The sequence below is a fragment of the Somniosus microcephalus genome, chromosome 4 (genome assembly GCF_052327205.1).
Source record: "Somniosus microcephalus isolate GS21.2 chromosome 4, FLI_Smic_1.0, whole genome shotgun sequence".
NCBI classification, from domain to species: Eukaryota; Metazoa; Chordata; class Chondrichthyes; order Squaliformes; family Somniosidae; genus Somniosus; species Somniosus microcephalus.
Window position 1 is genome coordinate 184,015,442 of NC_140990.1, and position 69,066 is coordinate 184,084,507.

A 69,066-nucleotide genomic window follows, 5' to 3' on the forward strand; every position below is an offset into this window, starting at 1 on the left:
AGATTAGCAACAGTAAATGTGGGTCCCTTAGAGGCAGAGACAGGAGAAATTATAATGGGGAATAAGGAAATGGCACAGACGTTAAACAAATATTTTGTATCTGTCGTCACAGTAGAAGACACAAATTATACTGGAAATAGTGGAGAACCAAGTGTCTAATGAGATTGATGAACTCAAAGTAATTAATATTAGTAATGAAAAAGTACTGCAGAAATTAATGGGACTAAAAGCTAACAAATCCTCTGGACCTGATGGCCTACAGCCTAAGGGGGAAAAATTGGATGGCACCCCTTTTGGGGCGCTAATTTTAGCGCTCCGAAGAAGTTAGTGCCCCATCGCTGGAAATTCATTACTAGGGCCCCAAGCAGGAGGTGGAGCGCTGCTGGAAGCTCTCCACCTCCTTCTTGGGGCGCTACAACTGAAGATCGTGGTGCTATGTGCAACAGCACCGCGTCATTACAGGTTTCCTCCCCTGATTAAAGGGGAGGGGCCTAGCGCTGCGCGCACCCGGGCCCTGCTAGGCTACTGGGGAACAGGGTGCCATGGAAACAGCCCAGCATTCGAGGAATGCCAGGCTGAGCAATCGTGGCTGGCACTCCGAGAATAAAAGGGGAAAGGGGCAGGTGCTGGCAGTTGGCCAAAAAAAATTGGCTGCCCGACACCTGCCCATTTTATGAGTGCCGCCACCGCTGCAAAAATGCCCTCCTGACCGTGTTGGACATATCATCCACCGATAGGGAAGGGGGCGCAAGTGGAGTGCCGTGCACGGCAATGATGTCATCGCCAGCAGCGCAGCGCTACTGGCTACCACTAACCTCCCATTGAATTTCACGGGAGGTGTTAGCGGTGCTGCACCAGGGGATTTGCACCACATTAGCACCCCTCGGGGGCACTAACGAAAGGCGCTAATCAACCCAATTTTTCTTCCAAAGTATTTAAAAGAGGTGGCTGCAGAGATAGTGGATGCATTGGTTTTGATCTTTCAGAATTCCCTAGATTCTAGAATGGTGCCCATGGATTGGAAGATAGCAAATGTAACCCCATTATTCAAAAGAGGAAGAGAGAAAAAAGGAACTACAGGCCAGTTAGCCTGACATCAGCAATAGGGAAAATGCTAGAATCTATATCAATGCTTGTCTTTCTTTTATTAGGGCTGTGGTAACAAGACACTTAGAAAATCATAATATGATTAGAGTCAACACAATTTTATGAAAGGGAAATCATGTTTGACAAATCTATGAGAGTATTTTGAGGGTGTAACTAGCAGAGTAGATAAGGGGGAACCAGTGGATGTAGTATATTTGGAATTTCAGAAGACATTCGATAAGGTGCCACACAAGGAATTGTTACACAAAATTAGGGCTCATGGGATTGGGGGTAATATATGGACTGAGGATTGGTTAACGGACAGAAAACAGAGGAATAAACAGGACATTTTCGAATTGGCAGGTTGTAGCTAGTGGAGTGCCACAAGGATCAGTGCTTGGACCTCAGCTATTTACAATCTATATCAATGATGCAGATGAGGGGACCGAATGTAATATATCCAAGTTTGCTGACAATACAAAGCTAGGTGGTAAAGTAAGCTGTGAGGAGGATGCAAAGAGGGTACAAAGGGATATAGACCGGTTAATTGATTGGGCAAGACAGTGACAGATGGAGTATAGCAACATTCCCTATAAGGTGCACGGACTCTCTGCTGGTCCACGCGCAGCCCAAGACCAGCTTTTTTAACATAAAGTTATGTGCATGCGCGAAACTATCAATGGGCAGCGCAGCCCCTTAAAGGGGCCGTGTACCCTCCCAAATAATAAGAGGGAACATTGGAGAGGGGATTAATGTGGGGAAATGTGAAATTATCAACTTTGGTAGGAATAGAAAGGCAGAATCATTTTTTAAACGTGAGACTAGTAAATGTTGGCATTCAGAGGGATTTGGGTGTCCTTGTACATAAATCATAGAAAGTTAACTTGTAGGTACATCAAACAATTAGGAAAGCAAATGGTATGTTGGCCTTTATTACAAGAGGTAATGAAGTAATAAGAGTAAGGAAGTTTTGCTCCAATTGTACAGGGCCTTGGTGAGACCACACCTGGAGTACTGTGCACAGTTTTGGTCTCCTTATCTAAGGAAGGATATACTTGCCTTAGAGGGGATGCAACAAAGGTTCACTAGATTGACTCCTGGGATGAGAGGGCTATGCTGAGGAGAGATTGAGTAGAATGGGCCTATACTCACTGGAGTTTAGAAGAATGAGAGGTGATCTCATTGTATGTATAAAATTCTTAGAGGGCTTGACAGGGTGGATGTTGAGAGTCTGTTTCCCCTGGCTGGAGAGTCTAGATCTAGGGGTCATAATCTCAGGATAAGGGGTCGGTCATTTAGGACTGAGATGAGGAGAAATTCCTTCACTCAGATAGTTGTGAATCTTTGAAATTCTCTACCCCAGAGGGCTGTGGAGGCTCAGTTGTTGAGTATATTCAAGACTGAGAGCGATAGATTTTTGGGCACTAAGGGAATCAAGGGATATGGGTTAGGGCTGGAAAGTCGAGTTGACGCAGATTAGCCATGATCTTATTGAATGGCGGAGCAGGTTTGAGGGGCCATATGGTCTACTCCAGCTCCTATTTCTTAAGTACTCCAGGTGTGGCTGCAGCAGTGCTCAGTATTGTACCCAGTACTCCAGCTGTGGGGGTACAGAACTGAAAATGCAAAGATGACAGTGACAGTTGTGAGACCTCATAAATTGAACACATTGAGTAAAATGTTTTATTCAGTGCTGCATGAGAAGTACAGCATTTCACTTCTGATAGCCCACAGACTGAAAAGGAGTGCATTCCTAGATCCCTCCCTGCCTTGATCCCTCTCCCCATGCCAACTAGATCTCTCCCCGCCTGATCCCTCTCCCCAATCTAGATCCCACTCCCCATGCCATCTAGATCTACCTCCCGCCTTGATTCCTCTCCTCAGGCCAAGATCCGTCTCCCCTGGCCTAGATCTCTCAGTGGACCTGATTTTCCTCTCCTGAATGAGTACATGTCTTCCTTTTTTAGATGCTAGGGAACCAGTGCTTCGCGACTGCTTGTGTCATGAAGTCCGGTTTCATACTGTGATCAGTCTGTTTTCAATCGAAAATTAGAGTAACGGGAGATCTGTGAGTGACGTCAGGGGAAGATGAGCTTCTTCCTCAGCGTGTGTCGGAGGACCAGGGGTGCAGGCTCCTTGCGGGCCAGTCGCTGGTTTCTCAGCATCGTTTTTCTGTTCACCTCCGTTAGCATTGATATCAAATCGCACCTGGAGAGAGGGTGGACACATCAGAATCACAAACTGTGACAGTCACTACATGGATATCTGAATCACAGACTGTGACACTGCACGGACATCCGAATCACAGACTGTGACACTGCACGGACATCCGAATCACAGACTGTGACACTGCACGGACATCCGAATCACAGACTGTAACACTGCACGGACATCCGAATCACAGACTGTGACACTGCACGGACATCCGAATCACAGACTGTGACACTGCACGGACATCCGAATCACAGACTGTGACACTCAGTGCACAAACACAATACAGAATAGGCCACTCTGACCCATCAACTTCCATAGAATCATAGAATTGTACAGCATAGAAGGAAGCCATTTGGCCCATCGTGCCTGTGCCGGCTCTTTGGTAGAGCTATCTAATTAATCCCACTTCCCTGCTCTTTCCCCATAGCTCTGAAAATGTTCCCCTTTCAAGCATTTATCCAATTCCCTTTTGAATGTTACTATTGAATCTGTTTCCACCACCTTTTCAAGCAGTGCATTCCACATCATAACAACTCGCTGCGTAAAATAAAAATTCCTCATGCCGCCTCTGATTCTTTGGCCAACTACGTTAAATCTGTGTCCTCTGCTTACCGACCTTTCGGCCACTGGAAGCAGTTTCTCCTTATGTACACTATCAAAACCCTTCATGATTTTGAACGCCTCTATCAAATTTTCCCTTAACCTTCTCTGCTCTCAGGAGAACAACCTAGCTTCTCCAGTCTCTCCACATAACTGAAGTCCCTCATCCCTGGTACCATTCTAGCAGATCTCCTCTGCACCCTCTCCAAGGCCTTGACATCCTTCCTAAAGTGTAATTCCAAGAATTGGCTACAATACTCCAGCTGGGCTCTAATGAGTGCTTTATAAAGGTTTACCATAACTTCTTTGCTTTTGTATTCTATGCCTCTATTAATAAAGCCAAGGATACCATCTGCTTTAACAGCCTTCTCAACTTGTCCTGCCACCTTCAAAGGTTTGTGTACGTAAACCCCCTGGTATCACTGACCCTGCACCCCCTTTAATATTGTATCATTTAGTTTATATTGACTCTCCTCGATCTCCCTGCCAAAATGTAATACTTTACACTTCTCTGCATTAAATTTCATCTGCCATCAATGTCCCTTTAAGCAACCTGGAGCTCCCACGCAGCCGGCTCGCCAGCTTTTAAATGGGAAAAACCGCACATGCGCAGTATTTTGAATGGCCCACGCAGCCCCTTAAAATGGCTGCACACCCAAATTTTTTTTAAAGGAACATTGTCTGCCATTTGTCTGCCCATTTCACCAGTCTACGTATTCTTGAAGTCTGTTATTATCCTCCTCACTGTTTGCTGCACTTTCTAGTTTCATGTCATCTGCAAACTTTGAAACTGTTTAACCCAAGTCCAGGTCATTAATATATATCAAAAAGAGCTGTGGTCCTAATACCAACCCCTGGGGAACACCACCGTATACTTCCCTCCAGTCTGAAAAACAATCGTTCACCACTACTCTCTGTCCCTTAGCCAATTTCGTATCCACGCTGCCACTGCCCCTTTAATCCAATGGACTTTAAGTCCTAGAAATTGGGTTGGGGCGCCAAAGTGGCGCAAAAGTCGCCTGAGCGCAGGATTTAGCGCAGCGATCGGAGTGATACCGATCGCCAGAAATTCAGTTTCAGTGCCCCTCGAGGGACATGGGGCGAGGCTCGAGGTGCTCCGCGTCCCTCTTAGAGCACTGAAACTGATTATCACAGCGCAACGTGCCGCAGCGCCACATGCTGCGGCACGGCACGCTGCGGTACTGCAGGCCTTCCTCCCACTGTTAAGGGGGAGGTGCCTGCAACAGCGCGATCCCCGCTCACGAGTGCCGGCAAATGAGCCCGGCACCAAGGAGAAGTGCCGGGCTCTCGGGAAACAGCCGGCAATGCCGCGGGGGTGGGGGGGGGGTGGTTAGGAGGCCGGGGACGGAGGTGCTGGCAGGCGGCCGCCCCGCACCTCCACCTTAACTTGCGCCGCTGCTGGCACAGTAAGGCCCCGTGAACCGGGCGTGGGTAGCAAGCGGCGCAACTGCGGCGTTCGCTACCAAATATCGCGAACGGGGCACGAATGGGGCGCTGCGCACACCGATGACGTCATCGGTGGCGGCGCAGCGCAAATGCCCAACGCCACCATTAGCGCCCCTACTGAATATCGCGGGAGACGCAGCCAGTGGCGCTACAGCCACTGACTGCCTCTTTAGGTGCTACTCACCCAATTTCTCCCCCTAAATTTTTTATCAAACGCCTTTTGAAAGTCCATATACACAACATTAACTGCACTACCCTCATCAGCCCTCTCCGTTACTTCATTAAAGAACTCAATCAAGTTAGTCAAACATGATTTGCCTTTAACAAATCCGTGCTGGCAGTCAATTGTTTGTTGGCGTTCACCTCTAGGGGAACTACCCTTTCTGCTCCCAGTCTCCTGCCTGCCCTCCTTACCCTTCAATGTTCCTCTTTCAAGCAACTATTTTAAGAGTATTTGTGGACTCTGCTTTAATAACAGTCTGTGGCAGACGATTCCACATTCAAATTCCCTCCGAGTGAAGACATTTTTTTCTAGCCTCTCCTTTAATTCTTTTTGTGTCTCAATAACCAATGGAAACAATCCATCACTGTTTACCTCATCGTAACCCTTCATAATCATCACGTTGTCCCTTAACCTTCTCCGCCCTAGTGAAAAAGACCAAACTTCTCAAGTCTCTCAAAATCCATAACCTCGCACCCCTAGTAACATTCTAATGAATATACCCTGCACCTTTCCCATTGTTTTGTATTTTTCCTGTCATGAGGTGCCCAAAACTGCACATAATTCTCCAACTGCAGCCTCTGGTCTTGTACAAGTTCCACATGAGCTCCCACTTCTGTGTCCTGTGACTCAGGATACAAAACACAAGGAAGCCTTGATCCTGTTCCTTTGTTCCCTCTGCTCCTTGACTCCATTTAATATTTCACCATTTAAAGTGAGTTTCTATCCTTACCTCAAGATATTACCTCACACTTCTCCACATTGGACGGCAGCTGCCCCCTCTCTGCCCATCCAGCTAACCCGTCTATGTCCACATGCAGTCTTTCACAATCCTTTCCACCATCTACAAGGCACAAGTCAGGAGTGTGATGGAATATTCTCCACTTGCCTGGATGAGTGCAGCTCCAACAACACTCGAAGCTCGATACCATCCAGGCCAAAGCAGCCCGCTTGATTGGCACCCCATCCACCACCTTAAACATTCACTCCCTCCAGCACCAGGGTACCGTGGCTGCAGTGTGTACCAACTACAAGATGCACTGCAGCAACTCGCCAAGGCTTCTTCGGCAGCACCTCCCAAACCCACGACCTCTTCCACCTAGAAAGATGAGGGCAGCAGGCGCATGGGAACACCACCACCTCCAAGTTCCCCTCCAAGTCACACACCATCCTGACTTAGAAGTAAATTGCCGTTCCTTCATCATGGCTGGATCAAAATCCTGGAACTCCCTCCCTAACAGCACTGCGGGAGTGCCATCACCACACGGACTGCAGCGGTTCAAGAAGGTGGCTCACCACCACCTTCTCAAGGGCAATTAGGGATGGGCAATAAATGCTGGCTTTGCCAGGGATGCTCACATCCCATAAAACGAATTTTTTAAAAAATCCCAGTCACAATTTGCTACACACATAAGGGCAGAAATTCACCTGGGCCCAGATTGGGTGCTGTGCAGGGAGCATGCGTCAGATCGCGTGGGCACAACTAGGAAGCAGAATTGGACAGGGGGCCTCATTATCATTAAATAGGGGAGCTACCAACATTAATCGCGAAATTGACTGGCAACTCGCTTCGGGTGGGAGGGGGATATTGGGGGGGTTCCTGACACCATTTAAAGGCAGTCTGCACCTCTTAAAGGGGAGGTGCATTTTGGCTGCAGGCAACTGTCACGGTTTGTCACAAAGGCAGACAAAGGAAAAGGTACAAGGTTCTCAGTCACTGCTTTAGAGGTTGTCAGGAGGTGGTCAGCAGGAGAGATGTCCTCTTCTCACCAGGTGGTAGGAAGTTATCCCGCTAATCTACTCGGCAGAAGTGGGCACAGGTGGCGGAGGGTGTCAGCACAAGGAGCATTGCCCCAGGACATGGCTGCAATGTAGGAAGTTTAATGACCTGATCAGGGTTGCTAAGGTAAGACTCCTAACTTGACCTCGCATCACTCTGTCCATAACCCTGCACCACCCGAGGTCCCAGCACTCACCACTCACCCTCTCGAGTACCAGCACTCTCCTCCATTCACTGCAGCACATTTCCTTCTGCTCCTAATGTCACACTCTGCAACTCCTACTCTCCTCACTAATATTGCCTTCACCTACTCACGCCGCTGCCATCCTCCTCACGCCAACACCACTATTCTACCTTGACATGCACATCCTCAAAGCATCTCACTAGGCAATCACTAACTCTCTCCCTTCTTTCTTTCAGGACAAGCTCACAGCAATAGCAGGGAGGAGGTGAAGACAGGAGGAGGGAGAGCATCCATTCAGGTCCTCTCCCTACTCTAGGAAGAAGTCAAGGAGATCATGGGGATGGGTCGTGTCAGGGCATGGCGAGTGCCCCAGGCTGAAGGACGAAACCTGCAGGGTGCTTGGCGATAATACAATCTGTCTCGTCACACACATGCAGCCCGGGACCGGCTTTTGCCATGTTAAAGTTCGTGCATGCGTGTTATTTTGAATGGGTTGTGCCTCTGGCCACAGACCAGCTGAACATTTAGGGAGTGGAACCCCTTCTCATTATAAAACATGGCTGGTTCTTAAAAGAGAGAACGCAGGGCAATGTGTGTGCACTCAATGAGACCATGCACCTGGGGAAACCCAGCCATGTGGGCACATCTGACAGCGCCTCCTCCTATGACCACCTGACCAATCCCTATAGAGCACACAAAAGCAAAATGCTGCAGATTCTGGAAATCTGAAATAAAAACAGAAAATGCTGGAAACACTCAGTCGGACAGGCAGCACCCGTGGAGAGAGAAGCAGAGTTAACATTTCAGGTCGACCTTTCGTCAGAACTGGAAGAAGTTAGAGATATAACAGGTTTTAAGCAAATACAGAGGCGGGGAAAGGGGGTGGGAGATGGGGAGGGGAGGAAAGAACAAAAGGGAAGGTCTGTGATAGGGTGGCAGGCAGGAGAGATTAAACAATAAAAGGGATGATGGTGCGAGGCAAAAGGAGATGGTAATGGGACAATGAAACGTTAACTCTGTTTCTCTCACCACAGATGCAGGCAGACCTGCCGAGTGTTTCCAGTATTTTCTGTTTTTATTTTTTTTTCATGAAGCTGTTTTTAATTTTTCAAAATCTCCCGAGAGGTGCACCTTTCCCAGAGGCACTGCAATACCAGGTCGATGCGTGGAGTGGACGGAGCAAGCCCCTATTCCATCTCCCTGTTCCAAAAATCAATGTAATATATGGTCCCCAGATTACAGAGCAGGAACAGTGCAATAACCATCTGACCGATCTCTATCGAGCCTGGTGGGAGCTGATCCCTGCCCACATTTAATACCTTGTTTGTTGTACAGGAGAAAAGACAAAGCGATACCATTTCCCAAGTTAATGAGAGGTTGGCTTTGACCACAGATAAAGGAGCAGCCAGTATTGTCCAGGACCGCCTGAGGCGGGGCTCGGGGTTTACCTGTGGTGGGGCTCTGGATTTACCTGTGTCGGGGGCTCTGGGTTTACCTGTGGCGGGGGCTCGGGGTTTACCTGTGGCGGGGGCTCGGGGTTTACCTGTGGCGGGGGCTCGGGGTTTACCTGTGGCGGGGGCTCGGGGTTAACCTGTGGCGGGGGCTCGGGGTTTACCTGTGGCGGGGCTCGGGGTTTACCTGTGGCGGGGGCTCGGGGTTAACCTGTGGCGGGGGCTCGGGATTTACCTGTGGTGGGGCTCTGGATTTACCTGTGTCGGGGGCTCGGGGTTTACCTGTGGCGGGGGCTCGGGGTTTACCTGTGGCGGGGCTCGGGGTTTACCTGTGGCGGGGGCTCGGGGTTTACCTGTGGCGGGGGCTCGGGGTTAACCTGTGGCGGGGGCTCGGGGTTTACCTGTGGCGGGGGCTCGGGATTTACCTGTGGTGGGGCTCTGGATTTAGCTGTGTCGGGGGCTCGGGATTTAGCTGTGTCGGGGGCTCGGGGTTTACCTGTGGTGGGGCTCGGGGTTTACCTGTGGCGGGGGCTCGGGGTTTACCTGTGGCAGGGGCTCGGGATTTACCTGTGGCGGGGGCTCGGGGTTTACCTGTGGCGGGGGCTCGGGGTGTACCTGTGGCGAAGGCTCGGGGTTAACCTGTGGCGGGGGCTCGGGGTTTACCTGTGGCGGGGGCTCGGGGTTTACCAGTGGTGGGGCTTGGGGTTTACCTGTGGCGGGGGCTCGGGGTTTACCTGTGGCGGGGGCTCGGGATTTACCTGTGGCGGGGGCTCGGGATTTACCTGTGGCGGGGGCTCGGGATTTATCTTTGTCGGGGGCTCGGGCTTTACCTGTGGCGGGGGCTCGGGGTTTACCTGTGACGGGGCTTGGGATTTACCTTTGTCGGGGGTTTACCTGTGGCGGAGGCTCGGGGTTTACCTGTGGCGGGGGCTCGGGGTGTACCTGTGGCGGGGGCTCGGGGTTTACCTGTGGCGGAGGCTCGGGATTTACCTGTGGCGGGGGCTCGGGATTTACCTGTGGCGGGGCTCGGGATTTATCTTTGTCGGGGGCTCGGGGTTTACCTGTGGCGGGGGCTCGGGGTTTACCTGTGACGGGGCTTGGGATTTACCTTTGTCGGGGGTTTACCTGTGGCGGAGGCTCGGGGTTTACCTGTGGCGGGGGTTCGGGGTTTACCTGTGGAGGGGGTTCGGGGTTTACCTGTGGCGGGGGTTCGAGGTTTACCTGTGGCGGTGGTTCGGGGTTTACCTGTGGCGGGGGCTCGGGGTTTACCTGTGGCGGGGGCTCGGGGTTTACCTGTGGCGGGGGCTCGGGGATTACCTGTGGCGGGGGCTCGGGGATTACCTGTGTCGGGGGCTCGGGGTTTACCTGTGGCGGGGGCTCGGGGTTTACCTGTGGCGGGGGCTCGGGGTTTACCTGTGGCGGGGGCTCGGGGTTTACCTGTGGCGGGGGCTCGGTGTTTACCTGTGGCGGGGGCTCGGGGTTTACCTGTGGCGGGGTTTACCTGTGGCGGGGGCTCGGGGTTTACCTGTGGCGGGGGCTCGGGGTTTACCTGTGGCGGGGGCTCGGGGTTTACCTGTGGCGGGGGCTCGGGGTTTACCTGTGGCGGGGTTTACCTGTGGCGGGGGCTCGGGGTTTACCTGTGGCGGGGGCTCGGGGTTTACCTGTGGCGGGGTTTACCTGTGGCGGGGCTCGGGATTTATCTGTGTCGGGGGCTCGGGGTTTACCTGTGGCGGGGCTCGGGGTTTACCTGTGGCGGGGGCTCGGGGTTTACCTGTGGCGGGGGCTCGGGGTTTACCTGTGTCGGGGTTTACCTCTGGCGGGGGCTCGGGGTTTACCTCTGGCGGGGGCTCGGGGTTTACCTGTGGCGGGGTTTACCTGTGGCGGGGGCTCGGGGTTTACCTCTGGCGGGGGCTCGGGGTTTACCTGTGGCGGGGTTTACCTGTGGCGGGGGCTCGGGGTTTACCTGTGGCGGGGGCTCGGGGTTTACCTGTGGCGGGGTTTACCTGTGGCGGGGGCTCGGGGTTTACCTGTGGCGGGGGCTCGGGGTTTACCTGTGGCGGGGGCTCGGGGTTTACCTGTGGCGGGGTTTACCTGTGGCGGGGCTCGGGATTTATCTGTGTCGGGGGCTCGGGGTTTACCTGTGGCGGGGCTCGGGGTTTACCTGTGGCGGGGGCTCGGGGTTTACCTGTGGCGGGGGCTCGGGGTTTACCTGTGTCGGGGTTTACCTCTGGCGGGAGCTCGGGGTTTACCTCTGGCGGGGGCTCGGGGTTTACCTCTGGCGGGGGCTCGGGGTTGACCTCTGGCGGGGGCTCGGGGTTGACCTCTGGCGGGGGCTCGGGGTTGACCTCTGGCGGGGGCTCGGGGTTGACCTCTGGCGGGGGCTCGGGGTTGACCTCTGGCGGGGGCTCGGGGTTGACCTCTGGCGGGGGCTCGGGGTTGACCTCTGGCGGGGGCTCGGGGTTGACCTCTGGCGGGGGCTCGGGGTTGACCTCTGGCGGGGGCTCGGGGTTTACCTGTGGCGGGGGCTCGGGGTTTACCTGTGGCGGGGGCTCGGGGTTTACCTGTGGCGGGGGCTCGGGGTTTACCTGTGGCGGGGGCTCGGGGTTTACCTGTGGCGGGGGCTCGGGGTTTACCTGTGGCGGGGGCTCGGGGTTTACCTGTGGCGGGGGCTCGGGGTTTACCTGTGGCGGGGGCTCGGGGTTTACCTGTGGCGGGGGCTCGGTGTTTACCTGTGGCGGGGGCTCGGGGTTTACCTGTGGCGGGGGCTCGGGGTGTACCTGTGGCGGGGCTCGGGATTTACCTGTGGCGGGATCTCGGGGTTTACCTGTGGTGGGGGCTCGTGATTTACCTGGGTTTACCTGTGGCAGGGGCTCGGGATTTACCTGTGGTGGGGGCTCGGGGTTTACCTCTGGCGGGGGCACGGGGTTTACATTTGGTGGGGGCTCGGGGTTTACCTGTGGTGGGGGCTCGGGGTTTACCTGTGGTGGGGGCTCGGGGTTTACCTGTGGTGGGGGCTCGGGGTTTACCTGTGGTGGGGGCTCGGGGTTTACCTGTGGTGGGGGCTCGCCGTTTACCTGTGGTGGGGGCTCGCCGTTTACCTGGCGTACCTGACGCCTCCAGTACTTACTTGTGCTGATGTTTCCGCAGACACTCCGAGAGTGTGCGCATGAAGGATGACGGTTGTTGGGGCTCCCGGAGCAGCAGGTCCTCAGAGACCCAACAGCAACTCCACAGGATGTCCGCTTCCTCAGGAATTACTTCCTCCCAGTCATTGCCGTCAGCCTGAATTGCATCTCCGTTATTCAGAGCAGCGTCTGTCTCCAATTCACCGTCAGACACGGTCGTGGCCCTGAGGAAAACTTGAACAAAGAAGAGCCGGGGCTTGCCCAGCAGGGGCCGACAGCTCTGCCCTTTGAAATAGCCCTGAATTTGTTGAAAGGAAAGTCCGGGGCTGTCCCCATCAACAGCCAGTACAGAATCCCGAGTCCCGCGGCTGACGATGCAACACACAAAGCAGTCGTGGGTGGCCAGATCCTCCCGCTTCGACGTTTCTCTCAGAATCTGCTTCAGGTGGTCCAGCTCGACGTACAGGTGCAGGAGGACCTGGAAATGGAGGGCCTCAAACGTCTCCTTCAATAAATCTAGGAAAAGCAACCAACAGCAAGGGGACAGAATCAGTGCACGGATAATAGGGGTCAAAAGACAGGGAATGGGGGGGGGTGGAAAATACATGGGGAATGGGGGGGATAATTTACGGGGAATGGGGGGGATAATACACGGGGAATGGGGGGGACACGGGGAATGGGGAATAATACACAGGGAATGGGGGGATAATACACGGGGAATGGGGGGATAATACACGGGGAATGGGGGATAATACACGGGGAATGGGGGATAATACACGGGGAATGGGGGATAATACACGGGGAATGGGGGATAATACACGGGGAATGGGGGGGATAATACACGGGGAATGGGGGGATAATACACGGGGAATGGGGGGGATAATACACGGGGAATGGGGGGGATAATACACGGGGAATGGGGGGGATAATACACTGGGAATGGAGGGGATAATACACGGGCAATGGGGGGGATAATACACGGGGAATGGGGCGGTTAATACACAGGAATGGGGCGGTTAATACACGGGGAATGGGGGATAATACACGGAATGTGGGGGATAATACACGGGGAATGGGGGATAATACACGGGGAATGGGGGGATAATACACGGGGAATGGGGGGATAATACACGGGGAATAGGGGATAATACACGGGGAATGGAGGATAATACACGGGGAATGGGGGGATAATACACGGGGAATGGGGGGATAATACACGGGGAATGGGGAATAATACACGGGGAATGGGGAATAATACACGGGGAATGGGGAATAATACACGGGGAATGGGGAATAATACACGGGGAATGGGGAGATAATACACAGGGAACGTGGGGGGATAATACACGGGGAATGGGGGGATAATACACGGGGAATGGGGGATATAATACACTGGGAATGGGGGGATAATACACGGGGAATGGGGGATAATACACGGGGAATGGGGAGATAATACACGGGGAATGGAGGGATAATACACGGGGAATGGAGGGATAATACACGGGGAATGGAGGGATAATACACGGGGAATGGGGGGATGACACGGGGAATGGGGGGGATAATACACAGGGAATGGGGGATAATACACGGGGAATGGAGGGATAATACACGGGGAATGGAGGGATAATACACGGGGAATGGAGGGATAATACACGGGGAACGGGGAGATAATACACGGGGAATGGGGGGATTACACAGGAATGGGGGGATAATACACGAGGAATGGGGGATAATACACGGGGAGTGGGGGGGATAATACACGGGGAGTGGGGGGGATAATACACGGAGTGGGGGGGATAATACACGGGGAATGGGGGCGATAATATACGGGGAATGGGGGATAATACACGGGGAATGGGGGGATAATACACGGGGAATGGGGGGATAAAACACTGGGAATGGGGGATAATACACGGGGAATGGGGGGATAATACACGGGGAATGGGGGGATAATACACGGGGAATGGGGGGATAATACACGGGGAATGGGGGGATAATACACGGGGAATGGGGGGATAATACACAGGGAATGGGGGGGATAATACACGGGGAATGGGGGATAATACGGGGAATGGGGGGTAGTACACAGGGAATGGAGGATAATACATGGGGGATAATACACGGGGAATGGGGCGGTAATAAACGGAATGGGGATAATAGACGGGGAATGGGGATAATGCACGGGGAATGGGGGGATAATACACGGGGAATGGGGGGATAATACGGGGAATGGGGATAATACAAGGGGAATGGAGAATAATACACAGGGAATGGGGGGATAATACACGGGAAATGAGGGGATAATACACGGGGAATGGGGGGATAATACACGGGGAATGGGGGGGTAGTACACAGGGAATGGAGGATAATACATGGGGAATGGGGGATAATACACGGGGAATGGGGGTTAATACACGGGGAATGGGGGGGATAACACACGGGGAATGGGGGGATAATACACGGGGAATGGGGCGGTAATAAACAGGGAATGGGGGATAATAGACGGGGAATGGGGATAATACACGGGGAATGGGGGGATAATACACAGGGAATGGGGGGATAACATACGGGGAATGGGGATAATACAAGTGGAATGGGGGATAATACACGGGGAATGGGGAATAATACACAGGGAATGGCTGGATAATACACGGGGAATGGGGGGATAATACACGGGGAATGGGGGGATAATACACGGGGAATGGGGGGATAATACACGGGGAATGGGTGGGATAATACACGGGGAATGGGTGGGATAATACACGGGGAGTGGGGGGATAATACACGGGGAGTGGGGGGATAACACACGGGGAATGGGGGGGATAACACACGGGGAATGGGGGGATAATACACGGAGAAAGGGGGGATAATACACGGGGAATAATACATGGGGAATGGGGGGATAATACACGGGGAATGGGGGGATAATACACGGGGAATGGGGGGATAATACACGGGGAATGGAGGGGATAATGCACGGGGAATGGAGGGGATAATACACGGGGAATGGAGGGGATAATACACGGGGAATGGAGGGGATAATACACGGGGAATGGAGGGGATAATACACGGGGAATGGAGGGGATAATACACGGGGAATGGAGGGGATAATACACGGGGAATGGAGAGGGTAATACACGGGGAATGGAGGGGATAATACACGGGGAATGGAGGGGATAATACACGGGGAAAGGCGGTTAATACACGGGGAATGGGGATAATACACAGGGAATGGAGGGGTTAATACACAGGGAATCGGGGGGTTAATACACAAGGAATGGGGAATAATACATGGGGGATGTAGGGGTTTGCAAAATTCCCCTATTTTCACTGAAGATTGAAAAATATTGGGCCACATCGTGGATGAAGAATCATGTGTTTTGAATTGCCTCTGGGTAGGACAGTGTTTTTAAAACATACCCAGAATCGTGAAAAGCCGCATTGAGCAGAGCAGCACTTGGGCAACATCAGGATCTAAGACATTACATTTGATTAAAAATGGTACCTCTGAGTTTCGAACTGTATATTCCAAAGAGGTATGAAAATGGCCGTCAGAAAGCATGGCCAAATAGGCTTAAAAGAGCAGCTAGCAGCTTGGAGTATGTATGTGTGGGAGGATCTAGCAGTGGCTGTGCGTAAGACCTGCCAATCAAAGGGAGGTTCCCTTCTAAGCAATCGATGTTGTTTATTGACATAAGGGATTAACCCACTTGAGACTAAAGGACAATCGATTGAAACTGCTTCTGTTTACACAGCAATTCAGCCATTCAACAGCCCTTACACACACAATGGAGATACTGAAGCCATGGAACTGACTTTTGAAAGGGAACAGTTTAAGAATTGAATGGGTTTTTGAATTACCCATTATTGGACAATAGGGCAGTTGCATTCCCTTTTGTTTTAGCCCAGGTGAGCTCCGGATGTGGGCGGGAACATTTCGGTCCCACAGTGCAGACACATTAACCCATTCCAACCAGTTTGAATCAGCTAATCACAGCTTTCCTCTTGTATATTGGAACTTTGAGCGCGAATTTTGCAGACAGCAAAACAGCAGGAGATCACCAGGGTATAAAGATAGCTCCCGAGAAGCTATATCTCTCTTACTTCGCTGGACCACAGGTGAGCAGGGTTTCTGACTCCTCAGCAAGGCAACCTAGTAAGGAGTTAGGGGTGGTAATTAAGGGGGTATTGCTAAGATTGTTAAATTAACATTGTAGCCACTTACCCCTCATTTTTGCCGTCTGCCTTCCTCCATTTAAGCAATTTTACTGTAACTACTGTGTTCGTGTGGTATAGTTTCTTTTAGTTAATAAAGCTTGATTTTTCTCTCATCCAGACCCTTCGTCCGTTTTAATATCATCAATTATAAGTCCTTCAGTCAGAACTGGAAGGTGTGGTAGCAATTCGAAACCGCTGTTTGAATTGGTTTACAGTGTAGCAGCAAAAGGCTGCCTGACCAGGTGAATTACCGTACACCAGGTAAAAGGTTGGAATTGGTCAGAGTGCAGGCAAAAGCTGCCTGACCAGGTAAATTACCTTAAACTAGTTAAAAGATGGCCCCCTACAGGAATAATACACAGGGAATGGGGGGATAATATACGGGGAATGGGGGATCATACACAGGGAATGGAGGATAATACACAGGGAATGGGGGGGATAATACACGGGGAATGGGGGGATAATACACTGGGAATGGGGGGATAATACACTGGGAATGGGGGGGATAATACACGGGGAATTGGGGGATAATACACGGGGAATTGGGGGATAATACACGGGGAATGGGGAGATAATACACGGGGAATGGGGGGGATAATACCCGGGGAATCGGGGGATAATACACGGGGAATGGGGGGATAATACACGGGGAATGGGGGGGATAATACACGGGGAATGGGGGGGGATAATACACGGGGAATGGGGGGGGATAATACACGGGGAATGGGGGGGATAATACACGGGGAATGGGGGGGATAATACACGGGGAATGGAGGGATAATACACGGGGAATTGGGGGATAATACACGGGGAATGGGGGGATAATACACGGGGAATGGAGGGATAATATACGGGGAATGGAGGGATAATACACGGGGAATGGAGGGATAATACACGGGGAATGGAGGGATAATACACGGGGAATGGGGGGTTAATACACGGGGAATGGGGGGTTAATACACGGGGAATGGGGGGTTAATACACGGGGAATGGGGGGATAATACACGGGGAATGGGGGGGATAATACACGGGGAATGGAGGGATAATACACGGGGAATGGAGGGATAATACACGGGGAATGGGGAGATAATACACGGGGAATGGGGAGATAATACACGGGGAATGGGGGGGATAATACACGGGGAATGGGGGGATAATACACGGGGAATGGGGGGATAATACACGGGGAATGGGGGATAATACACGGGGAATGGGGGATAATACACGGGGAATGGGGGGATAATACACGGGGAATGGGGATAATACACGGGGAATGGGGATAATACACGGGGAATGGAGGATAATACACGGGGAATGGAGGATAATACACGGGGAATGGAGGATAATACACGGGGAATGGGGGGATAGTACACGGGGACTGGGGGGATAATGCACGGGGAATGGGGGGATAATACATGGGGAATGGGGGGATAATACACGGGGAATGGGGGGGATAATACACGGGGAATGGAGGGATAATACACGGGGAATTGGGGGATAATACACGGGGAATGGGGGGATAATACACGGGGAATGGAGGGATAATATACGGGGAATGGAGGGATAATACACGGGGAATGGAGGGATAATACACGGGGAATGGGGAGATAATACACGGGGAATGGGGGGGATAATACACGGGGAATGGGGGGATAATACACGGGGAATGGGGGATAATACACGGGGAATGGGGGATAATACACGGGGAATGGGGGGATAATACACGGGGAATGGGGATAATACACGGGGAATGGAGGATAATACACGGGGAATGGGGGGATAGTGCACGGGGAATGGGGGGATAATGCACGGGAAATGGGGGGATAATGCACGGGGAATGGGGGGATAATGCACGGGGAATGGGGGGATAATGCACGGGGAATGGGGGGATAATACATGGGGAATGGGGGGATAATACATGGGGAATGGGGGGATAATACACGGGGAATGGGGGGATAATACACGGGGAATGGGGGGATAATACACGGGGAATGGGGGGGATAATACACGCGGAATAGGGGATAATACACAGGGAATGAGAGGGGGATAAACACAGGGAATGGGAGGTGGGGTTAATACACCAGTACTGGGTTAATGAGGGAAGAGTCAGTAAGAGTGGGGCGCCTCCCTCACACACCATCTGTTCTAACAGGGCCATAGTGGAAATGGCAATTTGTTTTGTGTGTCCTGGTGAACGAGTTTCAAATTCTCTTATTCAGCTTTGGCCCACTACCCATCACAGTACATCTGTATCCTCACTTCCCAATCTGGCACCCTTGTCCACAGCAAGCTCCCAACCTATTCCCTCCACCACTTGGTGTTCAGTTCTTGGCATCTGAAGCACTTTGGAACATTTTAGTATATTGGAGATGCTGGGTAAGTACAGGTTGTTGGTGAGTCTGCCCAGCCTACCAGTCGCCCACCACCGTTATCACAATATTCAGCGTTCACTGCAGATGGATTGGATTCCCGCGCAGTCCAGGTTGGAGCATCTTACCTGCATCGGTTCCAATACAATCGATGATTAAACAGAGGCCCGGGGGGTTGCTCTGCACCCTGTACGTCTCCAGCCAATTCTGTAACAGAAAGCAGTGTAGAAAAGAAAGACTTGCATTTATATAGTGTCTTTCACAACCTCAGGACGTCCCTAAGTGCTTTACAGCTAATTAATTACTTTTGAAGTGCAGTCACTGTTGTAGGGAAATTCAGGCTCCCACAAACAGCAATGAGATAAATGACCAGATCATCTGTTTCACTGATGTTGGTTGAGGGATAAGTATTGGCCAGGACACTGGGGAGAACTCCCCTGCTTTTCTTCGAATCCTGCTGTGGCCCTAAGCCCGAGAGGGAAGGCCGGGCCCCGGTTTAACATCTCATCTGAAAGACGGCACCTCCAACAGTGCAGTCCTCCCTCAGTACTGCACTGGAGTGTCAGCCTCAAATTAGTGCTCAAGACTCTGGGTTGGCACTTGCATAAACAACCCTCTGGCTCAGAGGTGAGAGCGCTCCCACCGTAAGGTGAGCGTGAGACGGGAGTCTGTACGACTCACTGGAGAGCAGACAGTGAATCTGCCCGGCCGGTGTGAGCTAAGTTACCAGCAGCACAGCACGGAGTATAACCAGGTGGTGTACACGGACCATTCGTCACGGTGCAGGCCCTAAGCTGCCATCCCTAAATCGCTTGGGGTGTTTTTTCCTCCTGTAGCCAAGCATTTGTGGGGTGCTCACTCAGCCCCGAGAGGTGTGGTGGGGTATGGCGGGGGGGGGGGGGGGGGGGGGGGAGGCCGGAAGGCATGAACCTCTGATTTCCCACCTCTCAAGAGGGGCTGACTCTCGCTGGGGTACAGTCCTACAACACCAGCCGTCTCACGCACCCTGTCCAAGGGCGTGGGAGCCTCAACAGGATATTCGCTGGTGATGGTCGGGAGGGGGGAGATCACAGCCGAGTCCAATCCTTTGCTCATCCAACATCTGTCAGCCTTGCACACACACGCACATTTCACCGCTTGGAATTGTGATGTCGCAACCACCACCCCCACCCTCTTCCCCGCACCCCCCCGCCCAAACCGCCCTTCCCCCGCACGTCCCCCCTCCCCCACCGCGCGGTGCTCGATCACCCCCGACCACATCATACTCAGTCTCCCCCTGCACACTGCCATTTCCCCCTCCCCCACTGCCCCGTGCTCAATCCCCCCCCACACCACGCTCAGTCCCCCCTCTCCCACCGCCCCGTGCTCAATCCCCCCCACACCACACTCAGTCCCCCCTCCCCCACTGCCCCGTGCTCAATCCCCCCCACACTGCCCCTCCCCAAGCCCACAAGGCGCTTGATTCGTCCCGCCCACACCGCCCCTCCATCCACCCACTGCGCGCTGTGCTCAATCCCCCCCCGCCCACACCACCATCGATGCCCCCTGTCCACACCGCCCTGTGCTCAATCCTCTCCTTTCACGTACAACCCTCCCTCCTGTGCTCGACCTTTCCCGACATGCACCCACTCCATGTGTGACCCCTCTGTTCAGCCTTTCCCGCGATGTGTGTCTGCTGTTACCTGCTGCAACGCACACCCTGTTCCTGGAGTAGGGGCCTGGGCTGACTCGGGCACTGGATACCTCAGTGTCTCTGAATGATGCTCTTCAGCTACAGAGTAAAAGCAGGCAGGGTAAGTGAGGCAGCTAACCTCACTCTGTCAGTTAATCCTCAACCTCCACATACAAATGAAGAAACAGCTAATGAGGAATGTTATAAATCTCATCATCGTAAAGAAACTACTCATGAAATAACACTGGACGGCCAGCTGGTGGCGCCGTCCAAGGAGTATAAATACTCGGGTGTGGGCCCAGCTTGCAGGGACATTTTGTAAGACAGGAACTAGTGAAGTGCAACTCGACCTTCATGTTCTGAAACAAGTTGATTAAAGCCTTCCTTTATGCTCAAACCAAGTGCGTAGTGAGTTTTATTACGTCAACGAATACAACCAGATCGTGCAGTAGAAGGGCGCAAAGATTTCAGGGGGAGAATCTGCTCCAGTGACTAAAGCCGGCAGTGTCTGAGCACGTTAACCCCAGCGCAGAGTAAGGCAGGGCAAGCCTGCAGCTTCACTCCGGGTCTTCACGGGTCCGAAAGGTGAAGCGTTCACCCCCATTTCAGGTACTGGGCAGCTCGCTGCACTGGTTTGAAGTTACTCCATTTAACCACCATGCAGTTAATATCGAGACGGACTGTGCTCATCCTGGCCCCAGAGGTGGTCGTGCACAAGAATTACACCAAAATCATAACACGAACAGGCCATTTAGCTCAACCCTCCGACCCGATCCGAACCTCCGAGCCTTAATGTCTAAACCAAGCATGACTCACACACTAACTCTAACCATAACGCAGGTTTGGTGAAATTTGATAAAAGATGGCTACTCCCATAGACCAGGTACAGAGATTAATATCAAGATTCAGTATTCGTTACTTACACGAGGCCACTGCCGATCTTGGGCAGTTTGAGTGAACGTGCTGTCTCAACAACTGACCCGTGCTGCAGCTTGGAAACACTGGCTGCAGACTGCTCACCTCCTGAAAGGTACACGAGAACGACAGCAACTTAAAGCTAGATAGATAGAAAACCAGCACAACAACCACACGCACACACCCCCACCAACCGCACAACCCCCCCACCAACCGCACAACCCCCCCACCAACCGCACCCCCCCCACCAACCGCACAACCCCCCCACCAACCGCACAACCCCCCCACCAACCGCACAACCCCCCCACCAACCGCACAACCCCCCCACCAACCGCACAACCCCCCCACCAACCGCACAACCCCCCCACCAACCGCACAACCCCCCTCACCAACCGCACAACACCCCCACCAACCACACCCCTCCACCAACCGCACAACCCCCCCCCACCAACCGCACAACCCCACCAACCGCACAACCCCCCCACCAACCGCACAACCCCCCCACCAACCGCACAACCCCCCCACCAACCGCACAACCCCCCCACCAACCGCACAACCCCCCCACCAACCGCACAACCTCCCCACCAACCGCACAACCCCCCCACCAACCGCACAACCCCCCCACCAACCGCACAACCCCCCCACCAACCGCACAACCCCCCCACCAACCGCACAACCCCCCCACCAACCGCACCCCCCCCACCAACCGCACAACCCCCCCACCAACCGCACAACACCCCCACCAACCACACCCCCCACCAACCGCACAACCCCCCCCACCAACCGCACAACACCCCCACCAACCGCACCCCCCACCAACCGCACAACCCCCCCACCAGCCGCACAACCCCCCCACCAACCACACCCCCCACCAACCACACAACCCCCCCCACCAACCGCACCCCCCCACCGCACAACCCCCCCACCAACCGCACAACCCCCCCAACCGCACAACCCCCCCACCAACCGCACACACACACCATCCACACGCACACACACACCAACCACACACACACACCACACACATGTGCAGACCACACCCACCAACCACACGCGCACACACACCGATCACACGCACACATCACACCAACCACACGCACACACCACCCACACACGCACACACCACACACACACCAACCACATGCACACACCAACCACACGCACGCACACACACACCAACTGACATGAATCAGTCATACATGAACGAAAGACTTATGAAATAATACTGAGCGGCCTATGGGTGGCGCTGTCCAGGGAGAGTATAAATACTCGGGCACGGGCCCAGCTTGCGCAGGACATTCTTAACAGGAACTAGTGAAGGACACAACTAGACCTCCGTGTTGTAAAACAGTTGATTAAAGCTTTGTTTAACACTTAGACTAAGTGCTTAGTAGTTTTCTTACGTCACCAACCACGCGGGCACACCAACCACACCCCCCCACCAACCACACCCCCCCACCAACCACACACACCCCCCACCAACCACACACACCCCCCACCAACCACACACACCCCCCACCAACCACACCCACCCCCCACCAACCACACCCACCCCCACCAACCACACACCCCCCCACCAACCACACACACCCCCCCACCAACCACACACACCCCCCACCAACCACACACACCCCCCACCAACCACACACACCCCCCACCAACCACACACCCCCCCCCACCAACCACCCCCCCCACCAACCACACACACCCCCACCAACCACACACACCCCCCACCAACCACACACACCCCCCACCAACCACACACACCCCCCACCAACCACCCCCCCCCACCAACCACCCCCCCCACCAACCACACACACCCCCCACCCCACCAACCACACACCCCCCCCACCAACCACACCCCCCCCCCCACCAACCACCCCCCCCCCACCAACCACACACCCCCCCCACCAACCACACACCCCCCCCACCAACCACACACCCCCCCCACCAACCACACACCCCCCCCACCAACCACACACAATTCACAATTCAAATCGCTTTATTGGCATGATAAGTTACATCTTATGTTGCCAAAGCATCAAAATACATTTATGGTTGAGCACATAAACGCAGTTCTATTCATACAGTGTATAAACAGGTATATCCCTGAGTGTATAAATATACATTCGCATTGTTTATATATATTCTTTTCTTAGTTTACTGGTTGTCCCTCTGTTCATGGCAAGCTGTAACATAGTGTGCCGCCAGTGTTACACAGCTTCTCTCCTCTCCCAGTAGGAATGGGAGTTTTTGGTTGTCATTCAGATTTCTGAATTCAGGGCATATTTGTGAGAATTTTTGGTAGAAATTCTCCCTGATGCCCTGATATTTTCCACAGGCTGTGAGGAAGTGCATCTCTGTCTCCACTTTTTCGATCGCTAGGCTATGTTCGCTAAGTCTGTACCTTGTCAAGGTTCTTCTCAGTTTGTTATCCTTTACCATGGTCAGGTAATCAGCTATGTTGTATTGTCTGTTTAGGGCCAAGTAGCAATTGAGTTTGCTTTGGGTTTTTGTTGTTTCTGCCCAATATGTCAGATATTTTTCCTTTTGCTTAGCGACGATTGTGTTGGGTCGAATTCTTTGTGTTACCTTGTCACTGTCCTGGGGCTGGTTATTGTTAGTATTGTTAGTAGTTACTTCACTGAGTCCCAGGACTAGTTGACTGAGGGTATTCTTCTTTATGGTCAGCTCTTGGCATTTCAGGGCGTCGTAATGATAGCATTGGGGATTGCTCATTTGTAGGTGATTCCAAAATTTGGTGGCTCTTTTTTGGATAGTGATTATTAATGGATATTGGCCTAGTTCCGCCCTGCATGCATTGTTTACTGTTTTCCTTTGAGTCCGGAGGATACTTTTACAGAATTCTGCATGTAGGATCTCAACTGGGTGTTTGTCCCATTTTGCAAATTCTTGTTGAGTTAGCGGTCCCCATACCTCACTGCCATAGAGTGCAATTGGTTCAATTACTGATTTGAAAATTTTGAGCCAAATGCTAATTGGGATTTCTATTTGGATTGATTTTTTGATGGCATAGAAAGCCCCCTTCTTGCTTTCTCTTTCAGTTCATTCACAGCCAGTTTGAAGTTTCCCGTAGAACTGATTTTTAAGCCCAAGTATGTGTAGTTAGTGGTTTGTTCAATTTTGGTTGTTCCTACTGTGAAATTTATTTTGGGTCCCTGATGTTTGGATCTTTGCTGGAACACAAGGACTTTGGTTTTTTGGGGATTTATTGTCAGGGCCCAAGTCTGGCAGTACGACTCCAGCAGGTCCAAGTTCTGCTGTAGACCCTCTTTAGTTGGTGACAGCAGAACCAGGTCGTCTGCATAGAGGAGGAATTTAACCTTGGATTCATATAGGGTGAGGCCGGGTGCTGTAGATTGTTCAAGTAGTTTTGCCAATCCATTTATGTAAATATTAAAGAGTGTCGGTGAGATTGGCGAGCCCTGCGTCACCCCCCGCCCCTGTGGGAAGTATTTTGTTTGTTTGTCTCCAATTTTAACAGCACATTTGTTGTTTGTATACATTGATTTAATTACATCATATGTTTTCCCTCCTACCCCGCTTTCGATAAGTTTCAGGAATAAACCGTCATGCCAGATGGAGTCGAAAGCCTTCTGGAAATCTACAAAGCATGCGTAGATTTTGCTTTTGTTATGGTGAACGTGTTTGTCAATTAGGGTCTGTAGGGTGAAGATATGATCGGATGTTCTATAGTTTGGCAGGAATCCAATTTGGCTTTTACTCAAGACATTGTGCTCCTCAAGGAAGTTTATAAGTCTTTTGTTTATGATGCTACAGAATACCTTCCCCAGGTTACTGTTTACACAGATGCCTCGATAGTTGTTTGGGTCGATTTTGTCCCCACTTTTGTATATGGGCGTTATGAGTCCTTTGTTCCAGATATCAGGGAAATAACCGACACTCAGAACCAAGTTGAAGAGTTTTAGTATAGCCAGTTTCATTTTGTTGTCTGTGTGTTTAATCATCTCGTTTAGTATGCCGTCTGTCCCGCAGGCTTTTCCTGGTCGCAGGTCCTTGAGTTTTTCAAGAAGTTCTTTTTCTGTTATTATGGTGCCAAATCGTCGTGTTGTTTTTTGTGTAGTGTTTTCAAGTTTTCCCAGAAACAATTGGAATCAATGGATTCCTCCATGGAGCTGAGTGTATTCTTAATATAGTGCTCTTTTTTGGTTCTGAGTGTGTTTCTGTATTGTGTTAGTGTCTGACAATAAGTAAGGCGTAATTCCTCGTTTTCTGGATGTCTGTGTTTTTGGTTTGATATTTTTCTAAGTTTTATCCTCATGTTATGGCAATCTCGGTCAAACCATTTTTCATAGTTTTTTGTTTTGGGTTTGTTCTTGCGAGCTTTCAAGTTTGCATTTGTTGCCAAATTATCAAAAATATTGTTTAGTTTAATAACTGCCCGGTTTACGCCTTCTTTATTGTGAGTGTATATGTTATCCAGAAAGTGTCTAAGAGAGCTTGAGTTGATGCATTGCTAATTGTTTTCTGGTATTTTTCCGTGTCGTTTTTGGCCCGTCTGTACGATTTTTTGGTGTTGTACAGTTTACTGGGTTGTGTTTCTATGTTGTTTGTTTCTGTCTTTTTGAGGAACATAGTAATTTGACTGTGATCTGACAGTGTTGTTTGTGGTTTGACTGTGAATGCTCTGAAAGAGGATGGGTCTAAGTCTGTAATCATATAGTCTACTGTGCTGCAGCCAAGAGGTGAGCAATAGGTCGATCTTCCTAGGAGGTCTCCTATGAACCTACCATTGACAATGTACAGACCCAGGTTTCGACAGAGCTGTAGTAGCTGTTTTCCGTTGGTATTTGACTGCTTGTCGCAGTTATGCCTGTATGGAAGGGAAGGGATGTCAAAGTGGTTATTCCCGAAAACGTAATTGTTTCCCTGATTATTGGTGAAGTCTGGTTCTTCGCCCGTTCTTGAATTGAGGTCCCCACAGATCAACACGTTCCCCTGGGCCTGGTATTGGATAATTTCCCCCTCCATGTTGGAGAAGGTGTCCTCTTTAAAGTACGGGGAATCGATTGGAGGGATATAAAGTGCGCAAATGTAAACATCTTGGGTGTTTGAGATAATCTCCCTCTCAAGTTTGAGCCACATATGGTTTTCGCCCTTTTTTATAAATTTGATGTAATTCTTAAGTTCTGTTTTAAACCAGATCAGTATGCCTCCGGAGTCTCTGCCTTGGGTTACACTTGGTAATTTATTGGAGGGGACCACCAGCTCAGTGTACCCTTGGGGACAGCCAGTGTGTCCTTTTCCTTTATACCAAGTTTCCTGTAAAATGATAATATCTAGGTCTTTAGTTTCATCTATGAACTCTGGGGTCCTACTCTTCACTTCTCGCACTGAAGAGCGTAGACCTTGGATATTCCAGGTCGAAATATATAAGGATTTCATGTTAAGTTTGATCTTTTACTATGATAGGTTAAAGAGTGGTACGTGTTTGTCGTGTCTAAGTGTGGGAAAAAAAAGATCACTTCAGTTGTCTATAAAAGTTAATACAATTTGGTTACAGTTCTTTCTATTAATTAGTCCTTGATCCATAAGGCGGAAGTAGATGCTGCTGCACATCTGCTTATTGTCTCTTAATGGATTGTTTCTGTCTGAGGTATTGCGTACGTCCTGTGCATCTCTCCCTCTGTCTGGCTGGGAGCGGTCCTATTCCCCTGTGGGACAGGAGTGGTGCAGGTCTGATATTGTTGTTTTGCATGGGGATCCTCTCTGGTCTCGGTTGGTGTGTTGGTGGTCTTTGTAGTGTTCCTGATATGTACCCTGCTGATCTCTGGTGGTCGGGGGGGGGTCCTCTTGGAGTCTGGGTATGGACCCGGTTAAAAGCGACGTCCTTCAGGGCTTTAGCAAAGATCGATATTCTTTGCCTTTGGATGTGGACGTGGTCGTAAAGACATTCCTCATCGAGGGTGGGGTGTTGGGCCAGGTGTACATTGTGGTTTGATTCGCAGTCTCTTGCTATGCTGGCATTTATCTCATGAATTGTGTTGTTGTTGAAGTCTGTTCTCGGCAATATTGTGGAAACAGTGATTCTAGTGTTTGGAAATGTACTGCTTGCCTTCCTAATCATTGCTCTGAGCGATGTTGCTACCTCTTTCTGTTGGGCCTTTCGGTCATTTGTGCCCGTGTGTATTATTATGTGTTGGGGGGAGCCTAATCTGGCTTTGGTCAGCCATCCCATGGCTCTGTTTGTTGTTGGGCACCAGATCTTTTCTACTTTACTTCTAGGGAATAGCTTTTTCTCCCATAGAAATTTCCCATTTGAGTCTATGAGTATTACGACGTCAGCCTTGTTTGTGTTTACTGTCTGGTGGCTTTCGCCTGGACTCATAGTGTGTGTGCTGGGCTGGGGTGTCTGGTGTGTGCGTACCTCTTGTGAGCGGCTCGCTTGTGGTTCCACGGTGGTGGGGGAAGATTGCGAATCAGTATGCTGGTCGGTCTGTGTGGCACCCCTTGTATTGTGTGTCTGTTGCTTTTGTTCCGTGTGGGAGTGCAGCCGTTCCGTCCGGCTCTGTCTTGTCTTATCTCTAGCCTCTGGTTGCTGGTCTAATGGTGTTATCTCTCCTCTATGGCTCTCTTCTTTTTCCTGCAGCTCTTTCACCTGATTCCTAAGTAGATTCACCTGGTTCTCAAGTAGATTCAGCTCTCTCTTGTGTCTCTCCCTCTCCTGCTTTTGTTCGTCATTCATTTTGAGGAACTCCTCTCTAAGTTTAACCATCTCTATCTCTAATTGATTAAATTTATCTTTTGGTTGTATCTGGCTGTGTGATCCCGGGGTATGTGTCTGGTCGGCCCTGGAAGGCTCACTCACTTCCTGGCTAGGCTGGTCGGCCCTGGAAGGCTCACTCACTTCCTGGCTATGCTGCTCTTCTCTTGGTGAGCTGGGAATGGTAGGGGGACTATGTGTGGCTTCCTCCCTGGTAGTTATGCTGGGGTTTGTCAGTTGTATCGTGTGGCTGTGGTTCCCCGGGGTTAGTGTCTGGTTTGAACTGTGTGGCTCGTTCACCTCCTGACCAGGCAGATTTTCTCCTGGTAAGTTGTCAATGTTGGGGGGAGTGCGGGCCACTCTGGGGCTGTTCCTTCCCCCCTTAGTTAATCTTTTCAGTGTCCTGAAGGCCGTTGCAAATTTGTCGAGGTTGCCTTGCACTAATATTGTTCCGGTATTGTACGCGTTGACCGTCGTGGTTGAACTGTCTCCTGGTGTGTTAATTTTCATTATGGACCCATTATTTGCCCCCCACCAACCACACACACCCCCCCACCAACCACACCCCCCCCCCACCAACCACACACACCCCTCCCACCAACCACACACACCCCTCCCACCAACCACACACACCCCTCCCACCAACCACACACACCCCTCCCACCAGCCACCCCCCGCCCCCACCAACCACACACACCCCCCCCACCAACCACACACACCCCTCCCACCAACCACACACACACCCCCCACCAACCACACACACCCACCAACCACACACAACCCCCCCCACCAACCACACACACACCAACCACACGCGCACACGCCAACCAGACGCGCACATGCCAACCAGACGCGCACACGCCAACCACACGCACACACGCCAACCACACGCTCACACGCCAACCACACGCTCACACCCCCACCAACCACACCCCCCCCACCAACCACACACACCCCACCAACCACACCCCCCCCACCAACCACACACACCCCCCACCAACCACACACACCCCCCACCAACCACACACACCCCCCACCAACCACACACACCCCCCACCAACCACACACACCCCCCCACCAACCACACACACCCCCCACCAACCACACACCCCCCACCAACCACACACACCCCCCACCAACCACACACACCCCCCACCAACCACACACCCCCCCACCAACCACACACACCCCCCACCAACCACACACACCCCCCACCAACCACACACACCCCCCCACCAACCACACACACCCCCCACCAACCACACGCGCACACGCCAACCAGACGCGCACACGCCAACCACACGCGCACACGCCAACCACACGCGCACCCCCACCAACCACACCCCCCCACCAACCACACCCCCCCAACCAACCACACACACCCCCCCACCAACCACACACACCCCCCCCACCAACCACACACACCCCCCCACCAACCACACCCCCCCAACCAACCACACACACCCCCCCACCAACCACACACACCCTCCCACCAACCACACACACCCCCCACCAACCACACACACCCCCACCAACCACACACACCCCCCACCAACCACACACCCCCCCCACCAACCACACCCCCCCAACCAACCACACACACCCCCCACCAACCACACACACCCCCCACCAACCACACACACCCCCCACCAACCACACACACCCCCCACCAACCACACACACCCCCCACCAACCACACACCCCCCCCACCAACCACACACACCCCCCACCAACCACACACACCCCCCCCAACCACACACCCCCCCACCAACCACACCCCCCCCACCAACCACACACACCCCCCACCAACCACACACACCCCCCACCAACCACACACACCCCCCACCAACCACACACACCCCCCACCAACCACACCCCCCCCACCAACCACACACACCCCCCACCAACCACACACACCCCCCACCAACCACACACACCCCCCACCAACCACACACACCCACCAACCACACACACCCCCCACCAACCACACACACCCCCCACCAACCACACACACCCCCCACCAACCACACACACCCCCCACCAACCACACACCCCCCCCACCAACCACACACACCCCCCACCAACCACACCCCCCCCCCCAACCACACACCCCCCCACCAACCACACCCCCCCCACCAACCACACCCCCCCCACCAACCACACACACCCCCCACCAACCACACCCCCCACCAACCACACACACCCCCCACCAACCACACACCCCCCCCACCAACCACACCCCCCCCACCAACCACACACCCCCCCCACCAACCACACCCCCCCCACCAACCACACCCCCCCCACCAACCACACACACCCCCCACCAACCACACACACCCCCCACCAACCACACACCCCCCCCACCAACCACACCCCCCCAACCAACCACACACACCCCCCACCAACCACACACACCCCCCCACCAACCACACACACCCCCCACCAACCACACACACCCCCCACCAACCACACACACCCCCCACCAACCACACACCCCCCCCACCAACCACACACACCCCCCACCAACCACACACACCCCCCACCAACCACACCCCCCCCACCAACCACACACACCCCCCACCAACCACACACCCCCCACCAACCACACACACACCAACCACACACACCCCCCACCAACCACACCCCCCCCACCAACCACACACACCCCCCACCAACCACACCCCCCCCACCAACCACACACACCCCCCACCAACCACACACCCCCCACCAACCACACACCCCCCCCACCAACCACACACACCCCCCACCAACCACACACACCCCCCACCAACCACACACACCCCCCACCAACCACACACACCCCCCACCAACCACACACACACCAAACACACACACACACCCCCCACCAACCACACACACCCCCCACCAACCACACACACACACACCAATCACACGCACACACCACACACACACCAACCACACACACACCCACCAAACACACACACACCCACCAACCACACGCGCACACACCAATCACACGCACACACCACACACACACCAACCACACACACACCCACCAAACACACACACACCCACCAACCACACGCGCACACACCAACCACACCACACACACACCAACCACACGCACGCACACACACACCAACTGACATGAATCAGTCATTCATGAAAGAAAGGCTTATGAAATAATACTGAGCGGCCCATGGGTGGCGCTGTCCAGGGAGAGTATAAATACTCGGGCACGGGCCCAACTTGCGCAGGACATTCTTAACAGGAACTAGTGAAGGACACAACTAGACCTCCATGTTGTAAAACAGTTGATTAAAGCTTTGTTTAACACTTAGACTAAGTGCTTAGTAGTTTTCTTACGTCACCAACCACGCACGCGCACCAACCACACGCGCACACCACACCAACCTCACACCACAACCACACGCACACACCAACCACACGCGCACACGCCAACCACACACACACCCCCACCAACCACACACACACACCAACCACACACCACGGCAACCACACACACACACCACCCAAACGCACACAGACCAACCACACGTGCACCCCACACCAACCACACGCGCACACACACCAACCACACGCGCACACACACCAACCACACGCGCACACCACACCAACCACATGCACACAACACACCAACCACGCGCACACCAACCACACGCACATGCCAACCACACGCGCACACACCAACCACACGCGCACACCACACACACCAACCTCTCGCACATACACCAACCAAATGCGCACACACCAACCACACGCACACACCACACACACACACACACCAACTGACATGAATCAGTCATTCATGAAAGAAAGACTTATGAAATAATACTGAGCGGCCTATGGGTGGCGCTGTCCAGGGAGAGTATAAATACTCGGGCACGGGCCCAGCTTGCGCAGGACATTCTTAACAGGAACTAGTGAAGGACACAACTAGACATCCATGTTGTAAAACAGTTGATTAAAGCTTTGTTTAACGCTTAGACCAAGTGCTTAGTAGTTTTCTTACGTCACCAACCACGCGGGCACACCAACCACGCGCACACGCCAACCACACGCGCACACGCCAACCACACACACACCCCCACCAACCAACCACACACCACGGCAACCACACACACACACACCACCCACACGCACACACACCACCCACACGCACACACACCACCCACATGCACACTGCCCACACACCACCCACACCAACCACATGCGCACACCAGCCACACCAACCACATGCACACAACACACCAACCAGACATGCACACACACCAACCACAAGCACACACACCAACCACAAGCACACACACCAACCACATGTGCACACCAGCCACACCAACCACATGCACACAACACACCAACCACACACACCAACCACACACGCACACACCAACCACACATGCACACACACCAACTGCACACACCAACCGCACACACCAACCACACACGAACCACACGCGCACACACCAACCACCCACACGCAAACACCACCCAAACGCACACACACCAACTGCACGCGCACCCCACACCAACACACGCACACACACCAACACCACACGCACACACGCGCACACCACACACACCAACCAGACGCGCACACCACAAACACTCACCACACGCACACACCCCCACCAACCACACGCACACACACCAATCACACGCACACACACCAACCACGCGCACACACCACACCAACCACGTGCACACACACCAACCACACATGCACACACACCAACCACACGCACACACACGCGCACACACGAACCACACGCGCACACACCAACCACACTCACACACCAACCACACGCACACACACCAACCACACGCACACACACCAACCACACGCACACACACCAACCACACGCACACACACCAACCACACGCACACACACCAACCACACGCACACACACCAACCACACGCACACACACCAACCACACGCACACACACCAACCACACGCACACACCAACCACACACGCGCACCACACCAATCTCACACACGCACCAACCACACGCGCACACCACACACCAACCACTCGCACATACACCAACCACACGCGCACACCACACATACCAACCACACGCACACACCAACCACACGCGCACACCACACATACCAACTACACGCACATACACCAGCCACACGCGCACTCCAACACACCACACATACCAACCACACGCACATACACCAACCACACGCGCACACCACACATACCAACCACACGCACACACCAACCACACGCACACACACACACCAACTGACATGAATCAGTCATTCATGAAAGAAAGACTTATGAAATAATACTGAGCGGCCTATGGGTGGCGCTGTCCACTGAGAGTATAAATACTCGGGCACAGGCCCAGCTTGTGCAGGACATTCTTAACAGGAACTAGTGAAGGACACAACTAGACCTCCATGTTGTAAAACAGTTGATTAAAGCTTTGTTTAACACTTAGACCAAGTGCTTAGTAGTTTTCTTACGTCACCAACCACGTGGGCACACCAACCACACGCACACGCCAAACACACACACCCCCACCAGCCACACACACACCCCCAACCACACACACACACTACCCACACACCACCCAAACGCGCACACACCAACCACACGCACACATCACACCAACCACACGCGCACACGCCAACCACACACACACGCCAACCACACGCACACACGCCAACCGCACACACCAACCGCACGCACGAACCACACGCGCACACACCAACCACACACGCACACACCAACCGCACGCACACACCAACCACACGCACACACCAACCACACGCACACACCAACCACACACGCACACACACCAACCACACCACACGCGCACACCAACCACATGCACGCACCACCAACCACACACTACGCCAACCACACACACACACCAACCGCACATGCACACACCAACCACACACACCAACCACACACACACACCACCAACCACACGCACGCACACCAACCACACGCAGACACACACACCAACCACACGCACACACCACCAACCACACACACCACACACAGACACACACACCACACGCAGACACACACACCACACGCAGACACCAACCACACGCACACACCAACCACACGCACACACCAACCACACGCACACACCAACCACACGCACACACCACACAAACCAGACTCACACACCCCACTAACTCCAGTGAGCACAGGTCCGGACATGAAATACTCTGTAAATTATCAAAGGCTGAGCGAGGTGCAAAATATGAAAGGGCAAGGCTGGGAGGCAAAGAAACCCGACCATTTATTTATAAACATTTCCAAGACTCTGCTGTTTGAATACTGTTACTAACTGAGTTAGAGATTCCTACCTGAGTTCGCTCAAAGTGTTCAGCACCAAATCCGCGCTCCTGACAGGGAACAGAAATTGGGATAACATTCCGATAGGTATCGGATCTTTGCAGGGAACGAACACACACACCTGAGAACAAGAACAGACAGAGATTACATACAGTAGCACCACTAACAGCATGATTACCTGTGACTCCCTCTAACCAATCAAACCCCTGCAATAACCTGTAACTCCCTCTAACCAATCAAACCCCAGCAGTTCTCCTCCCCCGTGCTTGTTTGTCACCCGTGTTTGTTTAACCCCCCCAGTGTTTGTTTAACCCCCCCAGTGTTTGTTTATCCTCTCCCCCCCGTGTTTGTTTACCCCGCGTTTGTTTATACTCCCCCCGTTTGTTTATACTCCCCCCGTGTTTGTTTATACTCCCCCCGTGTTTGTTTATACTCCCGTGTTTGTTTATACTCCCCCCGTGTTTGTTTATACTCCCGTGTTTGTTTATACTCCCCCGTTTGTTTACCCCACATGTTTGTTTATACTCCACCCGTGTTTGTTTATACTCCCCCCGTGTTTGTTTATACTCCCGTGTTTGTTTATACTCCCGTGTTTGTTTATACTCCCCCCCGTCCCGTGTTTGTTTATACTCCCCCCGTAATGTTTCTTTATCCCCCGTGTTTATCTCCCCAGTGTTTGTTTATACCCCCCAGTGTTTGTTTATACCGAGTGTTTGTTTATACCCCCCAGTGTTTGTTTATACCGTGTTTGTTTATACCCCCCGTGTTTGTTTAACCCCCCAGTGTTTGTTTATACCCCCCAGTGTTTGTTTATACCCCGTGTTTGTTTATACCCCCAGTGTTTGTTTATCCCCCCAGTGTTTGTTTATACCCCCAGTATTTGTTTATACCCCCCAGTGTTTGTTTATACCCCCCAGTGTTTGTTTATCCCCCCAGTGTTTGTTTATCCCCCCAGTGTTTGTTTATACCCCCAGTATTTGTTTATACCCCCCAGTGTTTGTTTATATCCCCCCAGTGTTTGTTTATACCCCCCAGTGTTTGTTTATACCCCCCCAGTGTTTGTTTATACCCCCCCAGTGTTTGTTTATCCCCCCAGTGTTTGTTTATACCCCCCAGTGTTTGTTTATACCCCCCCAGTGTTTGTTTATACCCCCCAGTGTTTGTTTATACCCCCAGTGTTTGTTTATACCCCCCCAGTGTTTGTTTATACCCCCCAGTGTTTGTTTATACCCCCCCAGTGTTTGTTTATCCCCCCAGTGTTTGTTTATACCCCCCAGTGTTTGTTTATACCCCCCCAGTGTTTGTTTATACCCCCAGTGTTTGTTTATACCCCCCAGTGTTTGTTTATACCCCCCGTGTTTGTTTATACCCCCAGTGTTTGTTTATACCCCCAGTGTTTGTTTATACCCCCCAGTGTTTGTTTATACCCCCCCAGTGTTTGTTTATACCCCCCGTGTTTGTTTATACCCCCAGTGTTTGTTTATCCCCCCCAGTGTTTGTTTATCCCGTGTTTGTTTATACCCCCCCCCAGTGTTTGTTTATACCCCCAGTGTTTGTTTATCCCCCCCAGTGTTTGTTTATCCCGTGTTTGTTTATACCCCCCCCAGTGTTTGTTTATACCCCCAGTGTTTGTTTATACCCCCCAGTGTTTGTTTATACCCCCCAGTGTTTGTTTATCCCCCCAGTGTTTGTTTATACCCCCCCAGTGTTTGTTTATCCCCCCAGTGTTTGTTTATACCCCCCAGTGTTTGTTTATACCCCCCCAGTGTTTGTTTATACCCCCAGTGTTTGTTTATACCCCCCAGTGTTTGTTTATACCCCCCGTGTTTGTTTATACCCCCAGTGTTTGTTTATACCCCCAGTGTTTGTTTATACCCCCCAGTGTTTGTTTATACCCCCCCAGTGTTTGTTTATACCCCCCAGTGTTTGTTTATACCCCCCCAGTGTTTGTTTATACCCCCAGTGTTTGTTTATCCCGTGTTTGTTTATACCCCCCCCCAGTGTTTGTTTATACCCCCAGTGTTTGTTTATACCCCCAGTGTTTGTTTATACCCCCCAGTGTTTGTTTATACCCCCCCAGTGTTTGTTTATACCCCCCAGTGTTTGTTTATACCCCCCCAGTGTTTGTTTATACCCCGTGTTTGTTTATCCCGTGTTTGTTTATACCCCCCCAGTGTTTGTTTATACCCCCCAGTGTTTGTTTATACCCCCCCAGTGTTTGTTTATACCCCCCAGTGTTTGTTTATCCCCCCAGTGTTTGTTTATCCCCCCAGTGTTTGTTTATACCCCCCAGTGTTTGTTTATCCCGTGTTTGTTTATACCCCCCCAGTGTTTGTTTATACCCCCCAGTGTTTGTTTATACCCCCCCAGTGTTTGTTTATACCCCCCAGTGTTTGTTTATCCCCCCAGTGTTTGTTTATACCCCCCAGTGTTTGTTTATCCCGTGTTTGTTTATACCCCCCCAGTGTTTGTTTATACCCCCCAGTGTTTGTTTATCCCCCCAGTGTTTGTTTATACCCCCCAGTGTTTGTTTATCCCGTGTTTGTTTATACCCCCCCAGTGTTTGTTTATACCCCCCAGTGTTTGTTTATACCCCCCCAGTGTTTGTTTATACCCCCCAGTGTTTGTTTATCCCGTGTTTGTTTATACCCCCCCAGTGTTTGTTTATACCCCCCAGTGTTTGTTTATCCCCCCAGTGTTTGTTTATACCCCCCAGTGTTTGTTTATCCCGTGTTTGTTTATACCCCCCCAGTGTTTGTTTATACCCCCCCAGTGTTTGTTTATCCCTCCAGTGTTTGTTTATCCCCCCAGTGTTTGTTTATCCCCCCAGTGTTTGTTTATCCCCCCAGTGTTTGTTTATCCCCCCAGTGTTTGTTTATACCCCCAGTGTTTGTTTATCCCCCCAGTGTTTGTTTATCCCCCCAGTGTTTGTTTATACCCCCCAGTGTTTGTTTATCCCGTGTTTGTTTATACCCCCCCAGTGTTTGTTTATCCCTCCAGTGTTTGTTTATACCCCCAGTGTTTGTTTATCTCCCCAGTGTTTGTTTATACCCCCCCAGTGTTTGTTTATACCCCCAGTGTTTGTTTATCCCCCCAGTGTTTGTTTATCCCCCCAGTGTTTGTTTATACCCCCAGTGTTTGTTTATACCCCGTGTTTGTTTATACCCCCCCAGTGTTTGTTTATCCCTCCAGTGTTTGTTTATCCCCCCAGTGTTTGTTTATCCCCCCAGTGTTTGTTTATACCCCCCAGTGTTTGTTTATCCCCCCAGTGTTTGTTTATCCCCCCAGTGTTTGTTTATACCCCCAGTGTTTGTTTATCCCCCCAGTGTTTGTTTATACCCCCAGTGTTTGTTTATACCCCCAGTGTTTGTTTATACCCCCAGTGTTTGTTTATACCCCCAGTGTTTGTTTATACCCCGTGTTTGTTTATACCCCCCCAGTGTTTGTTTATACCCCCCAGTGTTTGTTTATCCCGTGTTTGTTTATACCCCCCCAGTGTTTGTTTATACCCCCAGTATTTGTTTATCCCCCCAGTGTTTGTTTATCCCTCCAGTGTTTGTTTATACCCCCCAGTGTTTGTTTATACCCCCCAGTGTTTGTTTATACCCCCAGTGTTTGTTTATACCCCCCCAGTGTTTGTTTATACCCCCCAGTGTTTGTTTATACCCCCAGTGTTTGTTTATACCCCCCCAGTGTTTGTTTATACCCCCCCAGTGTTTGTTTATCCCCCAGTGTTTGTTTATACCCCCCGTGTTTGTTTATACCCCCAGTGTTTGTTTATCCCCCAGTGTTTGTTTATACCCCCAGTGTTTGTTTATCCCCCCAGTGTTTGTTTATACCCCCCAGTGTTTGTTTATACCCCCCCAGTGTTTGTTTATCCCCCCAGTGTTTGTTTATACCCCCCAGTGTTTGTTTATACCCCCCCAGTGTTTGTTTATACCCCCCAGTGTTTGTTTATACCCCCAGTGTTTGTTTATACCCCCCCAGTGTTTGTTTATACCCCCCAGTGTTTGTTTATACCCCCCCAGTGTTTGTTTATCCCCCCAGTGTTTGTTTATACCCCCCAGTGTTTGTTTATACCCCCCAGTGTTTGTTTATACCCCCAGTGTTTGTTTATACCCCCCAGTGTTTGTTTATCCCCCCAGTGTTTGTTTATACCCCCCAGTGTTTGTTTATACCCCCAGTGTTTGTTTATACCCCCCAGTGTTTGTTTATCCCCCCAGTGTTTGTTTATCCCCCCAGTGTTTGTTTATCCCTCCAGTGTTTGTTTATACCCCCCAGTGTTTGTTTATACCCCCCAGTGTTTGTTTATACCCCCAGTGTTTGTTTATACCCCCCCAGTGTTTGTTTATACCCCCCAGTGTTTGTTTATACCCCCCCAGTGTTTGTTTATCCCCCCAGTGTTTGTTTATCCCCCCAGTGTTTGTTTATCCCCAGTGTTTGTTTATACCCCCAGTGTTTGTTTATACCCCCAGTGTTTGTTTATACCCCCAGTGTTTGTTTATCCCCCGTGTTTGTTTATCCCCCCAGTGTTTGTTTATCCCGTGTTTGTTTATACCCCCCCCAGTGTTTGTTTATACCCCCAGTGTTTGTTTATACCCCGTGTTTGTTTATACCCCCCCAGTGTTTGTTTATACCCCCCAGTGTTTGTTTATCCCCCCAGTGTTTGTTTATCCCGTGTTTGTTTATACCCCCCCAGTGTTTGTTTATACCCCCCCAGTGTTTGTTTATACCCCCCCAGTGTTTGTTTATCCCCCCAGTGTTTGTTTATCCCTCCAGTGTTTGTTTATACCCCCGTGTTTGTTTATACCCCCCCAGTGTTTGTTTATACCCCCAGTGTTTGTTTATACCCCCCCAGTGTTTGTTTATACCCCCCAGTGTTTGTTTATCCCCCCAGTGTTTGTTTATACCCCCCAGTGTTTGTTTATACCCCCCCAGTGTTTGTTTATCCCCCCAGTGTTTGTTTATACCCCCCAGTGTTTGTTTATACCCCCCCAGTGTTTGTTTATACCCCCCGGTGTTTGTTTATACCCCCAGTGTTTGTTTATACCCCCCCAGTGTTTGTTTATACCCCCCCAGTGTTTGTTTATACCCCCCCAGTGTTTGTTTATCCCCCAGTGTTTGTTTATACCCCCCAGTGTTTGTTTATACCCCCCAGTGTTTGTTTATACCTCCCAGTGTTTGTTTATACCCCCCCAGTGTTTGTTTATCCCTCCAGTGTTTGTTTATACCCCCCCAGTGTTTTGTTTATCCCTCCAGTGTTTGTTTATACCCCCCAGTGTTTGTTTTATACCCCCCAGTGTTTGTTTATACCCCCCCAGTGTTTGTTTATACCCCCGTGTTTGTTTATCCCCCCAGTGTTTGTTTATACCCCCCAGTGTTTGTTTATACCCCCCCAGTGTTTGTTTATACCCCCAGTGTTTGTTTATCCCCCCAGTGTTTGTTTATCCCCCAGTGTTTGTTTATACCCCCAGTGTTTGTTTATACCCCCAGTGTTTGTTTATACCCCCAGTGTTTGTTTATCCCCCGTGTTTGTTTATCCCCAGTGTTTGTTTATCCCCCCAGTGTTTGTTTATACCCCCCCAGTGTTTGTTTATACCCCCCCCGTGTTTGTTTATACCCCCAGTATTTGTTTATCCCCCCAGTGTTTGTTTATACCCCCAGTGTTTGTTTATCCCCCAGTGTTTGTTTATCCCCCCAGTGTTTGTTTATACCCCCAGTGTTTGTTTATACCCCCAGTGTTTGTTTATACCCCCCAGTGTTTGTTTATACCCCCCAGTGTTTGTTTATACCCCCCGTGTTTGTTTATACCCCCAGTGTTTGTTTATACCCCCCAGTGTTTGTTTATACCCCCCCAGTGTTTGTTTATACCCCCAGTGTTTGTTTATAACCCCCCCAGTGTTTGTTTATCCCCCCAGTGTTTGTTTATCCCGTGTTTGTTTATAACCCCCCCCAGTGTTTGTTTATACCCCCAGTGTTTGTTTATACCCCCAGTGTTTGTTTATCCCCCCAGTGTTTGTTTATACCCACCCAGTGTTTGTTTATACCCCCCCAGTGTTTGTTTATCCCCCCCAGTGTGTTTGTTTAATACCCCCCCAGTGTTTGTTTATACCCCCCCAGTGTTTGTTTATACCCCCTAGTATTTGTTTATCCCCCCCAGTGTTTGTTTATCCCCCCAGTGTTTGTTTATACCCCCCAGTGTTTTGTTTATACCCCCCCAGTGTTTGTTTATACCCCCCAGTGTTTGTTTATCCCGTGTTTGTTTATACCCCCCCAGTGTTTGTTTACCCCCCCAGTGTTTGTTTATCCCCCAGTGTTTGTTATACCCCCAGTGTTTGTTTATACCCCCCAGTGTTTGTTTATACCCCCCAGTGTTTGTTTATCCCCCCAGTGTTTGTTTATACCCCCAGTGTTTGTTTATCCCCCCAGTGTTTGTTTATACCCCCAGTGTTTGTTTATCCCTCCAGTGTTTGTTTATACCCCCCAGTGTTTGTTTATACCCCCAGTGTTTGTTTATCCCCCCAGTGTTTGTTTATACCCCCAGTGTTTGTTTATCCCTCCAGTGTTTGTTTATACCCCCAGTATTTGTTTATACCCCGTGTTTGTTTATACCCCCCAGTGTTTGTTTATACCCCCAGTGTTTGTTTATCCCCCCAGTGTTTGTTTATCCCCCCAGTGTTTGTTTATACCCCCAGTGTTTGTTTATACCCCCAGTGTTTGTTTATACCCCCAGTGTTTGTTTATACCCCGTGTTTGTTTATACCCCCCCAGTGTTTGTTTATACCCCCAGTATTTGTTTATCCCCCCAGTGTTTGTTTATCCCTCCAGTGTTTGTTTATACCCCCCAGTGTTTGTTTATACCCCCGTGTTTGTTTATACCCCCAGTGTTTGTTTATACCCCCCCAGTGTTTGTTTATACCCCCCAGTGTTTGTTTATACCCCCCCAGTGTTTGTTTATCCCCCCAGTGTTTGTTTATCCCCCGTGTTTGTTTATCCCCAGTGTTTGTTTATACCCCCAGTGTTTGTTTATACCCCCAGTGTTTGTTTATACCCCCAGTGTTTGTTTATCCCCCGTGTTTGTTTATCCCCCAGTGTTTGTTTATCCCCCCAGTGTTTGTTTATACCCCCAGTGTTTGTTTATACCCCCAGTGTTTGTTTATACCCCGTGTTTGTTTATACCCCCCCAGTGTTTGTTTATACCCCCCCAGTGTTTGTTTATACCCCCAGTATTTGTTTATCCCCCCAGTGTTTGTTTATCTCCCCAGTGTTTGTTTATACCCCCCCAGTGTTTGTTTATACCCCCGTGTGTTTGTTTATCCCCCCAGTGTTTGTTTATCCCCCCCCAGTGTTTGTTTATACCCCCCAGTGTTTGTTTATCCCCCAGTGTTTGTTTATCCCCCAGTGTTTGTTTATACCCCCCAGTGTTTGTTTATACCCCCAGTGTTTGTTTATACCCCCCAGTGTTTGTTTATCCCCCAGTGTTTGTTTATCCCCCAGTGTTTGTTTATACCCCCCAGTGTTTGTTTATACCCCCAGTGTTTGTTTATCCCCCGTGTTTATTTATACCCCCCAGTGTTTGTTTATACCCCCCCAATGTTTGTTTATACCCCCAGTGTTTGTTTATACCCCCAGTATTTGTTTATACCCCCCAGTGTTTGTTTATACCCCCCAGTATTTGTTTATACCCCCGTGTTTGTTTATACCCCCCAGTGTTTGTTTATACCCCCGTGTTTGTTTATACCCCAGTGTTTGTTTATACCCCCAGTGTTTGTTTATACCCCCCAGTATTTGTTTATACCCCCCAGTGTTTGTTTATCCTCCCCCCAGTGTTTGTTTATCCACCCCCCGTGTTTGTTTATCCACCCCCCCCGTGTTTGTTTATCCCCCCCAGTGTTTGTTTATTCCCCCCAGTGTTTGTTTATCACCCCTCCCCCCCATGTTTGCTTATCCTCCCTCCCCCCCAGTTTGTTTATCACCCCCCCCCCACCCCCCCAGAGTTTGTTTATCAGCCCCCCCCACCCCCAGTGTTTACTCGCACTCACTCGTTTGTTTGTATTTTAAGACCTTCTTTCTCAGATCGATTCTCTGGATATTCTGCAAGCAATCTTCCACCACTTCCAAATTATTCTCATCAATCTTGCCGACTTTCTCCAGTACGACAACCAAATCTAGGAAAGTCTAGCAGAAAAAGGCCATCCATTAGCTCAGAAACAGATCCCAATGGCAGACACAGAGGAACCTGCTCAAAATCACAACCCAGTATCACCAGAAACAGGCTGATAGCCTGTAAAACCCTGATGCTGCTCTCCATCCGGGTTCTGAAACAGTCTGATCCCACCCGCACCCGGGTGATGAACAGTCCGATCCTGTCTGTGCCCGGTGATGAACAGTCCGATCCCGTCTGTGCCCGGTGATGAACAGTCCGATCCCGTCTGTACCCGGTGATGAACAGTCCGATCCCGTCTGTGCCCGGTGATGAACAGTCCGATCCCGTCTGTGCCCGGTGATGAACAGTCCGATCCCGTCTGTACCCGGTGATGAACAGTCCGATCCCGTCTGTACCCGGTGATGAACAGTCTCATCCCGTCTGTACCCAGTGATGAACAGTCCGATCCAGTCTGTACCCAGTGATGAACAGTCCGATCCCGTCCGTACCCAGTGATGAACAGTCCAATCCCGTCTGTACCCAGTGATGAACAGTCCGATCCAGTCTGTACCCAGTGATGAACAGTCCGATCCCGTCTGTACCCGGTGATGAACAGTCTCATCCCGTCTGTACCCAGTGATGAACAGTCCGATCCAGTCTGTACCCAGTGACGAACAGTCTGATCCCGTCTGTACCCAGTGATGAACAGTCCGATCCCGTCTGTACCCAGTGATGAACAGTCTGATCCCGTCTGTACCCAGTGATGAACAGTCCGATCCAGTCTGTACCCAGTGACGAACAGTCTGATCCCGTCTGTACCCAGTGATGAACAGTCTGATCCCGTCTGTACCCAGTGACGAACAGTCTGATCCCGTCTGTACCCAGTGATGAACAGTCCGATCCAGTCTGTACCCAGTGATGAACAGTCCGATCCCGTCCGTACCCAGTGATGAACAGTCTGATCCCGTCTGTACCCAGTGATGAACAGTCTGATCCCGTCTGTAACCAGTGATGAACAGTCCGATCTAGTCTATAACCAGTGATGAACAGTCCGATCTAGTCTGTACCCAGTGATGAACAGTCTGATCCTGTCTGTGCCCGGGTGATGAACAGTCTGACCCGTCTGTACCATTAATAAAATCCTTAACCCTCAAAAATGAGAGGTTTTTAAAACAGAATTTTCTACATAATTAACTAAGTTAACAAAGAATGCACGCTCACAGGTGCTGTTGATCGCAGGTATTGTCTGTCTGTGCGTAGTTCGGGACAGAAAAGCACAATTATTAATTAATTTGTATTTGTATTATTACTTGTCTGAAATAAGGGTTTGTGTGAGTGCATTTTTGAATAAGCAAAGATATTCACAACAAAATGAGGGGACATCAAGTCATGTTGATGCATGCTGCGAATTTCTGCAGAATGTACAGAAGTGGTTGAACATTCTGTACAAATGTTGTGAGGTGAAAATATCCATTCACAGCCCAGATCTTTGAGAGGAACAGGGGCTTGGAAGTAAAATAAAAATGAGAATATTAAAATACACAAAAAAATCATTAGGTTGAATCGTGCTATTGTGAAATATCTACGTTTTACTTTTTTCAAGTTTCGCCAGTTGAGGCGAATAGCATAGAGGCATTGAAGGGGGAGCTAGATGAACACATGAGGGAGAAAGAAATACCTAGAAGGATATTCTGGTAGTGTTAGATGAAGAGGGGTGGGAGGAGGCTCGTGTGGAGCATGAACCGGTTGGGCCGGAAGGCCTGTTTCTGTGCTGTACATGCTATGTAATATGTAATTTTGTTTGAAACATTTTTTTTTGTGACATCAGAAATTCCAGCTGAGAAAAGTGGTGGATGAAAATGTTTTCAAAAAGTATTTTGAGTGATTCAGTTAGTGTATCAACAAACCGTGACAGTGAAATGTTCACTTGTGTATATCGGGTTTCCCAGGATTACTCCTAATGCAGATTCCTGGTGCACTGTCCAGTGTACAGGATGGACGGGCTAGAGAGATGGTATTGGAGGGGAGGGTTCAGAGTTCTGGGGCAGGACTGGCCTGTACAGGATGGACACAGCTGGAGAGATGGTGTAGGAGGGGAGGGTTCAGATTCCTGGGGCACTGGGACCAGTTCTGGAGCAGGACTGGTCTGTACAGGATGGACGGGCTTCTTTTGAACAGGGCTGGGAGCAGTTTCCTCACTGGGAGAGAAATGAGTGCTGTGGAGGGGAAGGGAAGACGATGGAAAAAAGGAGATATGGAAACAGAAAGGAGAGTGAAAGGGACAAGGAGTGTCAGAGGGAAATGTGTCCAGGGCTTTCTGGATCAGGATATTTTTAATCCCACAAACGAGGAGGCAAATGCTGGATCTAGTTCTAGGAAATAAAGTGGGGCAAGTAAGCAGTGTCAGGGACTGTATTGGGAAAGGCAATGCGGTGGATGCTGCGTACATGGATTTTCAAAGACCTTTCATAAGGTGCCACATAGGAGGCTTGTCGATAAAAGAAGTGTTATCTGTGCTGCAGACTATACAACTGTTTATATTGTTATACATGAAGTAGGTCTTTGGGATCTTGTTGTGCACAAAATGGTTGCTGCATTCATCCATACAGCAACTGTGACTGTAACTCATCTGGGGCAGGCTGAGAGCTGTGATAAGATGTTGTCGAGGTGCAATTCTTCCTTCTGCGATGTGAAGTTAAAATAAATAAAAGTTAAAATAAATAAAAGCTTTTATATATATATATATATATCACACACATATATAAAAAGCATTTGGTCACAGTGGGCTGACTTCACACACCCCAATCGCCTGCCCTACACACAAGCTGCAGCCTGCACACACAGTCACAGGGCCCGAGGCCTGCAAGGAGAGCACAATAACAGAGCAATTACCTTCACTGCTTCCAGCCGGCCTTTCGGTACTTGACACCTTAATAAAAATAAAATAGATTTCAAATCTTCTTGTGAGAGATCTTCACTGATGTCCACCAACAGCTCCCTGTGTTATGGAGAGACAGAAATGCAAGTGTCAGTTAGTTACCCTGAACTCATCGACAGTCCATAACCTGAACACAGCGACAGTCCATAACCTGAACACATCGACAGTCCATAACCTGAACACAGCGACAGTCCATAACCTGAACACACCAACAGTCCATAACCTCAACTCGACAGTCCATAACCTGAACACACCGACAGTCCATAACCTCAACTTGACAGTCCATAACCTGAACACAGCGACAGTCCATAACCTGAACACATCGACAGTCCATAACCTGAACACAGCGACAGTCCATAACCTGAACACATCGACTGTCCGGTACCCTGAACACATCGACAGTCCATAACCTGAACACATCGACAGTCCATAACCTGAACACATCGACAGTCCATAACCGGAACACATCGACAGTCTGATACCCAGAACACATCGACAGTCCATAACCTGAACACATCGACAGCCCGGTACCCTGAACACAGCGACAGTCCATAACCTGAACACATCGACAGCCCGGTACCCCGAACACATCGACAGTCCGGTACCCTGAACACATCGACTGTCCATAACCTGAACACATCGAAAGTCCGGTACCCTGAACACAGCGACAGTCCATAAGCTGAACACATCGACAGTCCGGTACCCTGAACACATCGACAGTCCGGTACCTTGAACACATCGACTGTCCGGTACCCCGAACACATCGACAGTCTGTAATCTGAACACAGCGACAGTCCATAGCCTGAACACATCGACAGTCCATAACCTGAACACAGCGACAGTCCATAACCTGAACACGTCGACTGTCCGGTACCCTGAACACATCGACAGTCCATAACCTGAACACATCGACAGTCCATAACCTGAACACATCGACAGTCCATAACCGGAACACATCGACAGTCTGATACCCAGAACACATCGACAGTCCATAACCTGAACACATCGACAGCCCGGTACCCTGAACACAGCGACAGTCCATAACCTGAACACATCGACAGCCCGGTACCCCGAACACATCGACAGTCCGGTACCCTGAACACATCGACTGTCCATAACCTGAACACATCGAAAGTCCGGTACCCTGAACACAGCGACAGTCCATAAGCTGAACACATCGACAGTCCGGTACCCTGAACACATCGACAGTCCGGTACCTTGAACACATCGACTGTCCGGTACCCCGAACACATCGACAGTCTGTAATCTGAACACAGCGACAGTCCATAACCTGAACACATCGACAGTCCATAACCTGAACACAGCGACAGTCCATAACCTGAACACGTCGACTGTCCGGTACCCTGAACACATCGACAGTCCATAACCTGAACACATCGACAGTCCATAACCTGAACACATCGACAGTCCATAACCGGAACACATCGACAGTCTGATACCCAGAACACATCGACAGTCCATAACCTGAACACATCGACAGCCCGGTACCCTGAACACAGCGACAGTCCATAACCTGAACACATCGACAGCCCGGTACCCCGAACACATCGACAGTCCGGTACCCTGAACACATCGACTGTCCATAACCTGAACACATCGAAAGTCCGGTACCCTGAACACAGCGACAGTCCATAAGCTGAACACATCGACAGTCCGGTACCCTGAACACATCGACAGTCCGGTACCTTGAACACATCGACTGTCCGGTACCCCGAACACATCGACAGTCTGTAATCTGAACACAGCGACAGTCCATAACCTGAACACATCGACAGTCCATAACCTGAACACATCGGCAGTCCGGTACCCCGAACACATCGACAATCCACAACCTGAACACATCGACAGTCCGGTACCCCGAACACAGCGACAGTCCATAACCTGAACACATCGACAGTCCATAACCTGAACACATCGACAGTCCATAACCTGAACACATCGACAGTCCATAACCTGAACACATCGACAGTCCATAACCTGAACACATCGACAGTCCATAACCTGAACACATCGACAGTCCATAACCGGAACACATCGACAGTCCATAACCTGAACACAGCGACAGTCCATAACCTGAACACAGCGACAGTCCATAACCTGAACACATCGACAGTCCATAACCTGAACACAGCGACGGTCCATAACCTGAACACAGCGACGGTCCATAACCTGAACACATCGACAATCCATAACCTGAACACATCGACAGTCCATAACCTGAACACAGCGACAGTCCATAACCTGAACACATCGGCAGTCCGGTACCCCGAACACATCGACAATCCACAACCTGAACACATCGACAGTCCGGTACCCCGAACACAGCGACAGTCCATAACCTGAACACATCGACAGTCCATAACCTGAACACATCGACAGTCCATAACCTGAAACATCGACAGTCCATAACCTGAACACATCGACAGTCCATAACCTGAACACATCGACAGTCTGATACCCTGAACACATCGACAGTCCATAACCTGAACACATCGACAGTCCATAACCTGAACACATCGACAGTCTGATACCCTGAACACATCGACAGTCCATAACCTGAACACATCGACAGCCCGGTACCCTGAACACAGCGACAGTCCATAACCTGAACACATCGAAAGTCCGGTACCCCGAACACATCGACAGTCCGGTACCCTGAACACATCGACTGTCCATAACCTGAACACATAGACAGTCCGGTACGCTGAACACATCGACAGTCCGGTACCCTGAACACATCGACAGTCCATAACCTGAACACAGCGACAGTCCATAACCTGAACACAGCGACAGTCCGGTACCCTGAATGCCAGTAATAATTTAAAAAGCTAATGGAATGTTGGCCTTTTTCTCAGGGGGCTGAAATACAAAGGGATGGAAGTTATGTTAGTTATACAAAACTCTGCTTTGACCCTAGCTGGAGTACTGCGTTCAGTTCTGGGCACCACACCTCAGGAAGGATATACTGGCCTTGGAGATTCACCAGAATGATATCGGGGCTAAAAGGATTAAATTTTGAGGACAGGTTCCATAAACTAGGCCTGTATTTCCTCGAATATATACGATTATTAAGGGGTGATCTAATTGAGGTGCTTAAGATGATTAAAGGATTTGATAGGGTAGAGAGAAACTATTTCCTCTGGTGGGGTGTCCAGAACAAGGGGGCATAACCTTAAAATTAGAGCTAGGCCGTTCAGGGGTGGTGTCAGGAAGCACTTCTTCACACAAAGGGTAGTGGAAATCTGGAACTCTCTCCCCCAAAAAGCTGTCGAGGCTGGGGGTCAATTGACAATTTCAAAACTAAGATTGATAGATTTTTGTTAGGCAAGGGTATTAAGGGTTACAGAACCAAGGCGGGTAAATGAAGTTAAGATACAGATCAGCCATGATCTAACTGAATGGCGGAACAGGCTTGAGGGGCTAAATGGCCTCCTCCCGTTCCTATGAACAGATCGACATTCCGTCACCCAGATCAGACCCACATTCCGTCACCCAGATCGATCCCACATTCCGTTACCCAGATGAATCGCCAACAGTGCGGCTCCACCCCTGACATATGGCAACATTGAGCAGCCAAAACACATAAAGTTAATACGAGCACTGTGATGTTCCCTAAGTGCGAGCATCGTAGCCTGGGGAATAAGATTAGGTTTCCTGCTGATGTACTCTATTCACCACATAGAGTCATAGTCATAGAGTTATACAGCACAGAAAGAGGCCCTTCGGCCCATCGCGTCCGCGCCGGCCATCAAGCCCTGTCTAATCTAATCCCATTTTCCAGCATTTGGTCCGTAGCCTTGTATGCTATGGCATTTCAAGTGCTCATCCAAATGCTTCTTGAATGTTGTGAGGGTTCCTGCCTCTACCACCCTTTCAGGCAGTGAGTTCCAGATTCCAACCACCCTCTGGGTGAAAAAGTTTTTCCTCAAATCCCCTCTAAACCTCCTGCCCCTTACCTTGAATCTATGCCCCCTTGTTATTGACCCCTCTACTAAGGGGAAAAGTTCCTTTCTATCCACCCTATCTATGCCCCTCATAATTTTGTATACCTCAATCAGGTCCCCCCTCAGCCTTCTCTGCTCCAAGAAAAACAACCCCAGCCTGTCCAGTCTTTCTTCATAGCTGAAGCGCTCCAGCCGAGGTAACATCCTGGTAAATCTCCTCTGCACCCTCTCCAAAGCAATCACATCCTTCCTATAGTGTGGCGACCAGAACTGCACACAGTACTCCAGCTGTGGCCTTACCAGCGTTTTGTACAGCTCCATCATAACCTCCCTGCTCTTATATTCTATGCCTCGGCTAATGAAGGCAAGATTCCCATATGCCTTTTTAACCACCTTATCCACCTGTTCTGCTGCCTTCAGGGATCTATGTACATGCACACCAAGGTCCCTCTGATCCTCTGTCTTTCCTAGGGTCTTACCATTCATTGTGTATTCCCTTGCCTTGTTAGTCCGTCCAAAATGCATCACCTCACACTTTTCAGGGTTAAATTCCATTTGCCACTGTTCCGCCCATCTGACCAACCCATCTATATCGTCCTGCAGACTGAGGCTACCCTCCTCGCTATTTACCACCCCACCAATTTTCGTGTCATCTGCGAACTTACTGATCATACCTTTTACATTCACATCCAAATCATTAATGTAGACCACAAACAGCAAGGGACCCAGCACCGATCCCTGCGGTACCCCACTGGACACAGGCTTCCAGTCACAAAAACAACCTTCCACCATCACCCTCTGCCTTCTGCCACTAAGCCAGTTTTGGATCCAATGTGCCAAGGCACCCTGGATCCCATGGGCTCTTACCTTCCTGACCAGTCTCCTATGCGGGACTTTATCAAAAGCCTTACTGAAATCCATGCAAACCACATCCACTGCACTACCCTCATCCACACACCTAGTCACCCCCTCGAAAAATTCAATCAAATTGGTCAGACATGATCTTCCCTTGACAAAGCCATGCTGGCTATCCCTAATTAATCCCTGCCTCTCCAAGTGGAGACCAATTCTGTCCCTCAGAATTTTTTCCAATAATTTCCCTACCACTGATGTTAGGCTCACTGGCCTGTAATTCCCTGGTTTATCCCTACTACCCTTCTTGAATAATGGTACTATGTTAGCTGTTCTCCAGTCCTCTGGCACATCCCCTGTGGCCAGAGAGGTTCTGAAAATTTGTGTCAGAGCCCCTGCAATCTCCTCCTTTGCCTCACATAGTAGCCTGGGATACATCTCGTCCGGGCCTGGGGATTTATCCACTTTTAAGCCTGCTAAAACCGCTAGTACCTCCTCCCTCTCGATGCTAATATGTTCAAGTATATCACAGTCCCCCTGCCCGATTTCTATGTCCACATCGTCCTTCTCCATGGTGAACACAGAGACAAAAAATTCATTTAAAACCCCACCTACATCCTCTGGCTCTACACACAGTTTGCCACTTTGGTCCCTAATGGGCCCTACTCTTTCCCTAGTTATCCTCTTGCCCTTAATATACTTATAAAACACCTTAGGATTTTCCTTTATTTTGCTCGCCACTTACTGCATAAGAACATAAAAAATAGGAGCAGGAGTAGGCCATACGTCCCCTCGAGCCTGCTCCGCCATTCAATAAGATCATGGCTGATCATCCACCTCAACTACACTTTCCGCCCGATCTCCATATCCCTTGATTCCCCTAGAGTCCAAAAATCTATCGATCTCAGCCTTAAATATACTCAAAGACTCAGCATTCACAGCCCTCTGGGGCAGAGAATTCCAAAGATTCACAACCCTCTGAGTGAAGAAATTCCTTCTCATCTCGGTCTTAAATGGCCGACCCCTTATCTTGAGACTATGCCCCCTAGTTCTAGACACTCCAGCCAGGGGAAACAACCTCTCAGCATCTACCCTGTTAATCCCCTTCAGAATCTTGTATGTTTCAATGAGATCACCTCTCATTCTTCTAAACTCCAGAGAGTATCGGCCCATTCTACACAATCTCTCATCATAGGACAGCCCTCTCATCCCAGGAATCAATCTAGTGAACCTTTGTTGCAGGGCCTCCAAGGCAAGTATATCCTTCCTTAGATAAGGAGACCAAAACTGTGCACAGTACTCCAGGTGTGGTCTCACCAAGGCCCTGTACAATTGTAGGAAGACTTCCTTACACTTATACGCCAAACCCCTTGCAATAAAGGCCAACATGCCATTTGCCTTCCTTACTGCTTGTTGTACCTGCATGCTAGCTTTCTGTGTTTCTTGCACGACGACACCCAAATCTCTCTTATCAGCATTTAAAAATTTCTCATCATTTCAAAAATATTCTCTTTTCTATTCTTCCTACCAAAGTGAATAACCTCACATTTCCCTACATTATACTCCATCTGCCACCTTACTACCCACGCACTTAGTCTATCTATATCCCTTTGAAGACTCTTTGGGTTCTCCTCACAGCTTACTATCCCACCTAGTTTTGTATCGTCAGCAAACTTGGATACATTACACTCGGTCCCTTCCAGGCAGCGGGCGGTCGAGGGGGTCGTTCAGCCCGATTGCCTGCCTCTCTTCCGCGGCCATGTTCGCGCCCAGGTGGCCCTGGAGATGGAGCACGCGGTGTCCGCCGGCACGCTTGAGTACTTCCGCGACCGGTGGGCGCCGCGGGGACTGGAGTGCGTTATCACCACCGGGAACCAAATTTTAATTTGATTTGTTTAAGTTTTATTTGAAGTTTGATTAATTTACAGACAATATGTTTAAGTATGCATCAAAAGAGTACACTCGGTCCCTTCATCTAGGTCATTAATATAGTTTGTAAATAGCTGAGGACCCCAGCACTGATCCTTGTGGCACCCCACTAGTTACAGTCTGCCAACCTGAAAAAGACTCATATATCCCTACTCTCTGTTTTCTGTCCGTTAACCAATCCTCTATCCATGCTACTATATTACCCCTATGAGCCCTTATCTTGTGTAATAACCTTTTATGTGGCACCTTATCGAATGCCTTTTGGAAATCCAAATATACTACATCCACTGGTTCCCCTTTATCTACCCTGCTAGTAACATACTCAAAAAACTCAATAAATTTGTCAAACATGATTTCCCTTCCATAAAACCATGTTGACTCTGCCTAATCATGCTATGATTTTCTAAGTGCCCTGTTACCACTTCCTTAACAATGGATTCCAGCATTTTCCCGATGACTGATGTCAGGCTAACTGGCCTGTAGTTCCCTCTCCCTCCTTTCTTGACTAGCGGTGTTACATTTGCTACCTTCCGATCCCCTGGGACCGTTCTAGAATCTAGGGAATTTTGGAAGATCAAAACCAATGCATTCACTATCTCTGCAGCCACCTATTTTAGAACCCAAGGATGTAGGCCGTCAGGTCCAGGGGATTTGTCGGCTTTTAGTCCCATTAGTTTCTCTAGTACTTTTTCTCTACTTATATTAATTACATTAAGTTCCGCACCCTCATTTGACTCTTACTTCCCCACCATTTTTGGAGCAGCAAGCAACTGCTCAGTACAGCTGTCATCAGAATGCTATTTGCTTTTTTCCCGGGAGCCAGAACTGGGGAAGCCCAGCTTCCTCCATTAGGCGGTAGGGATAGAACCCTTCCCGTTACTCTGAGATTGGTTGTACCTGTATGAAGATACGTATCCTTTACCAGCTTTCAAACTTCTCTCCAAACGCATCAGGTCAACGTCCATTTTTCTCAGGATATCGAGTCTCCTTATTCGATAAAGCAGTTCAGTTAGGAAGTCGAGCCCCAGCAGGTTCTGCTTGCTCAGGATCTCGAAGAGCTCTTTCACTTCCCTAATCGCCGAATAGTCTTTAAGAAAATCCAGGCACAAAAACACTATGGTGGCACTTTCCTCTTGGGACAGTTCACCAGCTATTCCCACAGCCAGCGTTCTGATGTCCTTATGGCATTGGTTAAACATCGTTGAAAGTGAAGTAAGCAGCCCAACAGCTCCTTACAGGAAGCTAAAATTCTCACAACTGATAATCTTGTACTGTGATCTCATTCCTGCCGACGGCACGGACTTCTCTTTTCCAACACTCAACGAAATCCAGGCAGAGACCTAAACGAGGAAACGAACATGAATTAACTGACCACAAACCCCTTTTAGTTTAGAATACTCCAATATCTGTGCGACTGACCCCCAGGAATAACAGAAAGACCACAGGTTTTATTCTAAAGCTGCGCTTGCTCAGCTGGTCTCAGTCGGTCTGTCATGACTACAGTCGGGCCTCAGCACCCCGGAGTTAGGAAATGGTAAGATAGATCAGCCAGGCTTCCCAGCACTGATCAGGGACCCCTGCTGGAAGTAACTAACTGCAGACAGGACTGCACCCAGCTCATCACCACCTCAGTCACACAGCATACCGACACTCACTGTCGAGGCACAGCTAAGAATAATGGACCCTCGGGTGACATACGACTGATACCCACAAAACCCCAGTGAGTGTCATGCAACAAAAGGGACACTGGCAAGAGAATACATCAATGTTTCACACTTTTCATTAAGATTTTTAATTCTAGGTCAGAATACTTAATGGACAGTGAAGAGGGAGCTTTACTCTGTATCTGACCTGTGCTGTACCTGCCCTGGGAATGTTTGATGGGGCAGGGTAGAGGGAGCTTTTACTCTGTATCCAACCTGTGACAATTAGATAATATTGAATTAATACTTAACTATTTTCTATTGTTCAATTCCCCCTCTTTCTCCACTCCCCCTCTAATATTCTGTACCCTGTTTCAGTAACTCCCTACCCCTCCCCAGTCTCCCTCCCTCCACCCCTCTAATATCCTGTACCCTGCTTCAGTAAATCTCTCCCTCCATCTCCCCTCTCCTACCCATTTCCCTCCCTCCACCACCCCCCCATTTTTCTCCCTCCCCCTGCCATTTTCTCCCTCCCCCTGCCATTTTCTCCCTCCCCCTGCCATTTTTCTCCCTCGCCCCCATCTCCCCTCAAATATCCTGTACCGTTTCAGTAACTCCCTTCTCATCTCCCTCAGTCCCCCCATATCCTTCCCTCTTCACTCATAGCTCCCTCCCTCTCCCCCCCATACAGTATTCTGCACCCTGTTACAGTAACTCCCTACTCCTATCCCCCGCCCCCCCTCAAATATCCTGGTCTGTTTCAGTAAATCCCTACACCCCATCCTCAGTCTCCCTCCCTCTCCCACTCTAATAGCCCCATACCATTTCAATAAATCCCCACACCTCTCCCCCAGTTTCCCTCCCCCCCGTTCAGAAAAAACTTCTTTACCCAAAGAGTGGTGAGAATGTGGAACTCGCTACCAGAGGGAGTGGTTGAAGCGAATAGTATAGATGCATTTAAGGGAAGGCTAGACAAGCGTACGAGGGAGAAGGCAATAGAGGGTTATGCTGATAGATTTAGATGAGGAAAGACAGGAGGAGACTTGAGTGGAGCATAAACATTGGCATGAACTGGCTGAGCCGAATGGCCTGTTTCTGTACCATATATCCTATGTACCCCATTCCCTGTTTCGGTAAAACCTGACACCACCCCACCTCGCTCCTTTCCCTTAGTCTCTGAACAGTTGGCTTTTCCTTATTCTCAATTTCATTTCCTTGTTGCTCCATTTTGGAGCTGGTTTGTTTTGTTCCCATTAATTTTCATTGTGTGTTTGTTTATCCTCTTTATTCAGTATTACAATTTTAATATGGTCCCACTTTCCCTCCCCGGACATCTCTCTCAGTAATACTCCCAGTTGGTTTCAGCTCATTTCCTGGAACGTTTCCAATTATAAACTGGACAACTTACCTACTCCTTGCTGGCGCTGCTATTTAACCATGTTTTACTCACCGCCCGTCCACCCCTCAGCTCCAATTATGCCCCTTGTTCTGGACTCCCATCACCAGAGGAAATAGTTTCTCTCCATCAATCTTAACATCTTTAATCATCTGCAACACCTCAATTAGATCACCGCTTTATCTTTTATATTCAAGGGAATACAAGCCTAGTCTGTGCAACCTGTCCTCATAACTGAACCCGTTGATCGTGTGTGCTGAAGCCTGGGCCTCGCGTTAACTTTCCCCACTCGGGCCCAGCCTCCTCTCCGCCATCTCCTGCTGGTCGGAGTCCGGAAGTAGCAGCCGCTTAACCCGGCAGCAGAACGGGGGATCCTTGGGGCTGGGCTGGAGCTGCTCAGCAACATCCTCCCCGCTGCCGGCCCCGGCTCCTGCGGGGCGTTGATCGCTGAATTGGTGGAGACTCCGCGCGGGCCCCCTCCCGGGCGGAGAGCAGCTTATACCGAGGAGTGAATCACACCGACCTGTCCCGACGTGTCCTCAGCCTCGGCCTGTCCCGAGCCTCCTGGGGTAGATCCCTGGACAACAGCCCCGCTTCAGAAAAAGTGAAACCGAAAGCTGTTCAGTTTCGGGGCCCGGCCGCGGTTCTACTGCACCCAGCTCAGGGCCGCAGTGGGCTTGGGTCCAGATGGAGCCAGGGGATCTCCCAGCAGCTATGGTTTCTTTAAACAAGGTGCTGACTGGAGCTATACGGTCAGACTGGGCACCCATTCCCCCATCTGTCACTCAGTGCCCCCATTTCCCCATCAGTGACTCCCAGTCCCCCCATTCCCCCATCAGTGACTCCCAATTCCCCCATCAGTGACTCCCAGTCCCCCCATTCCCCCATCAGTGACTCCCAGTCCCCCCATTCTCCTATCAGTGACTCCCAGTCCCCCCATTCCCCCATCAGTGACTCCCAGTCCCTCCATTCCCCCATCAGTGACTCCCAGTCCCCCCATTCCCCCATCAGTGACTCCCAGTCCCCCCATTCCCCCATCAGTGACTCCCAGTCCCCCCATTCCCCCATCAGTGACTCCCAGTCCCCCCATTCCCCCATCAGTGACTCCCAGTCCCCCCCATTCCCCCACCAGTGACTCCCAGTCCCCCCATTCCCCCACCAGTGACTCCCAGTCCCCCCATTCCCCCACCAGTGACTCCCAGTCCCCCCATTCCCCCACCAGTGACTCCCAGTCCCCCCATTCCCCCATCAGTGACTCCCAGTCCCCCCATTCCCCCATCAGTGACTCCCAGTCCATCCCCCCATCAGTGACTCCCAGTCCCCCCATTCCCCCATCAGTGACTCCCAGTCCCCCCATTCCCCCATCAGTGACTCCCATTCCCCCATCAGTGACTCCCAGTCCCCCCATTCCCCCATCAGTGACTCCCAGTCCCCCCATTCCCCCATCAGTGACTCCCAGTACCCCCATTCCCCCATCAGTGACTCCCAGTCCCCCCATCAGTGACTCCCATTCCCCCCATTCCCCCATCAGTGACTCCAAGTCCCCCCATTCCCCCATCAGTGACTCCCAGTCCCCCCATTCCCCCATTAGTGACTCCCAGTCCCCCCCATTCCCCCATCAGTGACACCCAGTCTCCCCATTCCCCCATCAGTGACTCCCAGTCCCCCCATTCCCCCATCAGTGACTCCCAGTCCCCCCATTCCCCCATCAGTGACTCCCAGACCCCCCATTCCCCCATCAGTGAATCCCGGTCCCCCCATTCCCCCAACAGTGACTCCCAGTCCCCCCATTCCCCATTAGTGACTCCCAGTCCCCCCATTCCCCCATCAGTGACTCCCAGTTCCCCCATTCCCCATTAGTGACTCCCATTCCCCCAGTCACCCCATTCTCCCATCAGTGACTCCCATTCCCCAGTCACCCCATTTCCCCCAGCAGTGACTCCCATTTCCCCAGTCACCCCCATTCCCCCATCAGTGACCCCCATTCCCCCATCAGTGACTCCCATTCCCTGAGTCACCCCATTCCGCCATCAGTGACCCCCATTCCCCAGTCACCCCTATTCCCCCTATCAGTGACTCCCATTCCCCAGTCACCCCTATTCCCCCTATCAGTGACTCCCATTCCCCAGTCACCCCCATTTCCCCCATTGGTGACTCCCGTTCCCCAGTCACCCCTATTCCCCCTATCAGTGACTCCCATTCCCCAGTCACCCCTATTCCCCCCATCAGTGACTCCCATTCCCCAGTCACCCCTATTCCCCCTATCAGTGACTCCCATTCCCCAGTCACCCCTATTCCCCCCATCAGCGACTCCCATTCCCCAGTCACCCCTATTCCCCCATCAGTGACTCCCATTCCCCAGTCACCCCTATTCCCCCATCAGTGACTCCCATTCCCCAGTCACCCCTATTCCCCCCATCAGTGACTCCCATTCCCCAGTCACCCCTATTCCCCCTATCAGTGACTCCCATTCCCCAGTCACCCTATTCCACCTATCAGTGACTCCCATTCCCCAGTCACCCCTATACCCCCCATCAGTGACTCCCATTCCCCAGTCACCCCTATTCCCCCTATCAGTGACTCCCATTTCCCAGTCACCCCTATTCCCCCCATCAGTGACTCCCATTCCCCAGTCACCCCTATTCCCCCCATCAGTGACTCCCATTCCCCAGTCACCCCTATTCCCCCTATCAGTGACTCCCATTCCCCAGTCACCCTATTCCACCTATCAGTGACTCCCATTCCCCAGTCACCCCTATACCCCCCATCAGTGACTCCCATTCCCCAGTCACCCCTATTCCCCCTATCAGTGACTCCCATTTCCCAGTCACCCCTATTCCCCCCATCAGTGACTCCCATTCCCCAGTCACCCCTATCCCCCCCATCAGTGACTCCCATTCCCCAGTCACCCCTATTCCCCCGATCAGTGACTCCCATTCCCCAGTCACCCCTATTCCACCTATCAGTGACCCCCATTCCCCAGTCATCCCGATTCCCCCCATCAGTGACTCCCATTCCCCAGTCACCCCTATTCCCCCATCAGTGACTCCCATTCCCCAGTCACCCCTATTCCCCCTATCAGTGACTCCCATTCCCCAGTCACCCCTATTCCCCCTATCAGTGACTCCCATTCCCCAGTCACCCCCATTCCCCCCATCAGTGACTCCCATTCCCCAGTCACCCCTATTCCCCCCATCAGTGACTCCCATTCCCCAGTCACCCCTATTCCCCTATCAGTGACTCCCATTCCCCAGTCACCCCTATTCCCCCCATCAGTGACTCCCATTCCCCAGTCACCCCTATTCCCCCCATCAGTGACTCCCATTCCCCAGTCACCCCTATTCCCCCCATTAGTGACTCCCATTCCCCAGTCACCCCTATTCCCCCCATCAGTGACTCCCATTCCCCAGTCACCCCTATTCCCCCATCAGTGACTCCCATTCCCCAGTCACCCCTATTCCCCCATCAGTGACTCCCATTCCCCAGTCACCCGTATTCCCCCATCAGTGACTCCCATTCCCCAGTCACCCCTATTCCCCCCATCAGTGACTCCCATTCCCCAGTCACCCCTATTCCCCCCATCAGTGACTCCCATTCCCCAGTCACCCCTATTCCCCTATCAGTGACTCCCATTCCCCAGTCACCCCTATTCCCCCCATCAGTGACTCCCATTCCCCAGTCACCCCTATTCCCCCCATCAGTGACTCCCATTCCCCAGTCACCCCTATTCCCCCCATTAGTGACTCCCATTCCCCAGTCACCCCTATTCCCCCCATCAGTGACTCCCATTCCCCAGTCACCCCTATTCCCCCCATCAGTGACTCCCATTCCCCAGTCACCCCTATTCCCCCATCAGTGACTCCCATTCCCCAGTCACCCCTATTCCCCCTATAACTGACTCCCATTCCCCAGTCACCCCTATTCCCCCTATAAGTGACTCCCATTCCCCAGTCACCCCGATTCCCCCTATCAGTGACCCCAATTCCCCAGTCACCCCTATTCCCCCCATCAGAGACTCCCATTCCCCAGTGACCCCTATTCCCCCATCAGTGACTCGCATTCCCCAGTCACCCCTATTCCCCCATCAGTGATCCCCAGTCACCCCTATTCCCCCTTCAGTGACTCCCATTCCCCAGTCACCCCTATTCCCCCCATCAGTGACTCCCATTCCCCAGTCACCCCTATTCCCCCCGTCACGAACTCCCATTCCCCAGTCACCCCTATTCCCCCTATCAGTGACTCCCATTCCCCAGTCACCCCTATTCCCCTATCAGTGACTCGCATTCCCCAGTCACCCCTATTCCCCCATCAGTGATCCCCAGTCACCCCTATTCCCCCCATCAGAGACTCCCATTCCCCAGTGACCCCTATACCCCCATCAGTGACTCGCATTCCCCAGTCACCCCTATTCCCCCATCAGTGATCCCCAGTCACCCCTATTCCCCCTTCAGTGACTCCCATTCCCCAGTCACCCCTATTCCCCCCATCAGTGACTCCCATTCCCCAGTCACCCCTATTCCCCCCGTCACGAACTCCCATTCCCCAGTCACCCCTATTCCCCCTATCAGTGACTCCCATTCCCCAGTCACCCCTATTCCCCTATCAGTGACTCCCATTCCCCAGTCACCCCTATTCCCCCCATCAGTGACTCCCATTCCCCAGTCCCCCCTATTCCCACTATCAGTGACCCCCATTCCCCAGTCACCCCTATTCCCCCCATCAGTGACGCCCATTCCCCAGTCCCCCCTATTCCCCCTATCAGTGACCCCCATTCCCCAGTCACCCCTATTCCCCCCATCAGTGACTCCCATTCCCCAGTCACCCCTATTCCATCAGTGACTCCCATTCCCCAGTCACCCCTATCAGTGACTCCCATTCCACAGTCCCCCCTATTCCCCCTATCAGTGACCCCCATTCCCCAGTCACCCCTATTCCCCCTATCAGTGACTCCCATTCCCCAGTCACCCCTATTCCCCCCATCAGTGACCCCCATTCCCCAGTCACCCCTATTCCCCCCATCAGTGACTCCCATTCCCCAGTCACCCCTATTCCCCCCGATCAGTGACCCCCATTCCCCAGTCACCCCTATTCCCCCTATCAGTGACCCCCATTCCACAGTCACCCCTAGTCCCCCTATCAGTGACTCCCATTCCCCAGTCACCCCTATTCCCCCAGCAGTGACTCCCATTTCCCCAGTCACCCCCATTCCCCCATCAGTGACCCCCATTCCCCCATCAGTGACTCCCATTCACTGAGTCACCCCATTCCGCCATCAGTGACCCCCATTCCCCAGTCACCCCTATTCCCCCTATCAGTGACTCCCATTCCCCAGTCACCCCTATTCCCCCTATCAGTGACTCCCATTCCCCAGTCACCCCCATTTCCCCCATTGGTGACTCCCGTTCCCCAGTCACCCCTATTCCCCCTATCAGTGACTCCCATTCCCCAGTCACCCCTATTCCCCCCATCAGTGACTCCCATTCCCCAGTCACCCCTATTCCCCCTATCAGTGACTCCCATTCCCCAGTCACCCCTATTCCCCCCATCAGCGACTCCCATTCCCCAGTCACCCCTATTCCCCCATCAGTGACTCCCATTCCCCAGTCACCCCTATTCCCCCATCAGTGACTCCCATTCCCCAGTCACCCCTATTCCCCCCATCAGTGACTCCCATTCCCCAGTCACCCCTATTCCCCCTATCAGTGACTCCCATTCCCCAGTCACCCTATTCCCCCTATCAGTGACTCCCATTCCCCAGTCACCCCTATACCCCCCATCAGTGACTCCCATTCCCCAGTCACCCCTATTCCCCCTATCAGTGACTCCCATTTCCCAGTCACCCCATTCCCCCCATCAGTGACTCCCATTCCCCAGTCACCCCTATCACCCCCATCAGTGACTCCCATTCCCCAGTCACCCCTATTCCCCCGATCAGTGACTCCCATTCCCCAGTCACCCCTATTCCCCCTATAACTGACTCCCATTCCCCAGTCACCCCTATTCCCCCTATAAGTGACTCCCATTCCCCAGTCACCCCTTTTCCATCTATCAGTGACCCCAATTCCCCAGTCACCCCTATTCCCCCCATCAGAGACTCCCATTCCCCAGTGACCCCTATTCCCCCATCAGTGACTCGCATTCCCCAGTCACCCCTATTCCCCCATCAGTGATCCCCAGTCACCCCTATTCCCCCTTCAGTGACTCCCATTCCCCAGTCACCCCTATTCCCCCCATCAGTGACTCCCATTCCCCAGTCACCCCTATTCCCCCCGTCACGAACTCCCATTCCCCAGTCACCCCTATTCCCCCTATCAGTGACTCCCATTCCCCAGTCACCCCTATTCCCCTATCAGTGACTCGCATTCCCCAGTCACCCCTATTCCCCCATCAGTGATCCCCAGTCACCCCTATTCCCCCCATCAGAGACTCCCATTCCCCAGTGACCCCTATACCCCCATCAGTGACTCGCATTCCCCAGTCACCCCTATTCCCCCATCAGTGATCCCCAGTCACCCCTATTCCCCCTTCAGTGACTCCCATTCCCCAGTCACCCCTATTCCCCCCATCAGTGACTCCCATTCCCCAGTCACCCCTATTCCCCCCGTCACGAACTCCCATTCCCCAGTCACCCCTATTCCCCCTATCAGTGACTCCCATTCCCCAGTCACCCCTATTCCCCTATCAGTGACTCCCATTCCCCAGTCACCCCTATTCCCCCCATCAGTGACTCCCATTCCCCAGTCCCCCCTATTCCCACTATCAGTGACCCCCATTCCCCAGTCACCCCTATTCCCCCCATCAGTGACGCCCATTCCCCAGTCCCCCCTATTCCCCCTATCAGTGACCCCCATTCCCCAGTCACCCCTATTCCCCCCATCAGTGACTCCCATTCCCCAGTCACCCCTATTCCATCAGTGACTCCCATTCCCCAGTCACCCCTATCAGTGACTCCCATTCCACAGTCCCCCCTATTCCCCCTATCAGTGACCCCCATTCCCCAGTCACCCCTATTCCCCCTATCAGTGACTCCCATTCCCCAGTCACCCCTATTCCCCCCATCAGTGACCCCCATTCCCCAGTCACCCCTATTCCCCCCATCAGTGACTCCCATTCCCCAGTCACCCCTATTCCCCCCGATCAGTGACCCCCATTCCCCAGTCACCCCTATTCCCCCTATCAGTGACCCCCATTCCACAGTCACCCCTAGTCCCCCTATCAGTGACTCCCATTCCCCAGTCACCCCTATTCCCCCAGCAGTGACTCCCATTTCCCCAGTCACCCCCATTCCCCCATCAGTGACCCCCATTCCCCCATCAGTGACTCCCATTCACTGAGTCACCCCATTCCACCATCAGTGACCCCCATTCCCCAGTCACCCCTATTCCCCCTATCAGTGACTCCCATTCCCCAGTCACCCCTATTCCCCCTATCAGTGACTCCCATTCCCCAGTCACCCCCATTTCCCCCATTGGTGACTCCCGTTCCCCAGTCACCCCTATTCCCCCTATCAGTGACTCCCATTCCCCAGTCACCCCTATTCCCCCCATCAGTGACTCCCATTCCCCAGTCACCCCTATTCCCCCTATCAGTGACTCCCATTCCCCAGTCACCCCTATTCCCCCCATCAGCGACTCCCATTCCCCAGTCACCCCTATTCCCCCATCAGTGACTCCCATTCCCCAGTCACCCCTATTCCCCCATCAGTGACTCCCATTCCCCAGTCACCCCTATTCCCCCCATCAGTGACTCCCATTCCCCAGTCACCCCTATTCCCCCTATCAGTGACTCCCATTCCCCAGTCACCCTATTCCCCCTATCAGTGACTCCCATTCCCCAGTCACCCCTATACCCCCCATCAGTGACTCCCATTCCCCAGTCACCCCTATTCCCCCTATCAGTGACTCCCATTTCCCAGTCACCCCATTCCCCCCATCAGTGACTCCCATTCCCCAGTCACCCCTATCCCCCCCATCAGTGACTCCCATTCCCCAGTCACCCCTATTCCCCCGATCAGTGACTCCCATTCCCCAGTCACCCCTATTCCACCTATCATTGACCCCCATTCCCCAGTCACCCCGATTCCCCCCATCAGTGACTCCCATTCCCCAGTCACCCCTATTCCCCCATCAGTGACTCCCATTCCCCAGTCACCCCTATTCCCCCTATCAGTGACTCCCATTCCCCAGTCACCCCTATTCCCCCTATCAGTGACTCCCATTCCCCAGTCACCCCTATTCCCCCCATCAGTGACTCCCATTCCCGAGTCACGCCTATTCCCCCTATCAGTGACCCCCATTCCCCAGTCACCCCTATTCCCCCCATCAGTGACTCCCATTCCCCAGTCACCCCTATTCCCCCCATCAGTGACTCCCATTCCCCAGTCACCCCTATTCCCCCCATCAGTGACTCCCATTCCCCCCCATCAGTGACTCCCATTCCCCAGTCACCCCTATTCCCCTATCAGTGACGCCCATTCCCCAGTCACCCCTATTCCCCCCATCAGTGACTCCCATTCCCCAGTCACCCCTATTCCCCTATCAGTCACTCCCATTCCCCAGTCACCCCTATTCCCCCCATCAGTGACTCCCATTCCCCAGTCACCCCTATTCCCCCCATCAGTTACTCCCATTCCCCAGTCACCCCTATTCCCCTATCAGTGACTCCCATTCCCCAGTCACCCCTATTCCCCCTATCAGTGACTCCCATTCCCCAGTCACCCCTATTCCCCCCATCAGTGACTCCCATTCCCCAGTCACCCCTATTCCCCCCATCAGTGACTCCCATTCCCCAGTCACCCCTATTCCCCTATCAGTGACTCCCATTCCCCAGTCACCCCTATTCCCCCCATCAGTGACTCCCATTCCCCAGTCACCCCTATTCCCCCCATCAGTGACTCCCATTCCCTAGTCACCCCTATTCCCCCCATCAGTGACTCCCATTCCCCAGTCACCCCTATTCCCCCCATCAGTGACTCCCATTCCCTAGTCACCCCTATTCCCCCCATCAGTGACTCCCATTCCCCAGTCACCCCTATTCCCCCCATCAGTGACTCCCATTCCCCAGTCACCCCTGTTCCCCCCATCAGTGACTCCCATTCCCCAGTGACCCCTATTCCACCTATCAGTGACTCCAATTCCCCAGTCACCCCTATTCCCCCCATCAGTGACTCCCATTCCCAGTCACCCCTATTCCCCCCATCAGTGACTCCCATTCCCCAGTCACCCCTATTCCCCCATCAGTGACTCCCATTCCCCAGTCACCCCTATTCCCCCTATAACTGACTCCCATTCCCCAGTCACCCCTATTCCCCCTATAAGTGACTCCCATTCCCCAGTCACCCCGATTCCCCCTATCAGTGACCCCAATTCCCCAGTCACCCCTATTCCCCCCATCAGAGACTCCCATTCCCCAGTGACCCCTATTCCCCCATCAGTGACTCGCATTCCCCAGTCACCCCTATTCCCCCATCAGTGACCCCCATTCCCAGTCACCCCTATTCCCCCTTCAGTGACTCCCATTCCCCAGTCACCCCTATTCCCCCCATCAGTGACTCCCATTCCCCAGTCACCCCTATTCCCCCCGTCACGAACTCCCATTCCCCAGTCACCCCTATTCCCCCTATCAGTGACTCCCATTCCCCAGTCACCCCTATTCCCCTATCAGTGACTCCCATTCCCCAGTCACCCCTCCCCTATCCCCCCGATCAGTGACTCCCATTCCCCAGTCCCCCCTATTCCCACTATCAGTGATCCCCAGTCACCCCTATTCCCCCCATCAGTAACGCCCATTCCCCAGTCCCCCCTATTCCCCCTATCAGTGACCCCCATTCCCCAGTCACCCCTATTCCCCCCATCAGTGACTCCCATTCCCCAGTCACCCCTATTCCATCAGTGACTCCCATTCCCCAGTCACCCCTATCAGTGACTCCCATTCCACAGTCCCCCCTATTCCCCCTATCAGTGACCCCCATTCCCCAGTCACCCCTATTCCCCCTATCAGTGACTCCCATTCCCCAGTCACCCCTATTCCCCCCATCAGTGACCCCCATTCCCCAGTCACCCCTATTCCCCCCATCAGTGACTCCCATTCCCCAGTCACCCCTATTCCCCCCGATCAGTGACCCCCATTCCCCAGTCACCCCTATTCCCCCTATCATTGACCCCCATTCCACAGTCACCCCTAGTCCCCCTATCAGTGACTCCCATTCCCCAGTCACCCCTATTCCCCCATCAGTGACTCCCATTCCCCAGTCACCCCTATTCCCCCTTTCAGTGACTCCCATTCCCCAGTCACCCCTATTCCCCCCATCAGTGACCCCCCATTCCCCAGTCACCCCTATTCCCCTATCAGTGACTCCCATTCCCCAGTCACCCCTATTCCCCCTATCAGTGACTCCCATTCCCCCTGTCACCCCTATTCCCCCCTATCAGTGACTCCCATTCCCCAGTCACCCCTATTCCCCCCATCAGTGACTCCCATTCCCCAGTCACCCCTATTCCCCCCATCAGTGACTCCCATTCCGCAGTCACCCCTATTCCCCCCATCAGTGACTCCCATTCCCCAGTCACCCCTATTCCCCTATCAGTGACGCCCATTCCCCAGTCACCCCTATTCCCCCCATCAGTGACTCCCATTCCCCAGTCACCCCTATTCCCCTATCAGTCACTCCCATTCCCCAGTCACCCCTATTCCCCCCATCAGTGACTCCCATTCCCCAGTCACCCCTATTCCCCCATCAGTGACTCCCATTCCCCAGTCACCCCTGTTCCCCCCATCAGTGACTCCCATTCCCCAGTCACCCCTATTCCCCCTATCAGTGACTCCAATTCCCCAGTCACCCCTATTCCCCCCATCAGTGACTCCCATTCCCCAGTCACCCCTATTCCCCCATCAGTGACTCCCATTCCCCAGTCACCCCTATTCCCCCATCAGTGACTCCCATTCCCCAGTCACCCCTATTCCCCCTATAACTGACTCCCATTCCCCAGTCACCCCTATTCCCCCTATAAGTGACTCCCATTCCCCAGTCACCCCGATTCCCCTATCAGTGACCCCAATTCCCCAGTCACCCCTATTCCCCCCATCAGAGACTCCCATTCCCCAGTGACCCCTATTCCCCCATCAGTGACTCGCATTCCCCAGTCACCCCTATTCCCCCATCAGTGATCCCCAGTCACCCCTATTCCCCCTTCAGTGACTCCCATTCCCCAGTCACCCCTATTCCCCCCATCAGTGACTCCCATTCCCCAGTCACCCCTATTCCCCCCATCACGAACTCCCATTCCCCAGTCACCCGTATTCCCCCTATCAGTGACTCCCATTCCCCAGTCACCCCTATTCCCCTATCAGTGACTCGCATTCCCCAGTCACCCCTATTCCCCCATCAGTGATCCCCAGTCACCCCTATTCCCCCCATCAGAGACTCCCATTCCCCAGTGACCCCTATACCCCCATCAGTGACTCGCATTCCCCAGTCACCCCTATTCCCCCATCAGTGATCCCCAGTCACCCCTATTCCCCCTTCAGTGACTCCCATTCCCCAGTCACCCCTATTCCCCCCATCAGTGACTCCCATTCCCCAGTCACCCCTATTCCCCCCGTCACGAACCTCCCATTCCCCAGTCACCCCTATTCCCCCTATCAGTGACTCCCATTCCCCAGTCACCCCTATTCCCCTATCAGTGACTCCCATTCCCCAGTCACCCCTATTCCCCCCATCAGTGACTCCCATTCCCCAGTCCCCCCTATTCCCACTATCAGTGACCCCCATTCCCCAGGTCACCCCTATTCCCCCCATCAGTGACGCCCATTCCCCAGTCCCCCCTATTCCCCCTATCAGTGACCCCCATTCCCCAGTCACCCCTATTCCCCCTATCAGTGACTCCCATTCCCCAGTCACCCCTATTCCCGCTATCAGTGACTCCCATTCCCGTCACCCCCTATTCCCCCATCAGTGACTCCCATTTCCCAGTCACCCCTATTCCCCCTATCAGTGACTCCTATTCCCCAGTCACCCCTATTCCCCCATCAGTGACCCCCATTCCCCAGTCACCCCTATTCCCCCCATCAGTGACTCCCATTCCCGAGTCACGCCTATTCCCCCGATCAGTGACCCCCATTCCCCAGTCACCCCTATTCCCCCCATCAGTGACTCCCATTCCCCAGTCACCCCTATTCCCCCCATCAGTGACTCCCATTCCCCAGTCACCCCTATTCCCCCCATCAGTGACCCCCATTCCCCAGTCACCCCTATTCCCCCCATCAGTGACTCCCATTCCCGAGTCACGCCTATTCCCCCGATCAGTGACCCCCATTCCCCAGTCACCCCTATTCCCCCCATCAGTGACTCCCATTCCCCAGTCACCCCTATTCCCCCCATCAGTGACTCCCATTCCCCAGTCACCCCTATTCCCCCCATCAGTGACTCCCATTTCCCAGTCACCCCTATTCCCCCTATAACTGACTCCCATTCCCCAGTCACCCCTATTCCCCCTATAAGTGACTCCCATTCCCCAGTCACCCCGATTCCCCCTATCAGTGACCCCAATTCCCCAGTCCCCCCTATTCCCACTATCAGTGACCCCCATTCCCCAGTCACCCCTATTCCCCCCATCAGTGACGCCCATTCCCCAGTCCCCCCTATTCCCCCTATCAGTGACCCCCATTCCCCAGTCACCCCTATTCCCCCTATCAGTGACTCCCATTCCCCAGTCACCCCTATTCCCGCTATCAGTGACTCCCATTCCTGTCACCCCTATTCCCCCATCAGTGACTCCCATTTCCCAGTCACCCCTATTCCCCCTATCAGTGACTCCCATTCCCGTCACCCCTATTCCCCCATCAGTGACTCCCATTTCCCAGTCACCCCTATTCCCCCTATCAGTGACTCCTATTCCCCAGTCACCCCTATTCCCCCATCAGTGACCCCCATTCCCCAGTCACCCCTATTCCCCCCATCAGTGACTCCCATTCCCGAGTCACGCCTATTCCCCCGATCAGTGACCCCCATTCCCCAGTCACCCCTATTCCCCCCATCAGTGACTCCCATTCCCCAGTCACCCCTATTCCCCCATCAGTGACTCCCATTCCCCAGTCACCCCTATTCCCCCCATCAGTGACTCCCATTCCCCAGTCACCCTATTCCCCCCATCAGTGACTCCCATTCCCCAGTCACCCCTATTCCGCTATCAGTGACGCCCATTCCCCAGTCACCCCTATTCCCCCCATCAGTGACTCCCATTCCCTAGTCACCCCTATTCCCCTATCAGTCACTCCCATTCCCCCAGTCACCCCTATTCCCCCCATCAGTGACTCCCATTCCCCAGTCACCCCTATTCCGCCCATCAGTTACTCCCATTCCCCAGTCACCCCTATTCCCCTATCAGTGACTCCCATTCCCCAGTCACCCCTATTCCCCCTAATCAGTGACTCCCATTCCCCAGTCACCCCTATTCCCCCCATCAGTGACTCCCATTCCCCAGTCACCCGTATTCCCCCATCAGTGACTCCCATTCCCCAGTCACCCCTATTCCCCCCATCAGTGACTCCCATTCCCCAGTCACCCCTATTCCCCCCATCAGTGACTCCCATTCCCCAGTCACCCCTATTCCCCTATCAGTGACTCCCATTCCCCAGTCACCCCTATTCCCCCCATCAGTGACTCCCATTCCCCAGTCACCCCTATTCCCCCCATCAGTGACTCCCATTCCCCAGTCACCCCTATTCCCCCCATTAGTGACTCCCATTCCCCAGTCACCCCTATTCCCCCCATCAGTGACTCCCATTCCCCAGTCACTCCTATTCCCCCCATCAGTGA

The 69,066-nt window shown here is 52.1% G+C and overlaps 1 protein-coding gene and 1 pseudogene across 3 annotated transcripts; both read right to left on the reverse strand.

Moving 5' to 3' along the window:
• Positions 1-1,128: 1,128 nt before the first annotated feature.
• LOC147120058 (CASP8 and FADD-like apoptosis regulator) lies at positions 1,129-55,991 on the reverse strand. Of its 3 annotated transcripts, none has more exons than XM_085985576.1 (10): positions 55,774-55,991; positions 53,109-53,551; positions 45,420-45,525; positions 42,424-42,559; positions 34,393-34,502; positions 21,310-21,409; positions 20,397-20,485; positions 18,843-18,921; positions 12,130-12,643; positions 1,129-3,294 (listed from the first exon to the last, which is right to left on the reverse strand). In XM_085985576.1, the coding sequence occupies exons 2-10, from the start codon at positions 53,408-53,410 to the stop codon at positions 3,165-3,167; spliced, it is 1,566 nt and encodes a 521-aa protein (XP_085841702.1). In that variant the 5' UTR covers positions 53,411-53,551; positions 55,774-55,991; the 3' UTR covers positions 1,129-3,164. The 3 variants fall into 3 exon arrangements, with proteins under 3 accessions (XP_085841702.1, XP_085841701.1, XP_085841703.1); XM_085985575.1 differs by lacking the exon at positions 55,774-55,991 and adding an exon at positions 55,473-55,754; XM_085985577.1 differs by lacking the exon at positions 55,774-55,991 and adding an exon at positions 55,263-55,453.
• LOC147120059 (U2 spliceosomal RNA) lies at positions 8,672-8,904 on the reverse strand (annotated as a pseudogene).
• Positions 55,992-69,066: the final 13,075 nt, after the last annotated feature.

Bases quoted from the DNA above. Each gene is read 5' to 3' on its own strand.
- LOC147120058 (XM_085985576.1), bottom strand. From the start codon at position 53,410: ATGTTTAACCAATGCCATAAGGACATCAGAACGCTGGCTGTGGGAATA. The intron at 34,503-42,423 runs GTGAGTGCGAGT...TCTTGTTCTCAG, and splicing joins CTTAAAATACAAACAAACGA to GTGTGTGTGTTCGTTCCCTG. The intron at 3,295-12,129 runs GTAAGTACTGGA...CCCTCTCTCCAG, and splicing joins CTGCGGAAACATCAGCACAA to GTGCGATTTGATATCAATGC.